General features: G+C 46.9%; 7 protein-coding genes and 1 long non-coding RNA gene across 8 annotated transcripts in view; 2 read left to right on the forward strand and 6 right to left on the reverse strand.

The window, feature by feature from the left end:
• Positions 1-11,010: 11,010 nt before the first annotated feature.
• Positions 11,011-12,441, forward strand: LOC136474589 (F-box protein SKIP31-like). Its single transcript, XM_066472154.1, has 3 exons — positions 11,011-11,364; positions 11,766-11,925; positions 12,057-12,441. The coding sequence occupies exons 1-3, from the start codon at positions 11,286-11,288 to the stop codon at positions 12,274-12,276; spliced, it is 459 nt and encodes a 152-aa protein (XP_066328251.1). The 5' UTR covers positions 11,011-11,285; the 3' UTR covers positions 12,277-12,441.
• Positions 12,442-12,561: 120 nt separating this feature from the next.
• Positions 12,562-16,861, reverse strand: LOC136474588 (uncharacterized). Its single transcript, XM_066472153.1, has 7 exons — positions 16,530-16,861; positions 15,577-15,723; positions 15,142-15,240; positions 14,311-14,502; positions 13,920-14,039; positions 13,442-13,513; positions 12,562-12,979 (listed from the first exon to the last, which is right to left on the reverse strand). The coding sequence occupies exons 1-7, from the start codon at positions 16,827-16,829 to the stop codon at positions 12,755-12,757; spliced, it is 1,155 nt and encodes a 384-aa protein (XP_066328250.1). The 5' UTR covers positions 16,830-16,861; the 3' UTR covers positions 12,562-12,754.
• A 4,395-nt stretch (positions 16,862-21,256) lies between these two features.
• Positions 21,257-23,325, forward strand: LOC136474591 (uncharacterized). The gene is made up of 2 exons (XR_010762964.1): positions 21,257-21,628; positions 22,473-23,325. It is a non-coding gene; the product is annotated as an uncharacterized lncRNA (long non-coding RNA).
• LOC136474590 (FCS-Like Zinc finger 1-like) lies at positions 23,174-24,068 on the reverse strand. Its single transcript, XM_066472155.1, has 2 exons — positions 23,697-24,068; positions 23,174-23,606 (listed from the first exon to the last, which is right to left on the reverse strand). The coding sequence occupies exons 1-2, from the start codon at positions 23,786-23,788 to the stop codon at positions 23,426-23,428; spliced, it is 273 nt and encodes a 90-aa protein (XP_066328252.1). The 5' UTR covers positions 23,789-24,068; the 3' UTR covers positions 23,174-23,425.
• A 2,659-nt stretch (positions 24,069-26,727) lies between these two features.
• LOC136470501 (uncharacterized) lies at positions 26,728-28,776 on the reverse strand. Its single transcript, XM_066468332.1, has 5 exons — positions 28,605-28,776; positions 28,112-28,247; positions 27,496-27,847; positions 27,180-27,267; positions 26,728-27,083 (listed from the first exon to the last, which is right to left on the reverse strand). Exons 1-5 carry the CDS (start codon positions 28,774-28,776, stop codon positions 26,728-26,730), a joined length of 1,104 nt encoding a protein of 367 aa, XP_066324429.1.
• A 3,905-nt stretch (positions 28,777-32,681) lies between these two features.
• Positions 32,682-33,526, reverse strand: LOC136474592 (uncharacterized). The gene is made up of 2 exons (XM_066472156.1): positions 33,119-33,526; positions 32,682-32,988 (listed from the first exon to the last, which is right to left on the reverse strand). Exons 1-2 carry the CDS (start codon positions 33,385-33,387, stop codon positions 32,814-32,816), a joined length of 444 nt encoding a protein of 147 aa, XP_066328253.1. The 5' UTR covers positions 33,388-33,526; the 3' UTR covers positions 32,682-32,813.
• A 16,591-nt stretch (positions 33,527-50,117) lies between these two features.
• On the reverse strand, positions 50,118-51,207 carry LOC136474594 (FCS-Like Zinc finger 3-like). The gene is made up of 2 exons (XM_066472157.1): positions 50,581-51,207; positions 50,118-50,491 (listed from the first exon to the last, which is right to left on the reverse strand). The coding sequence occupies exons 1-2, from the start codon at positions 50,718-50,720 to the stop codon at positions 50,278-50,280; spliced, it is 354 nt and encodes a 117-aa protein (XP_066328254.1). The 5' UTR covers positions 50,721-51,207; the 3' UTR covers positions 50,118-50,277.
• Positions 51,208-69,064: 17,857 nt separating this feature from the next.
• LOC136474595 (BOI-related E3 ubiquitin-protein ligase 1-like) overlaps positions 69,065-69,190 on the reverse strand; it is a 3,247-nt gene continuing 3,121 nt past the window's right edge. Inside the window, exon 4 of the mRNA XM_066472158.1 lies at positions 69,065-69,190. This exon is cut by the window's right edge and continues 2,157 nt beyond it. The gene's annotated coding sequence lies outside the window, so the exon portion shown is untranslated.

A 69,190-nucleotide genomic window follows, 5' to 3' on the forward strand; every position in this document is an offset into this window, starting at 1 on the left:
ACGACCCCTGGGTCGGACTAGAAGGGCCATCGTTGGCTTGTTCCGACCCCGCGTAGCGTATCGAGGGTTTGTGTTGGTCACTGACAAAGATGCCAGTTGGGACTGGCTCTCGGCCGGATGCTGCTTTTGCGAGCATGTCGGCTGCTTCGTTGAGGCACCTGGGGATGTGATTGAGTTCGAGGCCATCGAATTTGTCCTCTAGCCGTTGGACTTCTTGACAGTATGCCTCCATCTTAGCGTCATGGTAGCATGACTCTTTCATAACCTGGTTGACGACCAGCTGAGAGTCGCCCCTGACATCGAGGCATCGGATGCCCAGCTCGATGGCGATTCGTAGGCCGTTTATGAGCGCTTCGTATTCTACAGTATTGTTTGATGAGGGGAAATGGAGCCGAACCATGTACCTCATGTGGACCCCGAGGGGAGATACAAAGACTAGTCCTGCACCGGCACCCTTCTTCATCAGCGATCCGTCGAAGTACATTATCCAGTACTCTTGATCGACGGCCGCTGGTGGCATCTGGACCTCGGTCCACTCAGTGATGAAGTCAGCTAGTACCTGAGATTTGATCGCTGTTCGGGGAGCATAGGAAATGCCCTGATCCATCAGCTCGAGTGCCCACTTTGCGGTTCTTCCCGTAGCATCATGGCTACGGACGACCTCGCCGAGGGGGAACGACGTCACTACTATCACGGGGTGTGACTCAAAGTAGTGGCGTAGCTTCTTTTGGTGATGAGGATGGTGTAGAGGAGTTTCTGGATTTGGGAGTAGCGGGTTTTGGAGTCGGATAACACCTCGCTAATGAAATACACAGGGCGCTGCACCTTGAAGGCATGCCCCTCTTCCTCTCGCTCTACTACTAAGGCGGAGCTGACCACTTGGGTGGTGGCCGATATATACAGTAGGAGGGATTCTCCGTTGCATGGAGGAACTAAGACCAGTGGTTTAGTTAGAAATCGCTTAACCATGTCAAGCGCCTCCTGAGCCTCGGTCGTCCACTCGAAGCGGTCAGCTTTCTTTAGGAGTCGATAAAGGGGGAGTCCTTGTTCGCCGAGGCGTGAAATGAATCGGCTGAGGGCGGCGAGGCACCCTATGATCCGCCGAACCCCCTTTATGTTTTGGATCGGGCCCATCCTTGTGATGGCTGATATCTTCTCTGGGTTGGCTTCGATGCCACACTCGGAGACGATGAAGCCGAGCAGCATGCCCCTTGGGACCCCGAAAACATATTTTTCGAGATTGAGTTTGATGTCGTTTGCCCGGAGTTTCGCAAAGGTTTGCTCAAGGTCGGCGACAAGGTGGTTAGCTCGTTTGGTTTTGACTACGATGTCATCGACATAGGCCTCAACGGTTCGCCCGATGAGGTCTCTGAAGCAATTGAGCATACAGCGCTGGTACGTTGCCCCAGCATTCTTCAAACCGAATGGCATTAAAACGTAGCAAAATGATCCGAAGGGGGTGATAAAAGATGTCGCGAGCTGGTCGGACTCTTTCATCGCGATTTGATGGTAGCCAGAGTATGCGTCAAGAAAGCAGAGGGTTTCGCACCCCGAGGTGGAATCGACTATTTGGTCTATTCGTGGCAAAGGAAACGGATCCTTTGGACACGCTTTATTGAGGCCGGTATAATCGACACACATTCTCCATTTCCCGCTCTTTTTTCGCACAAGAACGGGATTTGTTAACCACTCTGGGTGGTATACCTCCTTAATGAATCCTGTGGCCAGTAGTTTGGCTATCTCTTCGTCGATGGCCCTGCATTTCTCCTCGTCGAAGCGGCGTAGGCGTTGCTTCACCGACTTGGAGCCCAGGAGGATCTAGAGAGTATGCTCGGTGACCTCCCTCGGGATGCCTGGCATATCTGAGGGTTTCCACGCAAAGATGTCTTTGTTGTCGCGGAGGAAGTCGACGAGCGCGCTTTCCTATTTGGAGGAGAGTGCGGTCCCGATACGGACTTTTTTGCCCTCAGAGCTGCTGGGGTCCAAGAGGACCTCCCTAGAGCCTTCTACTGATTCGAACGACCCGGTTGATTTCTTCGCGTTGGGTGCCTCTTCAACGACCTCTTCCCTGAGGGTGGCGAGCTCTTCGGAGGCAATGACTGCGGATGCGTGTCCGCAGCATTCGACTTCGCACTCGTAAGCGCGCTGGAAGGAGGTGCCGATGGTGATGACCCCGCGGGGACCCGGCATCTTTAGCTTAAGGTACGTATAATTGGGGACGGCCATGAACTTTGCGTAGCATGGTCGTCCCAAGATGGCATGGAAAGTCCCCGGGAACCCCACTACATCGAAGGTGAGGGTCTCGGTCCGGTAATTGGACCGATCCTCGAAAGTGACGGGCAGATCGATCTGCCCCAGCGGCATAGCCTGCCTACCAGGCACGACGCCATGGAAAGGCGCTCGGATGGGGCGGAGGTTCGTTCGATCGACGCCCATCTCGTCGAGCGTCTTGGCGTACATGATGTTGAGGCCGCTGCCTCCGTCCATCAGTACTTTCGTGAGCCGCTTAGGTCCAACGATCGGATCGATGACAAGTGGGTACCTTCCCGGATGTGGGATGGCATCCGGATGGTCGGTCCGGTCGAAGGTTATGGCGGATTCCGACCACCGGAGGAAGGCTGGCGTGGCTGGTCCGGCTGTATAGACCTCGCGGCGTGCGAGCTTCTGGCGACTCTTGGAGTCGTAGACCGTTGATCCTCCAAAGATCATGAGGGCACCGGTTGGCGTTGGGAAGGCGTCGTCCTTCTCCTCTATGTCGTCTGTGGTGGAAACAGGTTCCTTCCCTTGCTCCCCTTTGTTGAGGCCCCCGGCCAAGTATTTGCGCATGAGGCCGTAATCCTTGTATAGATGCTTGGCCGGGAAGGCGTGGTTTGGGCATGGCCCCTCGAGCATTTTCTCGAAGTGGTTTGGAGTGCCTTCCGCGGGCTTTCGGCCACCTTTGCGGTCGGCAGCGGCCACGAGCGAGTTGTCGTGCCGTTACTTTTTATTTTTCTTTTTGGCGGGCCGGTTGGAGGCGCCTTCGCCGGTGTCCTCGTCCCGCCTCATCTTTCCGTCGGAGCGATCAAAGATGGCTTCGACCGCCTCCTCTTCAGAGGCGTGACTGGTGGCGATGTCTAGGAGTTCCTTGGTAGTTTGTGGGCCCCTATGTCCTAACTTGTGGACCAGGGATTCGCAGGTTGTTCTAGACAGAAAGGCTCCTATTACGTCGGCGTTGGCGACGTTAGGGAGCTCGTTGTACTGTCGAGAGAAGCGCCGAATGTACCCACGAAGGGTTTCATCGGCCTTCTGGCGGCAGTTTTTGAGGTCCCATGGGTTTCCAGGGCGTTTGTACGTGCCCTGGAAGTTGCCCACGAAGATCTCCGTCAGATCCGCCCAACTCTGAATAGCATTGGACGGTAGGTGCTCTAGCCATGCTCGCGCCGAATCGACCAAGAACAGCGGGAGATTGCGAATAATGAAATTGTCATCACTCGCACCACCGGCCTGACATGCAAGCCGATAGTCTTCGAGCCAAAGCCCAGGATTTGTTTTGCCAGAATATTTAGGGATGTTGGTAGGCGGTCGATACCTTAGGGGGAATGCAGCGTTGAGGATGTGTCGGCCGAAGGCCTGAGGGCCTGGCAGGCCAGGGCTCGGGCTTCGGTCCTCGTTGCTGTCATAGCATCCGCCATGTCGGGGATGATAGCCGCGGCATGCTGCTTCTCCATCATCGCCGTGGGCACGTCTCCGAGCGTCGATGATGCTACGTACGTCGTGGCCATGGCCGAGGCGTTGATGTACTAGGACAACGGAGGGCTGCCTGCCGGCTGGCGGTGTTTGGTGAACGGACGCGTCCTTGGTGGGACGCACTGAGGGGGCGCGCTGGCTGGTGTTGGGTTCGCGTCGTCGAGACAACGAACTTTTCGCCTGCTGTGCCGCTGCACGCTCGAGCAACGTGCGAATCTCCCTGTGGGCCCGGCGATCTTCGGCTGTCGCGGCCTCTGGAAGGCCATGCAGCAAGGCGGTTGCTGCGGCGATGTTCTGGCTAGCTCGGGCAAAGTGAGGAAGGGTCCCATCATCGGTGAGGATCCTCTAGTGTACGACGCGGGCCGTGGCGCGTGCACGCCCCCCGTCTTTGCGGCGTTCAATCTCACGATTGATGTCCGCGTACTCCCGGACGAGCCCTTGCCCGGCCTCATCGATCTCTTGCTGACGGGCCCTCAGCTGCTCCATCCTTAGGCGAGATGGGGCCGTTGTCTCTTCCCTGGATCTGCTATCAGGGTTGTTCGTAGGGGTGACCTCTTCCCTGGAGACACTTTCGACGTGACCCTCGGGGGTCTGCGTCATGAAGCATTCCCGAGAAGGGTGGTGGCTCCGCCTACTGGAATCCGAGCTAGAGAACGATCCTGGCTCCTCGTTGAGGAGCTCAAAGAGGGTCTCTGTATCATGTTCAATCGCCCCCATGAACTCGATGTCCGTGGGCGACTGAACCATACGTAGCGCCTGAAGGCGGCCAGCAGTCGCCGCAGTGTTACGGAGACCGAACGGAAACACCATCGGGGCGCTCCGTACGGACCCTCTCGGACATAGGGTGACGTTGTGAGAGGCCTCCCTTGATGACAGGGGTCCAAGGGAGTCGCCCGACGGGCCCTCAAGCCTAAGATGGCTGAGGTTGATGGAAGAGAGAGATGGGGCGGCTGAGCGAGTCAGCGCCAGCTCTCCTCCTAGTGTGACGATGAAATCTAGGTCGCCCAAACGCACGTGTGCGCCTGGGGCCCAGGTGATTGCATGGGTGGCCATCCGAGGCCTGATTTGGAACGCGCAAGCTCCCCTACCTGGCGCGCCAACTGTCGGTGTTTCGTACGAGCACCGACAAGTAAATTTATAGTAATGCGCATTAGGCTCGGATGGTGCGCTAAAGGACACAAGATTTATACTAGTTCGGGCCGAATGTCCCTACATCTAGTTTGTTGCTGCTCGTGTTATCAGCACCGTGAATGGTCTGTAGTAAGGGGTACAAACAATCGAGAGAGGGACTGGTCCCAAGTCTCTGATGGAAGGGTTGAAGGTAGGTCAAGAGGTTCGAAGCAACTTGACTGTGTGTATCTGTGTGTCATATTGTTCGGTCTCAAGAGTCCGTCCGTCTGATGGAGGAAGCACATCCCCTTTTATAGATGAAGGGGCCGGCTTTACAAGGATGAGGGCTCTACCTTATTCTTGTGGCTCACGTCTACCCAATCCTCCTTCTTCATTCTGATGAGTGCGAAGGAAGATAAGTGCCTCCAATATTGTTGATGTCTCTGTAGAATGTCAGGTTGATTACAGAACGTTGCCCTACGCAGGGTATGGGCTGTAGTACAGTGGTTTTGACTTATTAGCCTCCCCTAGCCTTGCTCCGCATGCCTTCTGGTTCTTGTGAGTCTTCGTCGGAGGGACGAGGGGTCGGGATCCAGCGTAATGCCATGGTCAAGGCCTTCTGACTTGGCAGACCTGAGGGGTCGGGAAGCGGGCGCCGCTCCCTTGGGTCCATAGCGTGGTGACGAAAAATTCGTCGTTCGTGGGGATAGCAAATCCTTTTCTAGAGCGTAGCGGTTGTCGTATATCTTCGTTGGGTTCCGTGTCCCAGGGCCGAAGGCGGCGCCTACAACTCTACAGGGCGAGGAGCACGCACCTGTCCAACCTTTCAGGCTCTGCGACGCCCGGAAGGGTCTAAAGCACCTATCCTGTCATCCCCTGGTAGTACTTTTCCTGCCAGGGCGTAGGGTATGGTCCTTGGAGCCATGGTTGACCCGAACGTCTTGTCTTGCCCTGTACTTATCATCTTGAGGGAATGGGGAGAAGTTGTTAGGTAAGATGAATCCAATCTTTAGATATGGAGCAGGGTGAGACTCGTTCCTTGCCGTCGGGCGAAACGGAGACCAATTCCTATCTCTCGGGCGAGACCGACCTCGCCCCTCTGGGGTCGGGCGAGGCGGAATCTATCCCTCAGCCCTCGGGCGAGACCGAGCCCGCCCTAAAGGCGTCGGGCGAGACGGAATTTATCCCTCGGCCCTCGGGCGAGACCGAGCCTGTCCCAAAGGCGTCGGGCGAGACGGAGATTAACCCTGAGCCCTCGGGCGAGGCAGAGTTATCTCACAAAGGCGTCGGGCGAGGCGGAACCAAACTCCTGTCACTCGAACAAGGGATGAAACGGTGCCCTTATGCGTCCAGAAGTTTTTCATGTTCGGTGGTTATTGGTTCCACCTTCTGGGGTACCCCGGTATTAAGTCCCCGACAAATATTTTTTAAGTTCAAGGGACAACGCCCCCGTCTTTTAACATTCATTAAAAGACAGAAATATTCATTACAGCATAGTTCGTAATCTCCATCATACCTCGAAAACCAGATACCAGGACAGTAACACCCTAGGCCCGGCACACGGCACAGGTCCACTCTATCGAGGGGTGGGCCCCACCTACGTAGCAACCCGCTTGCGCTTTCGTTCTCGCTTCACGCAAAACGGTTAACCGAAGGTTACTGCGCGTCCTTGGCCTGGCTATTTAAGTTGGTCTGACCGTCCTGGATTCCAATCTTGCTGCACAGTGTTTCACGATGATACAGAAACCCTGCTTTTGGCCCATCCCACCTCGGCGCTACAGTGCCCCGCAGCTACAGCGGACCACAGCCCACACGTGCAGTTACAGTGCCTCGGCCCAACCGGAATTCGGCCCATTTGGGTGGGGATGTTACCATCACCCCTTGGGATTTGATGTCATCGTTGAATGCCAGACTGGCTTACCCTATTTGGGTCAAATGCTCAGGATCGACTCTCTTGGCCCATGTTCCTATTCCCAGCTCCCCGACCCAAGTGCCATGCTCTTGCAGAGTCATGCGCAACCTGTCCGAGCTCCCGAGCCATACATCCGTGAAACCGCGAGAGTTGGCTCTGATACCATTTGTAACACCCCAGACCCACGATGACGGCTAAGATCTACTCTACACGTTGAACCAGCACCGGCTTCATCTTCAGCAAACTCTGCAGCTGGTCCACCATTAGCAGCTTATCCAGAGAAACGTCCACACCCATTGCCGTCTTCAGTTGGGGGGAGGAAGCCACAACACCATAGCAGCTTTCTTCTTGATCTCCAGTACAATTCTTGATAAAGTCTGTTTCTTGTTTTCCGGGCACAAAATTAGACAATTTTGCACCGTATAAGCCAGTTTGGTCAGCAGGATATCCATCCTTTCCAACCTACATTCTGAAAGCAGATGTCATTTCTTAGCTTCCAAATATTCTAAAGAGCAGCAGCAGTAACTATATTCACCACACCGTGTTTTTATTACTAAGCCAAAACTGGCCAATGGATTCAAAAGAACCCCCAGGTTCACTTCCAGAATATTAGAAAGAACACGCCATTTCTGTGCAGCTACTGCACACTCAAAAAACATGTGTAACACAGATTCCACCTCACAGCAAAACAAGCATGAGATATCATCCAGCTTTTTCCTTTTTCTCAAGTTATCTCTAGTGAGAATTTTGTTTTTAGATACCAACCAAAGAAAAAAAAAAGGATTCTGGGAGGGACTTTAATATCCCATACAGCTGACACAAACACAGGTTGAATACCTCTGAAGTTAATAACTTTGTACAAGGATTGAGTAGAGTCTCAGATGCCATTTGAAGTAAACTGCAAAAATCAACAAAAGGATTGAGTACAACATTAATAATATCATCGAACTATTTTTTTCTTAAGAAAAGAGTAAGGACTTTGTCTTGTCTTGGTGCAAGATGCTAATTGAAAAGACGGTTACTTCTTTTATGATCCATGAAATAGGAGAGCAACAAAGAATGTTCATAACTTTTATTTAAATATGTTTCCCCATACATAGGTTCTGATTGTAAAAATCTTATATTTACCTCAATGATCACCTTTGCTTCGTGAGTAGCATTGTTTCTTTGATTAGTCACGTTGGTAATCAGCAGAGTCAGTCTCATTGGTTTTCTGTTAACATTTTTTTTATGAATGATAGCTATTACTTATTATAAAGAAGTCTGTTGTAAGAGCAGCAAAACCATAGAAAAAAGTAGTACTTAAAAGAACTTTGAAAAGATCATGTGTGTTTAATCTAAAAGTGAACTTAAATCCAATATTATAGACTACAACAACAACAACAACAAAGCCTTTAAATCCCAAACAAGTTGGGGTAGGCTAGAGTTGAAACCCAGTAGAAGCAATCAAGGTTCAGGCACGTGAATAGCTGTTTTCCAAGCATTTCTATCTAAGGCTAAGTTTTTTGGTATATTTCATCATTTCAAGTCTCATTTTATTGCCTCTACTCAAGTCAACTTCGGTCTTCCTCTGCCTCTCTTCACGTTACTATCCTGGCTTAGGATTCCACTACGCACCGGTGCCTCTGGAGGTCTCCGTTGGACATGTCCAAACCATCTCAACCGGTGTTGGACAAGCTTTTCTTCAATTGGTGCTACCCCTAATCTATCACGTATATCATCGTTCCAAACTTGATCCCTTCTTGTACGACCGCAAATCCAACGCAACATACGCATTTCCGCGACACTTATCTGTTGAACATGTCGTCTTTTCGTAGGCCAACATTCTGCACCATACAACATAGCAGGTCTAATCGCCGTCCTATAAAACTTACCTTTTAGCTTCTGTGGTACCCTTTTGTCACATAGGACACCAAATGCTTGGCGCCACTTCATCCACCCTGCTTTGATTCTATGGCTAACATCTTCATCAATATCCCCGTCTCTCTGTAGCATTGATCCTAAATATCGAAAGGTATCCTTCCTATGCACTACTTGACCTTCCAAACTAATATCTTCCTCCTCCCGAGTAGTAGTGCCGAAGTCACATCTCATATACTCAGTTTTAGTTCTACTGAGTCTAAAACCTTTAGACTCTAAAGTCTCCCGCCATAACTCCAGTTCCTGATTCACTCCTGTCCGGCTTTCGTCAACTAACACTACATCGTCCGCGAAAAGCATACACCAAGGGATGTCCCCTTATATGTCCCTTGTGACCTCGTCACTAATGAGTATGATCTTTTTTTTTTTGCTAGCATCCTAATGAGTATGATCTTTGATATCTTATCACTGAATATTTCCAGGAACTGTTTAAAATTTCACAACACACTTACAGGAAAATCTCTACTGAAAGGCTAAGGCCATGTGTGCCAAAATCATTTTATCCTAAACAATTTTTTAGTGTATGACAGCAAAACCTAGGGGTCAATCAGGCATATTTGGCTTTCATGTTTGCATGTTTTGTGTGCACAGATCCAAGATAAAAGTACTGAAGCAGTTCAATCATGACTATGTGAAAACTAAAATTCTAAAGCAAGTAAAAAAAAATGTTTAGATCACAGTACAAGGCCTGTTACCTTTGTACCCCAATCTCACACAGGGTTTGTTCATAGAACATCAAAATTGGAGAACTCAAACAATGATGTAAGCAATCATAAGAATCTGGTGCTGTCGCCTTGTTTTCCGTGGGGCCTGTAGCGGAAAACTGTAAAGGTTGGCTTAAAACTAAGCGAAATACAGACAATGATGTAAACAATATGTATCATAGTGAAATGATCATAATCTGTAAGTTTAGGTGTTACATGTTGGGATCAGGATTGTTTTAGGGGCTTGAATATAGCATTGAAAAATCCACACATTTTGTGCAAGCAAGCATCCACAGCAGCTTATACTTAATCAGAAACCAAAAAATATCATTGTAGCTTTGTAAGGCAATCTGGTGTTGCAACCTCTGTGTAGGAGCAGAAAAATATAGAATCGCAAAATCAACCCAGCGGACTAATTGCGGAACTCATAGGTAACCACAGTCATTCAACTGCGAAGCTGACCTATTCCAGAGTTCAGACAAAAATTCAGAGTTCAAGCTATATTGCATAAGATACATCAAGAAAAAGAATAATGAGTTCAGATTTAGATAGTGGAAAATGAACTGTTCCACCAAAAATCTGCGCATGACAACAAAAATGGTCTCATAAACAATTTAAAAACATATTAGGTTTACTGATGAAAACAACAATGATATCATAACAAATAAGCATGTAATGAATGACCATGAAAGCAGCTTCCATTTCCGAAGTGACAATAGCTCATACAAAAAGCAGGAGATGCAGTACTTGTGTTGACAGTTTCTTTATCTACAGCGTTATGGGATCAGAATCACACTCCAAGCATTATGTTCCACCACTAAACTGGAGGTGCCTGAGTATACAAGGGAAGAGGAACAATTTATAAGGATTAAGGAACTCGTTTTCTGAGCATCAGATGATCGAAGAGCAGGAAGTATAATGAAAATGAAGGACCAGAATATTTCCATGCATATCCAGGGAATATATGCATACCTCCAATGCTCACCTCTGACCTCCCCCCGTGCGTCCTCCGCAACGCCCTTCCGCTGATTCCAATACAGTAGAAACAAAATGCATTAATCACCAAAACGGAACCAAAGCAATGGCTGTAAATCGCATTAAAAAAAAAACACGCGAAGTCTCTTTGATTGATGACTGAAACTTGATTAAGAGGAATTGATATATTCGAACGAGAAACTCATATCAATCACCTTTGAAAGCACCATGCAGTAAGGAATCCTTACGAGAGATCCGACGGCCCGGCGGCCGACGCTGAGGCGAGGGCTTAAAGATGAGACGCCGTGATCGAGCGAGTCAGCCACGCAGGCGGAAACTTCAACCGCGAAGGCGGAGACCTCCTTCGGGTTGGAGGAGCCTTGGAGCGTAATGCCCGGGACGCACGTGAGACGGGACACTGCCAGGTGGTGCGAGGAGTCAATCCAGCGCCGCTCCGCTCATGCCTCTTGCGACGCACGGAACTGTCACCTGGGCGGACGCGCACGCACCCCCGTCTCCGACCGTCCGGCCATGCGCCGCTTGACTACCTCGGGACCGACGTGTCAGCAGCGAACGTTCTCCACGTTACTCTCATCTCAGGCACGCCGCCGATTAGAGAGACAAAGCCGCAAAGCCAAAGGGACCGCAAGCGGCAAAGCCGTTGGCTGCATCTAACCACCGGCGGGGGCCAACGAACTTTGCTTGCTTCTCCTTCCCGCATGTTCTCATCCCCTCTCCTCTCCACTCGTCGTCCACCCCTCGTCCCTCGAGCTCTTCACCTTCAGCTCCGGATCTGGAAGGCCGAGGAGCAGTCGCATGGTAGAAGAGAAACAGAGCTTTCGAGTCTCCGCCACAGCTTCTTGGTGAGTGCGAGAATTCGGGACGGAGGAGCCGCATCGCTATAATATAACCGGGAAAGCCTCGAGGAGAATTCAGACATGGATGGGTTGCCTAGAGAACTGTGCCTCAAGATCTTCCACCTCCTGGATCACCAGTCCCTCGCTTCTGCTCCCCAAGGTTTGACGCCTCAAAATTATCGCATCCCAATGTGGAATTGGAAGCACGAGTATTGAAATTGCTGTGTCTTTTTTCCCCCCCGAAAAATGCAATTTCAGTTTCTCTGTAATTCTGAACTTCCCGTTGTCGGAATTCTTAATGTCCAATTTAGTATATATTTGGTTTCCGTTGACAATTCAGATTTTGATTGTGTATCTCTGTAGACCTCTTCCAAGTCTTAGATTGTCAAATCGGATCGGTTGTATACCCTGTGTTCTGTACAAGCTGAAGCCTGAAAACGTTCCAGGCGTTGCATCGAGTGATAGCTTCATAGCTGATACTACCAGCAGACAGCATGTACTCCGTAGTACAACGGTAGTGATATGTTGTTCTGGTGAGTTACGATGCTGCTCCTGGCTCAGTTTGCAGGAAATGGAGTGCGTTGACCTCCGACGATGAACTGTGGCGCAAGCTGTTCAACGACAGGTGGGGAGCAGACGCCGCAGCGTTCTACGCGCCGGAGGGCTCCAAGTCTTGGAAGGACGTCTTCGTCGTGCAGGACCGGTGCGACCGATACGGACTGTAAGCGACTCACCTCACCTATCTGTTCCACTGCTTCCGATGTTGCCAATTGGCAATCGCCATGTCGAGCAACAGTTGAGCCGTCTCCTTTATTTGGCCTGTGAGTGTGACCGAGCCGCGTTCTTTCTCAGGGGTGTCAGGATCATCAGGGAAGGGAAGGACTACTACCTGATCTACCAGGGCGAGATCCAGAGGTACTTGGGCTCCCGCCAGGACACGGACGGCGACTGCGGCAAGAACGCGCCGCAGCAGGACGCTGGGGACGAGCACCGGCAGATATCCAACCGGATCCTGTTCTTCCTTGGGGATCTGGAGAAAGCCTGTGCGGACGCCAAACGTGTCAAGGCCTGAACCTGAACATGTGCTAACCTGTGCCCCTGACCATCAGCACATTGTTCAACGCTTGTATGACTGTTGTTAATTTGCATAGCTCGTGCATAGTGTTGCTATACTACATGTTAGCATCTCACCTTCAATTCATGTAAGTTGAGCATCATGTTTACGTCAACCTGAAATTATAATTCGAGTCACAACCTTTGTTTGCATTCATTTTTGTCTGTCAATGCGCACACAAAGACTCTACCGGGCCACAAATGAATACTGCAAAAATAAAAACATGCTTGAGATACGGATGAGTTGCACGAAACAAAGATCAATCGAGCTCGTCTGTAAGATGAGGATAACAGAAGATCAATGTAAGAATCAATGTCAGCTACAACTATGCGTCAATCACATGGGCCAAGGCGCAATTGCATCCTGTGTTGCTGATGTGTTTATTGAGACAATGGTAACATGGGTAGACTGTTACTGGTAAGATGCTTTGGTTGAATCAGCATTTCAGAGCAGCTCTTGCCATTTCCAATGCTCCCTCATAGGTCTTGTTGCCCCCAATGAAGCCACTCATATGGACAAACACACAACCAGGAATGCCGGTTTCTGCAGAAAGTTCGTCATCTCTCATGCCCCTCCACTTCTCTGGCAGAGCCTTTCGGCTCTCGAACCTGTCAGGAGCAACTCCGACTGCTTGGACTCGCCAACTCTTGCTCCTCTCATCCTGCAATTAAGCAGTGAAAATCAAATACATGTTGCAATGATATTGGGTTTTGAGAAGAAAAGGTAAATAACAAGGCTAAAAAATCTACGGAAGCAATTTAAAATTTTATCAGTTCGGACATAACAAAGGAGATGTTACCTTGCTTATGAGATTGAATATGGAGCTATTAGATCAGAGAATACAAAATGTTGGGGAATTCAGCAACAAGTAAAAAAAAAGTGTACACTTAAATAAGAGTAGTCAGCTACCAACAGAAACGAGTATACACTTGAACGGTCAGGAACCAGTAAAAAAGTAAGTATACAAAAGCCTGCTTTCCTTTAGTGGCCGAGAAACAAATCATTTCAGGGTTACAGCATAGACTGCTACAAATTGCATCATGTTTGTCTTTCAATAGCATGCGAACTAAGAAGCATCATGAAATTCATGCTGAATTGTAGTCTGAGAAGGGAAGACTCTTACCTGATACAGCACATACTTGGTCAGAGGATCAGTCTTCAGCTCCTCTTCAAGCTCAAATAGATGAAGTTTCCACTGTTGTTGTAGGATAAATGGTCAGCTTACATGTTCGATATGGCAGTCAATCAAAGCACTTTGATAAGCAAGTTCAAAGATATAATGACTAAATTAAATAGCTTGTTACAATCACCAAACATAGGTCAGCCCAAGTTTGAAGATGGTACCTAAAGCACAAACCATGTATTTTCCCTTTTAGGGGGTGCAACGATTTTCAAATGTCTATTTTCACAACACAAGAGCACATGATCTCAGGTCGACATCACAAAATATCATGCACATGAAAGATGGTAAAATAAAACAACCAGACAAGCATACCATTCATGGCTTCCTTTGAATTTAGAAACCAAGCCGAAAAATTGAGTTGTGGATATTGGTGAGATTCATTTTGATATAACACAAAAAGGTCAAGACTTTACTTTACCGGGCAGAATCTATCCAAAACCATGATTTCTCCACTTGGGTCAATATTTCCTCTTGATAACAAACACTCCAGGACAATAGACCTTGCCGGTAACCATGATTTAACATGGAAGCGAACACTCTGGCAATGAAGATGGATAATATTGTCATAACAAAAGAGGAGCGATAGCAAACACACAATCAACCAAGACAGATACTATTGTCATATAAAAAAAGGAGTGATAGCAAACATACCACATAATCTACTAAGCCACTCAGATGGACATAACCAGACAGATAATATTATCATATAAGAAGTGGAGCGAGAGAAAACACATAATCTACTAATTCCTATGCAGTGAATGAACTTAACACAATATGGCACTAAGGCATGAGTCAAAAATGTCAAATACCTCCATAAATTCACTTCCAGCTAGTATCATTGCCTGTTCAAATGCTGCATTCTCCTTCTCAGGTGACTGGTCTGGATCAGTCCAGTCCGGATTAAGGCGTCCAAGGCGTGAAGACAAGTGTGTACTGTTCACATACTTTGGTGGTTGATCTGTGTCATATTGATTGATTCCGTTGTCAATCGCATCAAGTGCCTGTAACATGACCAAGGTATTGGGTACTTTAGCACATCGAACAAAAATTAAAAGAACTCATAAACATGGAAGAGAAAAACAGTGCTAGATGTGTCTCAAACAAGATTGATGTCAAAAGATGGTCGAGGGATTGAAGTTAGTTAAAGTGGTAATCGAAGAAGGCAACTAATGAATTGTATAATTGGTTCATTAACACTTCCTTTTGGACTGAAGAAGTCGATAAATCTCGTCACCTGAATAAGCTAAAAAAGTTTATTCTAAGTGGGACTTCAATAGACATATGTGCATAAACAGATGATGCGTGTTTTACATTGAATTCATCAAAAATTAATTACTAAGCCCACAATTTCCCAACAATGAGAAAGCATATCTGCTGGTGTTTCTTCCATTCATAAGATCCAACCACAAGAATGAATGCAGAAGGTGGGAGAAAATATAATCTAAAGCCTCAATAAGCAAATGGATGCTACCATAAAATTTCCCAGTAGCCAATGTCAGATAAAAGCTTGGGGTTGATGACAGTCACCAATTTTTTATTAAACAAATTAAAAAGACAGAACAAGGATTAGCTTAGACGTTTACTCATGAATCTCATGATACACCCAAAAAAACTACACTGTCAAGTAATCAGATTCACACCTCAACAAAGCTTTTATATATCGAGAGATACAAACGGTGAACATCTTCATGATCTTCATTAACCCCAAGCTCCTTTGCAATTATCTCCTTACCAAAATGCTGCAAAATTAGAGCAAGTTTCAACTATAAGCATTCCATTTCTGTCAGAAATGAAGATAAAACAACTACAAGAATACTAATAACAATCTCCAATGTGCAACTTGTAAGCCTCAATAACTTAGCACATCAAGGCAATGCTGTGCATACAAAATAAAAGCTGTGCGTCCCGTCAAGGATCCACCAGGTGGTGTGGCGCAGTTGAAAACCCAACAGCAGATGTTACTTAACTTCATAACAAAATCTTACTTCTCGGAGGATTATATGTAAGTGTTATTGCTGAGGGCAATGGAACTTTGTAGAAAGAAATTCAAAATTAGCATTGTCCATGGGAAGTACCTTGTAGACAAGTCCAGCACTGCTAAGTTTTGTGTTGAATCCATGTCCAAAAACCTCACTGAAGCCCTTCTGGTGATGATCATAGCGATGCCGACTGGGATCATAGACACCCCCAACATCAAGAACAGCATCCAATGTATCAAGGATCTATATCGAAGTTCAAGAAATGGAGGTAAACACATGAGTGCAGTTGCAGGATGCAGCCTTATTATTGCACTTATATACCAACAATAGACTTTAGGTAATGAACAAATGGATTATTTACCATGTGTGCGAAGGCAATTCAACAGTGTATTAAACCAATCGACCCATTTAGCAAAATAGACAGGTTGAATTTATGTCCCAGGTGACAGGACGAAGTACACACATTCACTAAATTTCTAAGGTTTCAATTCAGACCTTGTAATATAGCGGTATGAAATCTAAGGGGGGTGTTTGGTTCAAGGAATGGATTTTGGTGGAATCAATACATAACTCATGCCTCGACTAATTATTAGCTTATGAGGACAAATTATTAGCTTGTGAGGATGAAGTGGTGATAGATCAACCCATCCATTCCTCAAACCGCACAAAAAAGTGACAAGTGAGAAGATCCCCATTCCTCAAACCAATCAACACCTAAGCAAGTGCATGGGTACAGCTGATGTGTTAGGGAGAGGGAAAAAAACATCCTTATCGATTATTCTGACGGTATTTTTGCACATGAGCTTACGAAATTTGGAGATATCAACACCATTCAGCAACATAAATTCGCATCTAGGGACGTGTGGACAGTCCACTCAACATGTAAAGTCTATGAATGCTCGCATGCAGACCTCAGAACCAGCCAACACTCACTGTCACCGCCCCAAAGTCATTCGAGAAGTTATTTTTTTTTTAAAAAAAACATGAAACTGGGGGGGGAGCACGCAAGAATGCTAGGATAATCGAGCCGGTAGCCGCGAGAAAGTGACCTGGGAGTCGCGGGTGCGGACGACGTCGGCGCCGGCGAACTGGGAGGTGAGGCGGATGAGGAAGCAGCCAAGCGCCTCATCGCAGTGGAAGCTGCCGTTGTGGGTCCCCACGCGCTTGCCGCTCCCCGCGCCGTCGCCGTCGGCGGCGGCGGACGAGTAGACCCTCAGCCTCTTCGGCGAGGCGGCTGCCGGCGAGAGAGACGCCATGGTGGAGAAAGGGTTTCGGATTTGGGATCGCGCGATGCCTAGGAGAGGAGACGTGACGGCTCGCTGCGACAGCCTACAGGCGGCGGCGAGCATACTAGTCTTCCCCGTGAAATGCGAGCGATGGGATGAGGTAGGGTTTTGTAGGGGCTTTTCGCTATGTGCTATTTTGATGTGCTCCCGTTTATTTATTTGTTTATTTTTATTACAGTATTACTAATGCAAATGTCTCACTGTTTGCAATAGAGCTGCAGCGCATGGAAATATTGTATATTTCGAAACAAATAAAAAAGATGATATTCTATCACTGAGTTAGGCATTTCTTCTGCTCAATTTGACAAAGAAATTAGCTAAAAAAGCAAAGGTGTACTGCTTAATTCTTAGAAGAAAGTGTTCAGTTGATTTTGCATGTCGCCATTTCTGCATTGCTAATGTGTTCCCATGTCATTTATTTACAAGAAAAAGCAAAATCAGGTTGTCTAAAGCTTATGCAAAAAGAAATTCGTGAAAGCCAGCATTACCCGGCCCAAAAAAGTGTCCGAGCATAACAACCCAACATGAGATTCAAATAAGGCCTATATTCTCATCAATTTCGTGCCTTGTTGTAAATGGGCTTAAGATATGAGGTCCACCCAACCCATTTACATTCCCCTAAAAAAAATACGTACAACCCATTTACATGAAGGTGCATGATCTGTTCGGCCTTGACATGAAGCTGAGGTCCACCCCCATTATCATGAAGGTGCATGATCTGTTCGTCCTTGACATGAAGCTGAAATTAGGTGGGAAAAATCTATCCCACCTTTTTGGACTGTCATCGTATTATGATTTTTCTCCTTGAACTCTAAAACACATCTTACTGTCAAGACCATTTAAATTACTTTTCTTTCCTGATTTGGAGTGGTTTTGAAGGTTGTTTGTCTTTTTATTGAAGAAATTCAATAAATACTTGACAAGATCTTTAAAACACAAAAAATATCTCTAAAAAATTCAACCAAAATCTTAGAAAAAGTTTGGAACACGAAATCAAAATATTTTTAGAGCTCATGAAAATATCTCGAGATGCTTCAAAAAAAATATTTAACTCTAGAAAAATGAAAAAATAACAATATATATATATATATATAACATTCTAATTGACATTTAAACGTGTTTTAAAAACTTTAGCAATAAAAAACATAATACGCAACCAGCACTGATGCATATTCGCAAAAAAAACTATGCATTCAATATTAATGTATGTGTATTTCATATTTTTGTCGAGCAAAGTTTTAAAACATGTTTATACATATACATCAATTAAAATATTTGAGAGTTTTCTAGAAACTTTCCTGTTTTCCTAGAGCTTAATTTTTGAAGTTTCTAAATATGTTTTTATGAGATTTAGATGTTTTTATTTGGATTTATCGTAACCCATTCTATCTCTAGATTTTTTCTGAATTTTTAAATCTTAGAGACATTTTTTGTGCTTTAAATTCTTATCAAGTACTTACCAAAGTTTTTAACTAAAAAAGAACAAAACTGCCTTCAAACCTACTCCAAAGAAAGATAATTTGAGGGGTTTTGAGAATCCAAATCAAACGGTAAGATGTTTGGTTTTAGATTTTGAGAAGACAAAATTAGAGTACGACAATAGTTTAAGGAAGACTTTTTCCGAATTAAGGTCACTCGGGTCCAACCGTCCAAGATCCAAACAATGTATGAGACTCATTCATGCAACACTCGTAACTTTTTCGCGATCGTGTGACTCCTGATTACTTTGATGACCAATGTATCAGGCTAACTGCTGAGATACGCACAAACTGACTTGATGGATCAAAACTTTCTGATTTCTGATTCGGATTCAACTATCCACGATTCGTTATCCCACCAGTGACTTCGATTTTTTGTCGTATACCGCTTCCCTTTTCTCGCCTGCCCGGCTGATACTCCGACACTGTGCGTGTGCTACAGTCCGAGATCTAGGCTGGCCTAGGTGTCGGCTACAGTAAGTTGTCAGCCGGCAGCAGCAGCCAGCCGAACAGGCTGAAAGGCAAACGATATTGACGGCGACGGACTGACGGGTGACCACTGATTCCGCCTGCTAGCCACTGTTTCTGCCACTGCCGCTGCCACCTTTTCTTTAGTGGAGCAGCTGGAGCCAGTGCACCGGCACGGCGGCACCGACCGGCGCCCGGCCGCTCGGGGTCTCGTCGTGTGTGACCAATCGAGCATATGGCTCGATCTCGGCAGGTCGCACGTCTCCTTTTCTCCGATTAATCATGCACCCGAGCGTGCTGCGCCAAGGGCATGTGTACGCTCGCCAGCATGCATGTCGGCAACTCGGCGTGCACGGGCGGGCGCCTGTGATGCGTTTGGCGGTCCCTCCCGGTTAATGAACAGCTGATGATGCGACGCAAGAATCAAGAATGTAACAGCGGGCCCTGCTCTGTTTTGCCCGAGGCGCGTTTGGTTAGCTGGTTTCGGCTTATTTTTTTAATTGGAATAATATTTTTGTCTCATAATAATTGAGCTAGAGAAGGGCAGGCCTGGTGCAGTGGTGAGAGCTGTCTCACTGAGTCACCAGGTCGTGGGTTCGAAGTGGCCTCTCCGCAGATTTGCGGGGGAAGGCTTGCCTCGGTTTTTCCCTTCCCCAGACCCCACTCATGTGGGAGCCTCCGGCACTGGGTCTGCCTTTTTTTAATAATTCAGTTAGAATAGTGTTTTTCAGCCAGTTTCAGCTAAAATTCAGACCAGCAAACGGAGCCTGGCTTAGCCGCCTGCTCCCACCAAGCCAATTTTCTGGCTTTTTGGTTGTCTGTGCTTTCTACTATGTAGGTCTGGCTAGTCTCAGAGTGTGTTTGGCTATCTGGTTTGTTTTTGATATGGTCACCTCTTCTACGAATTGGTAATGTTATCCGTTTGAGGCATTTCGTCGCACAAGTCACATTCCTTGTTTTGCAATTAAGTTCACTCAGTAATTCTACACCATGTTTTCACTCACAAAGTAAAAACCTTGCTCCTGTGACCTCCGAGAACGGCATAATGACCGCATAATGTCAAGAGATCGATGCAATGCTGTACAAACTTAAAGACATACGGCCCTGTTCGGCTTACCCCATATTCGACTTGTTCGACTTCTTTTTTTAGCCAGAACAATATTTTTCTCTCACAACAATTCAGCTGGAACAATATTTTTCAGCCAGTTTCAGCCAAATTTCAGACCAGCGAACGGGACAGTTATGCATGATGTCCCCAGGCCGAGGAGCGGGGCGTGGCCAAGGAGGCTGCCGCCACGATTCGTCCTCCTTTGCGTGCGGTGTTGCCGGCCGGTAGGTGAGGGGCGGGGCGGTGAGGAGAACCAGCACTGGGCTGGCTCGGGCCTGGCTCTAGAAAAACGCCTGACTCCTGTGTTTTTTTAGCCGGCCAAGACACCCGAGTGACTTGCTAGAGTCTGGCTAGGAGGTATATTCAGCCAACTAAACGGACTGAAATTGGCTCCAGCAAGTCTGGTTCGGGGATGGCCAGTGAACCAAGTGATGCCCCATTTGTTAATAGCAATCGGTTAATTCATTAGTGATCAGATTGGTCCACGTAGTCTGTTTGCACGAGCCGAATGGATTGAAAATGGAAGGATGATGGTGTCTGAACGGTTAAGTCAAAACTGTAGTGCACGTCCAAAATATAAATAGAGTTAAATGCATGGTGGTTCACTTAGGTCCATCAACTTTGAAAGTGGGTTTTTGGGTCCATAAACTTTTAAAATGATTCGATACATGTCCATAACTATTTATTTAACCTTAAATCCAAAGTACATTTGCAGAAAACCCCTGCCTTTTTTATCTTCTGACGTGGTCGCCGAACGTCGATCGGCCGCTGGTGACGATCTTGTCGGTGTGCGCCTGGACGGGCGTCCGGTGCGGCGCGGCCGGGCGTGTGGTCGCCGTCGACATCGCCAACATGAACGTGTCCGCCAGCGGCGCGGCGCCCGTCTCGGTCCGCGTGACGAGGCTCGGCGCTCTCGAGAGCCTCTCGCTGGCCGGGAACGGCATCGTGGGCGCCGTCACCATCGCGTCGCCGCTCCTGGCGCTGCGCCACGTCAACGTGTCCGGGAACCAGCTGAGCGGCGGGCTCGACCTCGATGGCGGCTAGGACTTGGCGTCGCTTCCCGCGCTCGAGGTGCTGGACGCCTACGATAACAACTTCTCGTCCCCACTCCCGCTTGGCGTCGCGGGACTGTCGAGGCTCCGGTACCTGGACCTCGGCGGCAACTACTTCACGAGCGAGATCCCGGCGGCGTACGGCGCGATGCCCGTGGTGGAGTACCTGTCCCTCAATGGTAACAACCTGCAGGGCCGCATCCCGCCGGAGCTCGGCAACCTCACCACGCTTTGGGAGCTCTACCTGGGGTCCTACAACGTGTTCGACGGCGGCATCCCGCCGGCGCTCAGCGCGCTGCACAGCCTCACCGTGTTGGACGTCTCCAACTGCAGCCTCACGGGGGCGGGAACCCACGTAGCTCGGCGCGCTCACGTCGCTCGACACGCTGTTCCTCCACACGAACCAGCTCTCCGGGCCCATCCCGCCGGAGCTCGGCAACCTCACGCCGCTCACCGCGCTGGACCTCTCCAACAACGTGCTCACGGGCGAGGTCCCTCGCTCGCTGGCGTCGCTCACCTCGCTCCGGCTGCTAAACCTATTCCTGAACCGGCTCCACGGCCCGGTGCCCAACTTCATCGCCGCGCTCCTCCCGTGACTCGCCCATGTCGCTCATCGTGCTCCAACGCACGGAGCTCGTCGGTCGCGCCGCATCCGTGCTGAAGCCCCACCGGAAGAGCACGAGGTCATCCAACAGCGGCGGCAACCCGACGCCGTCGGACCGCATCGTGAAAACGTTCCGGTACTTCGAGCAGCAGGCGGCGCCGAACTTTTTACTATTTGGCCCTTTTTTCGAAAGTTTCTCTCAAATAGACCCCTGGCGGAAACAATTCCAGAAATGGACCCTTGGCTCGGCGCCACGGTCACTGGCGCCGAGGTCCTGGGCACGGGAAAATGCCCTGCCAGGGGCTCGGCGCCAGTCTGAATGGCGCCGAGCCACCTGCATTTAACCCAGCCTGCACTTCTTCTCCGAGCGTTTTTTCTCTTATTTCTCCTCCGTCTTGGGTTTTTTTCTCGCCACTTCACTCTACCTCACAATCACCGGCAACTTAGAATTTTGGCTAAGTCCCTAAATTTACCGTGAGATGGATATATAAAATTTTGGCTAAGTCTTTAAATTTACCAAACGTATGGTTAGCAAGCAGAACAGAAGGGTCGATTGGGTCGATTGATGCACGAGCAGAACAGAAGGGTTGACCATGCCCTTTGGAGGTCTACGTTTGGTGAGGCCGATGGTTAGCAAGCACATCAGCCATTTTTGCATATGTTTGTCCCACAAATTTCAGCATGTCCATCTCATGATAAATTTAAAGACTTGGCCAAATTCTAAGTTACCCATCTTATGGTAAATTTAGGGACTTAGCCAAAAGTCAGCTCGGGGAAGAAGTGCAGGTTGGGTTAAATGCAGATGTCACTCTGGCGCCGAGCCCCTGGCAGGCCATTTTCCCGTGCCCAGGACCTCGGCGCCAGTGACCGTGGCGCTGAGCTCGGCGCCAGTCACTCTGGCGCCGAGCCAAGGGTCCATTTCTGGAATTGTTTCCGCCAGGAGTCTATTTGAGAGAAACTTTCGAAAAAAGGGTCAAATAGTAAAAAATTCGGCAGGCGGCGTCGGGGGCGGTGACGGTGAGCCCGTACGTGGCGCAGGCGCCCTTCAGCTCGATGCACCACTACGTGTGCTCGCTGGCGCACAGCCGGAAGGCCAACCTCATCCTGCTCCCCATCCACAAGTCCTCCGACGGCGCGCGCAGCTTCACGTGCTCGCGCCGCACTCGGCCGCGTGTGCTCACCTGCTGGCGTGCGCCATTATTCTCTCCCTCGGTGCGTTGACCGTTGAGCAGGAAGGGTGAGCGCGTAGAAGATAAAGAAAGTTAGGGGGTTTTCTGTAAATGTACGTTAGATTTAAGGTTAAATAAATTGGTATCGACATGCAACGAACTATTTTAAAAATTTATGATCCAAAAATCCACTTTCAAAGTTAATAGACCTAAATAAAACTAGAGTGTAAATTGATAGACCACCCATTTATTTGACAAGTATAAATAAGCACTAGCATCACACTGGTCAGTATTCCTGTGAGCATCGCAGTGTGACGTGTCTCCAGCTAGCCACCACCTGCCCCCGCTCTGTCCGGTTGCATCAAATGACCACACGACACCGGCGCGGTGACGTAGCTCCAAACTTTCTTACACGCGATAATAATAACCATACGTACAGATAGAGACGGATCAACATTTCTTAAAGCAATGTACATACAGCGTCTCCACATCACGCAATGTTGCACTAGCCATCTTTATTGATTGATTATTTCCTTCTTGTAGATAGACTAACTAATAATGCTATGCATACGTACGTGCAGTATACATGGACCAGACCACCAAGCAATGCAACATTGCAACCAAGAACCAACACGCCAGCGGATGATCCCCAAGGGTTTTCAAAAAAAAAAAAACACAAACCCGTGTACACGAAACTGACGACCTCCGGTGGCGCGTCTCCGTCTCGTGCGCAGGCAGACAGACTCGATCTCCTTGAGATCCTTGAGCTGAGAACTTTGGTTACAGGGCCTGGATGGAGCCGGCCCGGACCTTGCCGCGCTCCTGTGGTGGGCCTTCCGCTTCCCTGGCGGGCAGGGTCCCATGTGTCACCGCCTTGGCCCTGGCCTTCCTCCTCTCCGCCGCTTCGTCCGCCGCCATCTGCGCGCTCCTGCACTCGTCGCTGCAGAACGCCGTGTCGCCTCTGTTCGCCGGCATGCATGCATGGCTGGTGAGGGCGCCGTTTCGGAAACAACAGGGGAATGAAGGGAGGGAGAAATAGCGGTGCCGGTACCTGTACATGAAGATGTCGCGGTTGCTGGCGAGCGGCTTCCGGCAGAGGAAGCACGCGTCCAAGAAATGCACGCTGTGCCCCGCTCCTCCCATGGATGGATGGATCGATCTCTGTTGCCCCGAGCACCGCCTCCGGCTAGCGAGCAATCCGGATCCGGCTCCACGCGCGCGGCCGCGCCCGCACCGCCGCACGACACCCGGCGAGACGATTGGGGGCTCTCTTCCTCCTCGCCTGAGCAGGCTGCAGCTGCAAAATCGTCCCGTGCTGTTCCCCCGCCCCCTGCGATTCTGCTGCCACCGACGCTTGCTTCCACGCGCGTCCGCGTCAACAAATGCGTGATGATGCTTGGTGGGGAGGCAAGGCAAGGCGGGGGGGAAGCTGCTGCCGTTTAATAATGCCGGAGGCAGCAGCAGCAGCCAGGACGAAGGAACCGCGTGGAGGTCGTTCTGGGCCCACCCGTCAGCATGCGTGGAGGTGCTGGAGGCCGGCGCGCTGGTCACGGCCGGGGACCGGGGTGGCGAATCCGCGGGTCCCACGCTCACGATTCGTCCACTTGCTGCGCTCCAGCTTTCTCGGCAGAACTGTCTCGGTGTCGCGCGGGCCCCTTGCAGTAGTTGGCCCACTTGCCAGCGAGATCTGGACGGGTCCTCGCCTGTTGGGGAGGTGACGACGACTCGGCGGACTCGCGAGGAATCTTCTCGTCAAGTAGCCATACCATCTGCCTCGTGTGGTCGTGTCCGTCCGTGGGATCACAACAGCCGTGCAATGCACGCGTACAAACAACATGTTCGGTCGTTCGTTTCAGTCATCAGCCGGACTTACGAGACTAACGATGGCAACGGGTCGGGTTCGGATCAGGTGGAGTCTTCGTGCATCCAAAACCGAAATCCGAAATCGAAATCCGAATCCACCCCGAAAACCGATTCGGGTGGAAATCCATCACCAAAACCAAACCCGCGGATACCCGAAACCCGAACGGATACCCGAAACCCGAATGGATACCCGAAACCCGCGGATATATATACACATATTCACATGTATAAACCAGAGGCAACAAATAATAAATATTTTCATAAGTCAACTTTAAATAAATTTAATAATCTAAGTAAACAAATTATTATTAGTATATTATAAAACATGAGTTTTAATTCCAAATGATTTATTTCGGATATTCATTGGATATCCACGGGTGGAAAACCAAATCCGAAACCGAATCCGATTGGTTTCGGGCCCCGAACCCAAAAACCGTGGGTGAAAAATCATCCCCAAACCCGAACCCGCAGAACTCAAAACCCGCGGATATCCGCCCCAAACCCGATCTGTTGCCATCCTTATACGAGACTAGAAACCGACCGGCGCCGAAAATGAAGTCTAGTAACGTGTTTGCGACCCTGTACCTGGCCGGCCTGGGCAGCCCAACTGGCCCAGGCCTGGGCAGACCTGCCCCAAGTGGTGCAACAGCTCTTGTTTGTGTCTGTGTACCCAGTGAGCCTAGCTCAGGCGAGGCTGTGTTTGTCATCGAATAGGCAGCCAGGCTGAGAGGCTAACCGCCACCAACTACCACACCGAGATAGTGTTTGTCATTTGGCTGTGGTCGGCCATGCCCATAACAACAAACAGAAATGGACATGAATGAAAGGAGAATGAGGTTGCTCTTCCATAACCGTTACAACAACAAATCAAAGTTTCAGCATAAAATAGTTGGCCTCAGACATGCTAATTTAACAATTCATGGCATTACTGGCTACATGGGATAATCAAAGTCAGTAAAGAAGGACAGAAGCATGGGCCAGTCAAGTTTTGAAGCCAACAAACGAAAAAGTTCACAGAAACAGATAAGAGACAGCAAAATGATATGTAGCTAGCTAATGCATCGATCTATTGTGTCATCATTGGCCAAAATACAACATTTAACAGTTTGGCAAGCCGAGAAGGGCAACAAGTTAACAGAAAGCATGTAGCCAGCTAATGCAGTCATCCTATTGTGTCATCATCGGCCTAATTAAAACAACAGCTGTGGCACATGAATAGCTTGAGTGACAAACCAACTACAACCATAAACAAGAAGCCTTGCAGCCTAGGTGAATGAGGATAGATTTCAGAACTTTGACATGTCACCAGTTCATGGGATGCTGATGCATCCCCATGAGGGGCATGAATTGGTAACAGCAAGGGTTCTTGAGGTACCCTTGCATTAAAATCTCTAAGAGCATCATCATAGTTGTTGTACTTCTGATAGATAGCCCCTTCTTCCCTAAGCACTTGCTTAGCACACTCATACCATGTAAAATAAATCCCAGGTTTCTTCCCTTCAAAGACCACATAGCAGGGAGGCATTCTCTGAAACCAACCAAATGTAGAACATGTAAGTGGTCTGAATGTCATGCCTCAGTCGACCATTCAGTTTGAATGATGGTGAACATCATCGGTAACTTGATAAAAAAATTAGCCTCAGCTGTTATTTTCCTTGTTTAGTCATTGGTGGCTACCAAGAATTGTAAGAACCAAATAAAGAGGCAAATAAACAACAGTTGCACTCACTGCCATCAGCCATCACAAGAGGATATTGTTGCTGTGGAGTACAACTGAGCATAAGTGTAGAATGGAAGGATAGGCAAATAAAGAAGAAAGCACAACAACAAAACCATCAAAACAAGAATAAGGTAGTCACCTCAAGTTTGTTTTAGACATCATAGGCCTTTAAATCCCACAGTTACCACCAGAGACATAAACAACAAAAATAGACAACTAGTTATCAAATAAAAAGTAGCCAACAGAGGCTACAAATAAGTTTCTTACAATACCAAGTTCAGCCCAACAGCCAAGGGCTCAAATGTTCCCAAATCCTTGCCTATTGTTAGCCACCCTCCTAGGTAAACTACACCATCAAGGTCAGGTGTCAAAAGAACAAGCAGACTGCACAAAAGGTCCTGTTGTCAAAAGAAGAGAGAGTGGGTGAAGGGGGTGGAGGAACTATACATCTCTACAGTCAACCCCCTCCTAGCCTTCTAGCCCTTCATGTGTAGTGGAACTACATATAGTAGTTTTTTGCCAGGAAGGTCCTAAGCCAAAGGGCCCTGTGGGCATCACTCATGTTCACAAAGCCTCTGCCTTGGGCCTTGTTGTCCAGGAGGAAGGTGTAGGCAACAATAAGTGCCTCCTCACTGAAGCCAGGCATCTCCATCACAGCAAGGTATAGATTGGCATCAACATGGGCAGGTCCAGTCTCCCTAAGAGCATTGGCCACATTATTCACAGCATCTGACATGTTAGTCAGCATGTGCATCTCCTCCTCAGAGAAGTTCCCTCTCTTCCTCTTTGGGCCAGCAGCTGAGGAGGTAGGAAGTAGTTCAGTGACCTTGCTATCCCCTCCCTGTTCACTGGGAACTATGGTGTGGGTCAAAGGAGGACCATCAGCCTTGGCACCAACACTGTCAGCCTAGTTCTGCCCTAAGGCTTCACTAGACCCAAGTGCAAACTTGCCTGTGGCTATGGCATTAGCAAAGATAGCCTCCATCTCAGTGTAGAACCTAATAGGGCAGTTAAGAAACTCTGCATCTTTAGGATGGTCCTGCAGAGTTGGGCAAATGTAGTTTAAGAAAGGCAAATGTAGGTAGTCAAGGCAAAGACGAGATCAAACTGCTACCTTACAGTGGCCCAGGTAGTGCTCTTGCTCAAGCATGATAGCATGAGTCTGGTCATCCCAAAGAGCAGCACTAAGGTCCTTCAACTTGCTCACCCTAGCCCATTTCTGCCTCCACTTCCTCAAGTGGTTGTACACTTAAGTTGGGCTAACAACCTCTCCACAGAACTGCTTGAGAGCTTTGGCCACAGAATTCACATCTTTGTCCTTGAAAACCTTCTCAAGCCTGCTACCATCACTAACAAGGACAACCATCCTCCTTAGCACAAAGCCAGAGGTGGTGTTGGTCCACCTCATTGCCCTCACAGCCCCATTCCCAGCTACAGGAGCAGCAACATCAACAGGGTTTGCTGCACCTGGAGCAGCACCAGCACCAGCTGCAACAGGGGCAGCAGCACTAGCACCAGCACCAGCTACAACAGGGGCAGAACCACCATTGATGAGCTGCTCCATCACTGAAGTACCAGCAACAAACCCACCCTCAAATGCACCTGAATCCATCCTAGGACTGGCATGTAATGAAATCAACAACAGAATTAGTCAAGAACAGACCGACAACAATATTAACAGTTGTATGAACTAACCACAGACTGATAGATCATGAAGAACAGAATATTTCAAGAATAGAATGAATGAAGCATAAAATTGGTCTCAGCTTTGTCCACCAAATTATTACATCACCATGACACACACATGAGTTCCATAGCAGGGTACAGAAACTAAATTCAAGAACATATTACATCAACTAGTGTTTGTTCCCCTCCCTTCCCACATAGCATTGCAAATAGCATCCCTTATTTCAGCCATGTCAACAGAGTCTTGGTCCAGATGGGCTGGGGGTAGGTTGGTTGGATCAGCAGAAGTAGTGAAACCTTTCTCATCAGGCACTACTTCATCAATGCCAAAACCTAGGATCCAGTTATGCAAAATGGCACAGGCAACTACAAGCTTCACTTGTGTCCTATACTTGTGGAAGGGTTTATTGTCCAAGATCCTAAACCTGCCCTTCAGTGCACCTATAGCCCTCTCCACAGTCACTCTAAGTGATGAGTGCCTAAGGTTGTAGAACTCCCTTGCATTGGTGGGTCTGTTCCTTGGGCCATACTCAGACAAATGGTACCTAACCCCCCTGTAGGAAGGTAGGAAACCATTTTTGCATGCATACCCAGCATCTACCAAGAACATTTTACCTACACAAGACATCTACTGTGAGAGTATGTGTTAATAGGTCATGGAATATGTAATTAGTGTTGGTGTGCAATTACCTTCTGGCAAACTCAAGCCATCTTCCCTGGCTACAGCATCTGCCAAAACAGTTACATCATGGGCAGAGCCCTCCCAGCCAGCCAGGACATAAGTGAATTTCAGATCACAATTCACAGCTACCATCACATTTTGGGTGGGATCCTTTTTCCTACCCCTAAAAGCTTGTTGCATGCGCCTAGGAACCCTTGCTAGAAAATGAGTGCCATCTATAAAGCCAATGACATCCTAAAAAGCATGTGTCAGTCATTGCAACAGGTCTAATGTAACTAATGAACCCAAGGTATACAATTACCTTAAAATATAGATTCCATGTATGGCTTCCAAGAATCTTTGGGTGAGTAGTAGTGCTAGCTGGCTTTATCATTTCATTCCTAAGCTCACCCACAACATACAACACCTGATGAAAGTGCTTGTGGACAGTTTGGATGGACCTCCTAAAGGACTGGTGGACAACCCTAAATCTTTGATTGTGCCCTACAATATGTAAAAACATGGCAACCTGCTCTTCTACTGACACCCCCTCCCTATCAGTGACAAGACTCCCCTCTCTAAAAGTTCTCACTAACTTAAAAAAAGCAACTCTCTTCATCCTAATCATAGAAATACACTCTGAATCAGTGGAATTGTATATCATTCTCAGTGTTCTCTGTCTATGCTGTTCATTTTCATCCCTAATCTGGGCCAGTGATATAGGATCAGGCAGTGGGGTTTCAGGTTCAGGGGTTTTCCTTTTTAGCCTAGTGGATACAAAGGTAACCATAACAACAGTCAAGGCAGCTGCCTTCCTACACAGCATGTCACGGCTCAAAGACAGATCCATCTACAAGCATGTAAAAATGTAACATGATTTCAGCTTAATGTACCCTGCTAGGCATCAACATGAATATGAAATGAATGCATACAAACAAAAGCACGGCTGCATCTTGTATGTGATGCTTCCCAGTACTATGTGGACAGCATCATCGACCAATGATGGAACAAAAAACTCAGAGCAATAGTAATCAGAAACAGATCAACATCCCTAACAGATCAAGAACAGCAAGGTACAAGTAACACTAACAACTGCATCAAACAGTTATGAACAGCAAGGTACAATACAAATCTGAAACAGATCAACAACCCTAACAGATCACGAGCCCAACAGATCAAGAACAGCAAGGTACAAGTAACCCTAATAGGAGCATGAAGCAGTATAACAAGTATGAAACCCTAACAGATCATGAGCAGCAACGAACAAGAAACCCTAATAGGTTCAAGAAACACCACAAAAAAGAAGATTGGGGGTCGATTTCACCTTGGCTCGGGGTCCAAACAACAGAGAGGAGGCAGATCTGGAAGTAGAGGATGTAGATCGGGAAGAAGACGAAGCAGATGCGGACAGAGAAGAAGAGGAACACCGCTGCCACGGAGTCCCAGCAGCAGCCGGAGCGGGGACGCGGCGAAGAAACTCGGCGCCGGTGACCTAACCCACAACCAGCCGGAGGTCACCGCCGCCGCCACGCACCACAACTCACCGCCGGTCTCTCACGAGGGAGGTGAAAGAGCAAGCACCGAGTGGAAGAAGGAGAGAGTGGAGAGTGGGAACCCGCATATAAAGGCCGGCGAAATCGCCGCCATTTCGCTTCGCGCGCGGCGGCCAGAGCGGGAGCGGAGAGCGGGGACGCGCGCGAAGACGTTTCCCCTTCCCGCCAGAGCCCGCGCGAGCCACCCCGCCGTCGCCCAAAATCGCCCGCGTGCATCGCAGACGAGCTCGGCTCCGAAGAAACGAGGGTTTCGGTCGTTTCCAGAGAGCCAGGCGGAGAGGTCGAGTATTGCTCTGCGAAGCCAGGCTCGTTTGCGGGCCATCGACCACAAACATGGCAACTTGCAGTCCACGGGCGCAGCCGGGCCTCTGGGCCAGGGTCGCAAACGCGCCCTAGGATTCTCTTTGGCCTGCGAATCTCCAGCCCTGCCTCGAAGAGCTCGATCGCGCAGCTGGTACAGGAATGCATTCGCATAGTTTCAGCTTGGAGTTGGAGGCCGTGCCGCCTTTTAAATTTTCCACATGCGCCTGCCGTATCAATGGGGGATTTGGGGATTCATTCATCAACTCGCTCGAGAATTTTTTGGGAGGACATCTGGCGGCAGTGCGGCACCACACTTGAGCGGGAAGAGAGGCACAGATTCGTCGGCGTTCGGTGCCACATGGACCCCAAGAGACTTTACGATCCAGCGAAGGGTGGGAGGCATTTGCCTGACTAGTCGCACCGAAGCATCAACCGGCCTACACACGGAAAGCGCTGCACCGGGCCACTGAATGCTTTGCACGGTGCCCTGAACTGAATTCCCGAAACCCTGAGAAGACCTTGACCCACGAGTCCCTCGATCAGGACCGGCCATCCACGGCATGGGGCGTCACTTCTCTGGCACTTCTCCAAGGTGCTGTTTAGTTCCCCTTGGTTTGCAAAATTTTTCAAGATTTCCCGTCACATCGAATCTTTGGACGCATGCATGAAGCATTAAATATAAATAAAAATAAAACTAATTACATAGTTTAGACGAAATTCACGAGACGAATCTTTTAAACCTAATTAGACTATGATTGACACTAATTACTAAATAACAACAAAGTGCTACAGTACCATTTTCCAAAAATTTTCGCGAACTAACCGAGGCCCAAGGAGGCGAGGATCTTTCTGTGGCAGTGCTTTTGCATGCATGGTTGATGGGTTGGACTCGTTGACTTGTACGAGCGGCATTCACAGTGTTCGTTTCGGCGGCTCATTGGACGTTATATACGCATCGACTGCCATGACTGTTACCGCCTAAACTAGCAGCCAAATTAGCATCAGTCAGTCACCCTACTTCAGCTCAAAGTAACACATCAAAAGGCGGTGAACTGGTGGTTGGTTAGGCTGATGAAAGACTGCAGCTGGCAGGTGTAAATCAAACAGAAATGTGACGACTGACGAGATCGAAGACCGCTTCAAACTGTGTCCTCCTGGATTCCTCAACCCCCGGGTCACGGTTTGGTTCCACATGCAGAGACGGAATCGCAAGGCTGGATTCCTCTCGGGACCCGGCATTTTCTTCGCGCTTCGTTGTCACTTGCTCCGATCAATTCAGTCCTGGCATGCCCAGCAGGCAGAAAGCAAGTACTCTTTCGGTCTCCAAAATTCAAAATTCAAATGTTACTCCCTCCGTTTGAAATTATAAGATGTTTTGACGTTTCTAAATACATAGCTTTTGCTATGCACTTAGATATATATTATGTCTAGATACAGAGTAAAGACAATGTATCTAGAAAAAGCTAAAACGTCTTGTAATTTGAAACGGATTGAGTATTATCTTTAACCAATATTAGTCCAAGTAATATAAAACCTTTATAGTATGATAGTGGTAATAGCATTGAATTTGTGTTTAGAAATACTTTCTCACGATACTTTCGTTATTGTCATAAATTCTATGGACTCTACTACCGGGACGCACGCGGAGTACACCCCGCTTGCACGCTTTCTCTCCTCTTTCTCACGCGTTATCTTCTATTTTTCTTCCTCACGCTTCCTCGTGGTTGGCCCACCCTGCCCGATACGTTGCGTCGTCACCCTGGCCATGGGCACCCCTAACCTGATCTTGTCCTCGGCGCGAGCGCCGCCGCCTCCACCGCCTCCCGGGCTCTGGCAACGCGCCACCGCCTCTGCCACCGCCGCTATGCTAATCTCAAGCTTCTCCTGCCCGGCAGGCGGTGCCCCTGCCCTCTTCTAGTGTCGCACGCGCGGGCGGAAAGAAGCGTTTCCATTTTTTATTGATTTTCTTCTTGTAAACTAGATCATCTCTCTCTTTTTTAATAATGCAACGGCAGATCTTTTGTCATTTGCAATTCTTAAAAAAATTACAAAAGGCACGGACTTGATAGAGAAAAGAGCTCGTTCAGTGGCTCCAATGGCCCCAATTTTTAATCAGGATTGAGGAGTCAAACACAAAACGAGCAAGGCTTTAGGCTTGGATTGCTCATGTAATTGCAAGACACGAAAGAACCTCCGCTCCCTTCTTTGCTTCGCGTCGGATACATACAAACGCAAACAAGGGTTGTGGCTACTTGTCCTTACGATCGAGGAGAATCCTTGTCTAGTACTAGGAACGTGCAAGAATTCATTCGCCATTCCCTGGGTACGTTGGGACGAGCCCGGAACCGGTGTATGTGAAGAAGCTTCCGCGAGCTCCTCCGTCTAGTGCTGTGGCTGAAGCTGCCGCTGCGTACACTGGTCCCTCTGCGCCATCGCCGCCGCCTGCTGCTGCTGCTGCGCCGCTACGAGGGCCTGCTGCTTCTTCCTCCGGTGCCTGATGCGGTCCATCTCAATCTGCTCCCTCCTGCAATCGTCGCTGCAGAACGGTGTGTCCCCTCTGCTCCATCCGACCGATCGAGGCGGCATACGCACGCACGGAGTGTTAGCTTATTAATAATCCTCTCCTTCAATTCATCGGCGCAAACAATCAGTATACGCGTAGGCAGGCATGCATGCGTGCAACCGACCTGTACATGAAGATGTCGCCGCAGAGCGCCTTGCGGCAGAGGGTGCACTCGTCCAGGAAGCTGTTGGGCTCCTCCGCCTCCGTGTCGGGGACGCAGAACATGGACGGCGCGCGCCTCGGCGTGGCCGATGTGGGGCTCCTGCCGTCCTCCGCCTTCGCGCCGCCGTCGGTGGAGCGCCGCGGGCGGTGGGCCTGCGCGCTGCCGCCCGAGAACACCGCCGCGAAGTCAGGGTTGCCGAAGGCGTGGAAGTAGGACGACGTGAACTCCATCGGCCGGCCGGCGTCGTACGTCCCTGGCACGTATGGCACGCGCGCGCGGGCCGGTCCAGGAGCTGTCGTCACGCCGCAAACGGAGGCGCAGGACGGCAGCTGGGCTTGGCTTGGAGAGAGGAGAGGCGGAGGGGGGCTCGGTTTTAAACCAGCCTCAAGATGGTAACGGTATGGCGGTTAATTAACGAACTCGTATCTGGCTGGCTTCCTTGGTTCGTCGTTGCCAGGGGAGGGTTGGCGAGAACCACGGGTGAATGCATGCGGTTAAATCTGGCATGCCAGCCAAGAGGTGCCTTGTGCTCTGGTATACAGCTCCATTTACCTGTCGTGGTATGTTTTAAAGTTATTAGCTGCATCAACCCAAAGATAGTTACCACTATGGAAATTGAGGAGCTTTTCCCATTCTATGACTCGATGGGTAGAACTCAGAACACCACGCACACTACCAAAATTACAAAGTGAAAACAACAGATGCCTCTGGAAGAAAAAAAACCCCAACAAATTGCAGTCAGGGGCTCAGGGCGACAAGCGAGTACTACATTGTTTCCCCACGCCCCTTGTCAGCACCAATCGTGTTTATTCATGAATGACCACATTGACGTTGCAATCAAATGAGTAGCAGTCCATGTGATGGCAACGTACTAAATGGTTCGATTACCGCCCCAGCCAGCATCGACGGGCAAATGGTTCCGTGCACGCTGCTTCTAGAAAACAGCAACAGCATAATTGGCGTTTTCTAGTAATATATGCTCTGATGTCCATTTCGCAATCGACGCATCTGTGTGGTTACCGGGCCGGAAAACAAGAAGTGGCACACTGATAGATCATGAGTATGCCAGAGAGGCACGAATGATACGTCTAGGTGCTTTCGACCTACTGTACGTATTTTCGACCTGGACATGAAGGTGACATGCGAGGGGACGATGGTACGATTTTGGTTGTGTCCAGCGTATCGTAGAATCACGGTCCGTTCAGCTAGCCTGAAACCATGTTGCTGCAGAGTTTGCCAGAATATGGCACCTGCTGTTACCGTAGTCTGTTGCAAACTGATACTGCGTATGTGGAAACCACAGCTCGTATTCTGGAATTTGTTCATCATAGTAGGTACCGGAATGGTGGAGCTTGGTTGCGCCGAGCAACTGAACAAAAAGCTGTACTAATGCGGTAATCCGCACAAAAAAACCGGCAGACGATCTGTTCTTTCTCCGGCACAACAGGGACTCCGATCCGTCCCCTGGGCCTCAAGCGCTCAAGCTGCTCCCTCTTGTTCGCTGGCAAACAGCAAGCTGTAGCTGGAGGCCACAAGCGCTGAGCTGGAGGCGTCGAGACATGCGCGAATCAGTTCGATTCATGCGCAATGATTAAACTCTGAAGCCCACATGTCGTCGTCGTGGTCGTCGTGTTTCCGACGACGACGCTGGCTCGACCGATCACCGCGCCCAGAGGGGAATCCTCTGCGGGCTGCTGCTCTGCCACTGCCGCTCCCGCTTCGTCGTCGCAGCGGGCTGCTGCCTGAACCAAGGTTTGATCTCCCACCAGTTAGGTGGTTAGGCCCAACGGCCTTTTGGGTCTTGTTCTCGCGCCCTGATCGGGGGCTCCCAACCCTACATGGTTGGTGGGCCCCCGTCACACTGCGCTATAAATAAAGGTGGGGGCCGACAAGCTCTCGATACGAGGTTCACCTGAGCCGCGACTCCCCACCGATATTCCCCATCCCGATCCGAGAGGGGCGCAGCCAGTGACGGGAAGCCGCCACCGTCTCCACTGCGCCACCACTTCACTGCACCGACTCCTCTCTCCACCGAACGTCGCTGCCGACGCGCAGATGGCATCCGCGAACGAGATCCCGGCCGGCGCTTCCATCACTCCGACTGCTTCGACCACTACGGCCTTCGATGGTCTGCAACCCCTCACTCCCCTTCTCTCTGCCTCTTTGTAGATCGTGTATTAGGATTTTTAACTACTGGGATTCAAGAACATGTACCCCTACTTCACTGTGTACATGTATTTCTATTACTATGTATTCCGATCTGATGAATATGAATAAGAGTGAATTTAACATTGGTATCAGAGCCAGTTTTATTGAAAAGAAAGATCAAACGATTGAACCAATTTCAGATCGGAAAGAACATGAACGAACCCTAACCCTAACCCTAACATGAATGGATGAATGGGGTCCTACCTGGGCCCTCATCCCGCCGACGGCATCCCCACCGCGCGGGACAAAGACCGAGCCGTTGGCCCTCGCCGACGTGCCGGACTGGAACTTGAACCCTAGATCTAAATCCTTGTTCGGATAAGAGAAAAGCAAACCCAAATCCGAAGAGGGAAAATGGGATAATCTTGGAGAACTCGAATCAATAAAAAAACACGAATCGGGTTCAACCGAACCCTAACCCTAGATCCCCTTTTCGGGTGAACGAGTGAAAAGAAAAGAAAGAAGATAGAAATTGAATCCGAAGGGAGAAGAAAGTCTACCTCACCACGCGTCGGATGTCCCTTCGCCAGCGCGGGAGAAGAAGGGCCAAGCCGGGGGACAGCCGCTTGCCGGGCTCGGCCAAGGGGGTGCCGTGGCCAGGCCGCTCGACGGCGGCGTGCTCACCCGTTGGGGAGCACGCACGCCGGCGAGGGGGCGGCGACGACGCCATGGATCACCCGCTCCACCGCCTTCGAGTCGCTCTCGGTTGCGCTCGCCTCGCTGCTGCGGCTGAGAGAGAGTAGAGAGAGAAGAGGGAGGAGCGAATGGCCTCTAGGGTTCAGGAGGACGCGGCCAGGGGCGGTTTTTGTTCGCCCGAAGACGTCGCGCAGCCATCCGATGAATCCAATGGCGCCAGATGCGCGGGCGAGCGTCGTGGCCCAGGCGGGCGAGCGCGCAAGGCCAAATTTCCGGCCCAGGCCCAGGTTGCGGCCTGGGCGCGGAAAGAGCGCGCGGGACAGCGCGCGCGCGGACATGGGCCGTCTTGGGGTGCTGCAGCGCGTGCTGCTGGCCGGGTCGCGCGCATGGGCGAGCTGGGCCGCGCTGGGCTGAAGTGAAAAGAAAAATTTTTGTTATTATTTTTCAGGAGCAATTTTAATGCATATTTTTTATGAATTTGATTGATTTTGATATAATTTTTCTGTGCAAATATTATCCAACGATATTTTACCAGAAAACAGTAAAGTACTCAGTGCTTCTGGAAAATAATAATATAAAAGATTATTAATGTTTCCGCTGTGCATGATAATTTTCGTTCTCATTTGATTAAATTTGAACCAACGGGATAATTTAATTTTAAGAGAAGTGATGAATTTCTGATAATTTTGATGAGATTATGATGTTGTTATTTTCTGACCAACGTTGTTAATAACAATATTATAATTTTGATCCATGAGAAATTGTGCATTAATTTTACTTCTGCCCAACGGTGATGTAAAATATTTGCATGGATGAATTATAAGTTTTAATTTGACCAACGTTGAGTTAAAGCATGAAATTTTATGTATACATATTTCTTACTTACTCTGGTGTGGTTTCAGGAGGCAAATGCATTGTGAACATTGCCAACATCCCGACACTCAATGGGACCAATCACCGTGTGTGGCGGAAGAAGTATGAATTAGAACTTGCGTTGGGAGAGGTCGATTTTACCATCACCTCACCGTGTCCTACTGAGCCAGAGGACCCAGTGAGAGGTGAAAATAAATCTGACGCTGATTTCGCTGCTCGAAAACGTGATCATGCTGAAATAAAAATGAAATATGACCTTGAACATAGGCAATGGACTCTCTCCAACCGCAAGTGCCTGTTGGTGGCCAAGGCCACCATAGAAGAATAGATAAGGGGCTCAATCTCTGAATGTGCTACTGCCATAGAATATCTTGAGAAAATCAAGAGTCAGTTTACTGGGTCTACCAAGGCCACAGCAAGTTCACTGATTAAGAAGCTTGTGAATGAGAAATTCACTGGTAGTAGCATAAGAGAGCACATTTTGAAGATGAACACCACGGCATCTAAGCTAAAGGAAATAAATTTGAAGGAGGAGGATTTCCTGATTCATTTGATTTTTGCTTCTTTGCCAAAAGAATATGACACATTCATTGTGAATTACAATATGCAGCCTGAAAGATGGGGCATAGAAAGACTCATCTCAATGTGTGCTCAAGAAGAAGAGAGGATAAAGTCCTCACAGGGTGAATCCGCTTATTTTGTGAAGGATAACAAAAGAAAGAATTTTAATGGCAAGAATTCTAAACCACAAGGAAAACCCAAGTGGGATAAAGCCTCTTCCTCCAATTCACAGGGAAAGAAACCCCAGGATTCTGAGAATCAGCAGTATGGTGGAGCTGAAAAAGATCAGTGCAAGCACTGCTTCAAGAAATGACACTATAAGAGGGATTGTCCAGACTTCCTGAAATCTCTGCTAAAGAAAGGTGATGAATTTATTACATTTGTAGATGAATCCCTGTATTTATGTTATGATAAATCCACTTGGTGGGTTGATTCAGGAGCAACTACTCATGTTGCAAATTCCTTACAGGGGTTAAGTGGGACGAGAACCTTGCAAAGAGGAGAAAGAACGATTAAAGTTGCAAATAGAGTGCAAGCCAATGTTGAAGCCATTGGAGTTTTTTCCTTAGAATTGAATAATGGTTTTGTACTTAGACTTAAAGAAGTACTTTATGTTCCCTCTTTGCATAGAAATTTGATAAGCGTTTTAAAACTTGATGATGATGGAATTGATTGCCACTTTGGTGGTGGCAAGTGTAAGATACTGGTTGATAATAAATGTGTTGGTCTTGCCTTCCGACAAGACAAGCTTTATTTATTATCTCTTGCTGAGAATGCGAACAATGTATACGATGAGAATGTGAATGATTCCCCATCTGCGAATGTAACTAAGAAGCGGAAGAGAATTGATTATGTCTCTTCGAAATTATGGCATTGTCGCTTGGGCCATATTTCGAGGGGGAGAATAGAACGATTGGTTAAGGAATCAATTCTCCCGCACTTAGAATTTTCAGATCTAGAACAATGTGTTGATTGTATCAAAGGAAAGTATGTCAAGAAAATTAAGAAAGATGTCAAACGAAGCACATGAATTTTAGAAATAATCCACACAGACATATGTGGTCCTTTTCCTGTGAAAAGTGTGGATGGTTATGATTCGTTTATAACATTCACAGACGACTACTCTCGTTATGGCAATATTTATCCAATTAAAGAAAGATAGGAAGCATTGGATAAATTCAAAATATTTAAAGCTGAAGTTGAAAATCAGCACAATAAGAAAATCAAGATAGTACGATCAGACCGAGGTGGAGAGTACTATGGGCGACATACCCCATATGGCCAAATTCCTGGACCGTTTGCAAAGTTCCTACAGAAAAATGGCATAGTTGCTCAGTACTCCACACCGGGGAGCCTCAGCAGAATGGAGTGGCTGAAAGACGTAACTGTACCTTAATAGATATGGTAAGAAGCATGATGAGTTACTCCACATTACCGATTAGTTTATGGATGGAGGCACTGAAAACCGCCATTCACATACTTAATCGAGTACCAAGTAAATCGATGCCTAAAACACCGTATAAATTATGGACAGGAAGGGAACCCTCACTTAACCATTTGCGTGTGTGGAGCTGTCCGGCTGAGGCAAAAGTGTTTAACCCAAACATAGAAAAGTTAGACTCCAAGACAGTCAGCTGTCATTTTATCGGCTATCTAGAAAGATCGAAAGGATATCGCTTCTATTGTCCTGATAGACATACGAAGATTGTAGAAACAAGACACACTGTGTTCTTGGAGGATAACATGATCAGGGGGAGCATGGTAGCACGAGAAATCAGCATACAGGAGAAGCGGGTACATGTACCCATTCCGATGGTTGAAGAACCATTCTTCATGCTACCTGCTGTTGTTACGCCGACAGTGCAGGACACTATAGTGCCAACACCTGTTGCAAGTTCTCCCGTGGCAACAATGAATGAACATGAGGAACCTGTCCTTAAGGAACCTGTCCTTGAGGAACCTATAGAACCAAATGTCGCACATGAGGAAGAACAGCAACAACCCAACATGGAACAAGTGCCAGAGGCACCTAGAAGGTCTCAAAGAATAAGAAGATCAGCTATTACTGATGACTATGAAATTTATGAGACAGAAGAATTTCAGATGGGGGATGATCCCACCTCATTTGAAGAAGCCATGAGAAGCGACCACTCATCAGAGTGGCTTAAGGCCATGGAAGATGAAATGAAGTCAATGAGTACCAATAAAGTTTGGGACTTAAAAATTATTCCTAAAGGAGCCAAAACAGTAGGTTGTAAATGGATCTACAAAACAAAATATGACTCCCAAGGGAATGTAGAAAGATTTAAAGCGCGACTTGTGGCGAATGGCTTTACGTAAAGAGAAGAGATTGATTACAATGAGACGTTTTCTCCAGTCTCATGTAAAGATTCCTTCAGAATTATAATGGCACTTGTAGCCCACTATGATTTGGAGTTACATCAAATGGATGTAAGGACGGCTTTCCTTAACAGGGATTTGGAAGAAAATGTTTATATGGCACAACCGAAAGGTTTTGTCGTAAAAGAAAAAGGAAATATGGGATGCCGCCTAAAGAAATCAATCTACGGATTGAAGCAAGCTTCAAGATAGTGGTATTTGAAGTTTGATAGAACGATAAAAGGTTTTGGGTTTAAGGAAAATGTTGAGGACAATTGTGTTTACGCAAAGTTCAAGAATGGAAAGTACATATTCCTAATTTTGTATGTGGATGATATCTTGCTTGCTAGTAGTGATATCAATCTACTAATGGAAACGAAGAAATTCTTATCCTCAAACTTTGATATGAAAGATCTCGGTGAGGCCTCATTCGTTTTGGGAATAGAGATTCACCGAGACAGAAGAAAGGGGGTTCTAGGATTATCGCAAAAGGCATACATAGAAAAGGTCCTGAAGAAATTTAGTATGCATGCGTGTAGTTCTTCACCTGCACCTATAGTCAAGGGTGATAGATTTGGGGAACATCAGTGTCCCAAGAACCAATATGAAATTGATCGAATGAAAGCGGTACCGTATGCTTCAGCTATTGGAAGTTTACAATATGCTCAAGTGTGTACACGCCCTGACTTAGCTTTTGTTACCGGGTTACTTGGCAGATATCAAAAGAATCCAGGAATTAAATATTAGAAATTAGTGAAGAAAGTCCTGCGTTATTTGCAGGGTACGAAAGGCCTCATGCTTACGTATAGAAGATCTAATTCCCTGCAGATAGAGGAGTATTCAGATTCTGATTATGCGGGAGAAGAAAGAAAATCCACGTCAGGATATGTATTTACTCTCGCAGGAGGGGCTATATCGTGGAAAAGCTCCAAATAAACCGTAACTACATCCTCGACAATGTATGCCGAGTTTGTAGCATGCTATGAGGCAACGGGGCAGGTGAATTGGCTGAAGAAATTCATACTCGGATTGAAAGTGATTGATAACATAAATGAACCTATGAGGTTGTATTGTGATAACAACCCATCGGTACAGTATGCTCACAACAATAGGTCAAGTGGTGCTGCCAAACACATTGACATAAAGTACTATGTTGTGAAAGATAAAGTTTGGGATCATATAATAAATCTTGAGCATATAAATACAGACAAAATGCTCGCGGATCCGCTCACAAAAGGCTTACCACCAAATGTGTTCAGAGAACACGTAGCCGGCATGGGTTTAAGGGAAAGCCTATGACTCCCGAACATATGAAGGGCCCAAGAGAGAATTTCATTCCAATATGGAGAGGGGTGTTGTGGCTGTTAGTCTAACGGCACTGATTGCCGTGACGATGAGACAGCTCTATGCACTAATCTGTAAAGGAATAGGATAGAAGCAAAAAAATATGAATTAAAAGTTTTGAGTATGAAATTAAAGAACGAAGAATAGATGAGAGATCAAGGGGGAGAATGTTAGGTTTGATCTCCCACTAGTTAGGCCCAACGGCCTTTCTGGCCTTGTTCTCGCGCCCTGATCAGGGGCGCCCAACCCTACATGGTTGGTGGGCCCCGTCACACTGCGCTATAAATAAAGGTGGGGGCCGATAGGCTCTCGATACGAGGTTCACCTGAGCCGCGACTCCCCACCGATATTCCCCATCCCGATCCGAGAGGGGCGCAACCAGTGACGGGAAGCCACCACCGTCTCCACTGTGCCACCACTTCACTACACCGATGAAAGCTCTAGTTTGGTTTTGGTGAATTGATGAAACCCTAAGTGCTAACCTAGTTCATCAAGTGATCATGAGATAGGTAGCACACTTTAAGTAGAGAAGCAAATGAAGATCATAACATGACAATGGTGATAGCATGGAGATGATCAAGGGCTTAAACTTGAAGAGAAGAAAGAGAAAAACAAAAAGCTCAAGGCAAAGGTATAACTTGTAGGAGCTATTTTGTTTTGGTGATCAAGGCACTTAGACAGTGTGATCACATTTAGGTTTGATAGCCGTACTATTAACTATTAAGAGGGGTGAAACTCGTATCGGAATGCGGTTATCAAAGTGCCACTAGATGCTCTAACTCATTGCATATGCATTTAGGATCTAGTGGAGTGCTAACACCCTTGATAATATTTGTGAAAATATGCTAACACATGTGCACAAGGTGTTTGCAGGATTCGGCGCTTTCGGGAAGATAGAATGCCTATTTTCTATTGCGCCGGATGCAAATTCTTGGTGGTTGGCACATTGGAGCAAGGGTGGAGAAGATAGAAGTGAGAACAGAGCTGATGCCAGTGTCGGTCCAGTGACCAGACGCTGGATCCAGAAGCACCGGACGCTGACTGCCTACGTCCGGTCGCGTTGACTGTCGGTACAGTGGCTAGGGTTTACCACCGGACGCTGGGCTGTGTCCGGTCGAGGTGGACCGGACGCGTCCGGTCGAGGAAAACCAGGTTTCGACCCTTACTGTACTCGACCGGACGCTGAGGTTCCAGCGTCCGGTCAGTTTTTACCGGAGCGTCTGGTCAGCGTCATAACCGTTGGAATCTGACGAACAACGTTTGAAGCTGATGACGCGTGGCGTCCATCTGTGGACCGGACGCTGGGTCCAGGGTCCGGTCAAGTGGACCGGAGCGTCCGGTCAGAGCGCAGAGTACCCAGTGAAGGGGTACAACGGCTCTATTTCGTGGGGGCTTCTATTTAAGCCTCATGGCCGGCTGTGGCTCACATCTTTGGCCATTTTCATTGACATAGCAACCTTGTGAGCTAAGCCAAAGTCCTCCCACTCATCTACATCATTGATTAATCATCATAGTAAGATTGGGAGTGATCCAAGTGCATTGCTTGAGTGATTGCATCTAGAGGCACTTGGTGTTCGTGTTTCGCTGCGGATTTTGCTTGTTACTCTTGGTGGTTGCCGCCACCTAGACGGCTTGGAGCAGCGAGGATCGTCGAGCGGAGGTGGTGATTGTCTCCGGCTCCGATCGTGATGATTGTGAGGGGTTCTTGACCTTTCCCCGGCGGAGCGCCAAAAGGTACTCTAGTGGATTGCTCGTGGCTTGTGTGATCCTCATCTTGTGTTGGTTGTGCAGCACCCTATTGAGGGTTTGGCGTGTGAAGCCAATTAGCGCGTGAACCTCCAAGTGAGTGAATCGCCACAACGAGGACTAGCTTGCCGGCAAGCAAGTGAACCTCGGTAAAAATCATTGTGTTCATCATTGATTCCGAGGTGATTGGTCTTCATTGTTATTCATCTTTGTGATTGATTGGTTCTTCATCTACACGGCGGTATAACTATCCTAATCACTCTCTTTACTTTACCGCAAACTAGTTGACAAGCTCTTTAGTGTAGCTAGTTGTGAGAGCTTGCTTGCTTGGTTGGTGTGGCTCTTTAGTTAGTCTTTGAGAGCACACTAACATAGGATAGTGTCTTTGCTATTGTGTGAATAGACACTATCTAAACTAGAATTGTGGTAGGTGGCTTACATTTTAAGTAGGCTAGCGCAACACTCGCTTCGCCTCATAATTGTCTAACCACTTTGTTAAGTGTTGTTGTAGAAATTTTATTAGGCTATTCACCCCCCCTCTAGCCATTAGGACCTTTCAACCGACTCATCTCTCCACCGAACGTCGCTGTCGGCGCACAGATGGCATCCGCGAACGAGATCCCGGCCGGCGCTTCCACCACTCCGACTGCTTCGACCACTACGGCCTTCGATGGTCTGCAACCTCTCACTCCCCTTCTCTCTGCCTCTTTGTAGATCGTGTATTAGGATTTTTAACTACTAGGATTCAAGAACATGTATCCCTACTTCACTGTGTATATGTATTCCTATTACTATGTATTCCGATCTGATGAATATGAATAAGAGTGAATCTAACACTCCTCTCCCTCGCCTCATCGGCCTCGATCTGCTGCTGCCGGCACTCATCTGCAGAACGGGGTGTCGCCCCTGCACATCCACGGACGGCCACGCGGGGGCCTCAACGGTTTCCGTTTTGGTCCCTCTGTTTCCTGTGCGCTTCCACGGTGCTCCTATGCAGTTTGCAGGTGTGCTTGACAGCTTGAGGTGTTTTTTTTGTCTGTGCTTAGGTATGATGGAGGTTGGCCCTTCTAGTTTGGTTTGCGTTGTTGGCGTTTTCAGGTATCTCTTTGTTTTTTCTTCCTGGTAGAATGTTGTAAGTAAAAGTGATAAAATGTAGGGAATTTTTCTATATATCATTAGCTAAAACTTTTATCTCTGATATGTCCACCAAACAAACTCTTATCAATGCATCATCAATAAACTTTAATCTCTTTTACGTCATTCTTGACTACATTTTTAGTTAGACACAAATTTAATTAGTCCATTTTTTAATGCACCTGGAATAAGCATGTGATGCAGATTGATGTACTAGTTTGTGAACTATGCAACTTTAGAATGATCTATTTACTTCAAACATAGGTACATCTAACGAGTGTTCGATAGGCTTAACCTCTGCAATTGCTGCCACACTCACATCCGAGCTGTAGCACGAGTGTAGCTAGCCAGCACGCCGAGCAATAGCAGCTAACAACCGTGTGTCATAAACTGCCTACACGCCAAGCAATCCACATAGTTGACAAGCCCAACAACACAGCAACACACACCACCTCTTCTCCGATCATACCATCGCCACCACATAGTTTTGTCCTAAGTCTCCATAATAGATGGAGTTTGTTTCCATTTGTATCATTGCTTATGCCTTGTCTGCCAATTATCTCCTCCGTCCCTTTTTATCTGTCGTTCTCACATCTCGAAAAATCAAACGTAGTCAACTTTGACTAAGTATATATAAAAATATTAAATTTTGTAATACATAATTAGTATCATTGGATAGATCTTTGAATCTATTTTTATAATCAATTTATTTAGAGATACAAATGTTGCAATTTTTTTTTATAAATCTAGTTAAAGTTACAAAGTTTGACCGGCACGCATCCTATGGCGACACTTAATAAGGGATGGAGGGAGTAGATGAGTTACTCCCGTCTAGTGTCATTTTTGGCTCCAATGAGGATACCCATGGCATATATTACAAAACTAAAGTGATCTATAATTTTAAACATACAAAATATGTAATAAGACCAACAAACATGTGTGACCAAGGATACACTTCTGATCTAAGCGATGACATCAAATATTCAAAGTTACACTTACATTTGTGTTGAAGGGAATATGAAATAAAATTCAGACACGTTAAGCGACGCTCAGTTACTGATCTAATATATATTATGGCTTTAAAGAGACATGTATATATGATATGATACCCGTATCGCCACACAATGATTGTACACACACTAAGGTGGGTTTGCAAAAAGTAAGAGGCCACAATATCTCTTTAACATTCATATACGTTTTGTGACATGCTAATACCACATATAGTGCCTTTATAAAAGGGGAAAATACTCTAGAAAAAACAACCTGCCAGTCTTTGAATTTTGCAAGTAAATAAGCTGGATGAGTGGAGCTGCACACTCACTACGGTTCCTTATTACAATCACAGCTAGCCACAATATATCCAACAAACAATGCAAACATCCTCCAATGAGAGGTGGATCCTCCAAAGAGAATAAGAAGGAGGTGGTAACGCAACTGGCCAAGTTGCAACAAAATCTAAAGCTGGCTCCTTTGAGTGCTATGTGGCGAATCCGGCGGCTAAGGAAAACCAGGGTGCAGTCGTGCAGGTTGGTATGGTGCCCGCCTAATATTTTAACGGCCAGCGGCACCTCGTGGGCTCGTGGGACGCCAAATCCAGGTATTCTATGCATTTTCCATTGGCATTTTAAGTAGTTCAAGTACATGGTCTGTCCAATTAATTTGTAGCCTATATTAAAAGTTGCCTTCTAGAGCTTAATTGGTTCCTGAATCCTGGTTCTGGGGGGTGGCCTGGCCCTAAACAAGTCGCAGTTAAGGGTACTAAGCGCATGCTTTGCTTGGTCTCACACCAATGCTCTTTTGAATTGTGTGCAAATTGCGAGTTGAACTTAGGGTTCAAGTATTGTAAGATGGGGTTTAATCACAAGGATAGGGTCAACTACTCGGAAAACAAATGATAGGGTCAAAAAATATATATGATAGGGTCAACTTTGTTATGATGGATTTCAGGTCCAAAATAAGTGGTATTTGTAATAACTTTTTAAATGAGGGCATGAGACGTGAGTAAAGTACAGACTGCCCTTTTGAATTTGTTTTGGATGAATGAAAATTTTCACAAGATATGAGAAACTGCAAAACTTTTCTTCCGGTCCTCAGAGAAAGCTTTTCTTTTTTATTTTTTGGCAAAGGCATGGAAACATTTTGCGGAGAATTATTTTGATCTGGACCGTGGAATCGGCCCAGTCGTGATCTCACACCTATTCTCCTCTCACTATTTTCTAGCTGCTTCTACTTTTAGCGCTCATTCGGTTGTTTCGGAATGAGGCCAGGATTCGTTTCAGCTATTCAATTGCTATATAAATTTGGCTGTGGTTATAGGTGGAAATCTCCCGGGGCATAATTCCGAGAGAAACAACGGGCCATTAGGAAACTGAATTTCAGTTAGCTAACCGAACTTACAGGAAAAAGGCTAGCCAAGCAGTTTCAATAGGTGGATTTTGTTTCTCGTGAAAGATGGCGTTTACAGTTTGAATCTGATTCTAAAACAATTTTACAACAAAATCTAGATACAGACCGAACACATCTAAAATATAAAATACACGATACTTATGCACCATACTTGTGGTACGTCTTTGTCAACTGTCACTTTCATGACAACCCCCAATACACGGGGACGGGGTGCATCCTTCCCTTATATATTTTTGTTCAGAAAAACAATAATAGCTCTCTCTCTCTCTCTCTCTCTCAATTAAAATGCTTATAAGGAGAGCATCCATTATTCGTGCCTCATACTATTGAGTATTGATTAGCGCACTTGTTTCGCAATTATAAGATGTTGCAAGAGCATCTCCGAGAGTCTTTCTAGAAAACTGTTTTCTATATCTTGTTTGAGAGTATTCATGCCAGCCATACCAGGATGCTTTGAGTATTTGAATTCAATGCAATACGGATTGAATGTCGGGATTCAAATATAGATTATCCATTTAGTATTGGAATCAAATATTTGTCTCTTTTTTCACCCTTATGCGGGATAGCATTTGGACAAAGTCCACTTTTCATAATAGCAAAATTTCAAATTTCTCTTGCACCTCCATGACACCGGTCTTCCATAAGTGACACTGACCAGGGTTCAAAATTTCATGAATTTTGGTAATTTCGAGGGGTGGCCGGAAGAAAATTTCAAATTTTCATACTACACTAATACATGTGCTATATAACTCTAGACTCATATTTTCTATTGTTTATATTGTATATTTTTCTACTCAATATATGCGTAGTCACAAGTCATGCTTATATTTTATTTAGATCCTCAAACTTTAGAAAAATCATACTTCATGTTGAAGTCATAAAAAACTTTCGGCAAGGAAGAAATGCTATTTTTACTTAGAATCAATGTAAAAAAAAATTGAGCATCTGTCTCAAGTCTTGAACTTAATCTTGGCTGGACAGGGTTTATCATGCATAATGAACCCAATCCATTTAGCTAAGCAGTACGCTAATATAGGGTACGTTCGCTTAGAAATGTCTGAGAATTGCCTCCGCCCACGTACCTGAGAGCTGAGTGAAGAGAGACCTCCCGATTGCATCTTGACAGTAGAATCTGGTCAGGAGGTGACCGTCGTACGTTGTGACGATGGAGAAGTTGCACCAGCCGGGACTGTGAGCAATACACGTACGAAAGGTGAACGCCGAACGGTCGGTCACAGTTCCGCGTACTGTGTACCGAGAGCCTTTGTAGATTTCCATCCACACACCATTTATGAGTATTTGCAGCCTGTTTAGTTGACTGGTTCGTATCGTTGCTGGTTCATGAAGAAGTACTGCTGGCTGGTTTGTGTGAGAGAAAAATATTGTTCCGACTAAAAATTCAGGGTTATTTTGATCTATACCATTGCAATTCTCGAAGTTATGAGATATACCATTACAATTTACGTATTTTGAAACATGCCATTATAATTCTTCGTCTACCTGACTTTTACCATTTTCTACGTTTTCGGGTTGTATAGACCCACTGTCAGATGAGTATGGGTACGCATCTACCGTATGGCCTCATATACCCATGCTACTTCTCTTCTTCCACTCATTGACATGTGGGTCCCACACGTCAGATCCTCCTTCAACCTCCGGCCTATGTCCATGGCAGTGGTCATGGTCGTGCATGGCGTGGGCGGACGCTCGCGATGGCCGCAAGGCTGCGCCAGCCGGCGAGGCCGCACCCGCCCGCGCGAGACTGCCGCGCCCACCCGAACAAGCTTCGGTGAGCACGCCATGGCCGGCCGCAAGCTCTACGCCGGCATCGAGCTCCGCTGGCCGAGATCCACGCCGGCTTCCTACCTCCCCGCGACGCGCTCACCGCGGCCCGGCTGGCCCTCCGCGCGACACGCCCGTCCACGCGGCGAGACGAAGAAGAGCCCTGGCTAGCTTTTTTTTTTCTTTTTTTTTTTCCATCCGCCCTGCTCCTCCACCGTATGGGTTGAGCGCCGCCGCGGGGTGCTATGCCCTGACTAGATCCGGCGTATGGCGGCCGACGCGGATCTCGGTGGGCAGAGCTTGCAGCTGGCCATGGCGTGCTCGATGGGGCAGGGGCGGGCACAGACCTCCTCGCATGGGTGGGCGCCGTGGCCTCGCGCGGGCAGGCACCGCGGCCTCGGCGTGGGCTGGTGGGGCTGCCTCGTGGCGAGCGCGGCCATCGCGGGCGTCCGCCCAGACAGTGCACGACCACGACCACTGCCATGGACGCGGGGTGGAGGTTAAAGGAGGAGCTGACGTGTGGGACCCACACGTCAGCAAGTGGAAGGAGAGAAGTAGTAGGGGCATTTTAGTCTATACGAAAGATGAGTACTCGTAGACAACCGCATGATGTAGAAAATGGTAAGAATCATGTAGATGTAGAATTATAATGGCATATTTCAAAATAGGTGAATTGTAATGGCATATCTCAGAACTTCGAGAATTGTAATGGTATGGATCAAAATAACCCAAAAAATTACGATCGTTTACGAAGCCATAGTCCTGTTGGCCTTTTGGGGCTGATCGGGAGCGTCACAAGTTTCGGCATGTGATTCGGCCGATGCTTTGGCACCTGGCAGGTAGGAAGAAACATGCGCCGCCCGACGAATGCGTATAGGCCTAGTGGAGCAGTGGGATTGGCCGTTTAGTACTGGTTCGGTTCGGTTCGGTTCACGTAGCAGCAATTTGTCTGTCCGTCCATGTCGTGAATTGCGGCTCACCTATGAATCGACAGGTCCAGGGCCCACGGCCGACGTCTAGTAATTTTACCGGTTCGGTGGGCCTCGTACATTCTTCCCGAGATTCTCCGAGAGTCGGAGAATTATTTAATAAAAAATAATTTTTATAAGGTATGTTCAATTAGTGTTGCAGTTTGCCACGTCTAACCTTACCCAACTTATGGCTGTCATAAAATATATCGAGCAAAATAGAAGTCACACTTATGGTAAAATTTGTAAGAAAATAAGTCTATAACATGTGGGACCAGGTGCTAAGAAAATATGGTGTGCCAAACAACTGCCTAAGAAATTATGGCATAACTAACCTGTCGTGTGGAAAGTTGGGGTCATGAATTCTCTATATCTATATTTTGTACATATTTCATAGAGCCATCTCTACTCGCCATCTTTAGCTTGTAAGAAACTAGGGATGGAAGATGATGATGTTTAGAGATCTAACTGAAAAAAACTGTTGGAGTATTTTTTTTAATCAAAATCTCTACTCCCTAGGGCAGGTGTTTGATAGGCTGATAACGGTGGCTAAAGTTAGCTCAAATTACTTTTGTTAGCCCTGCTATTAGCCTTTACCTTTTTCTTTTCCCAAAAAAGCATCGGCATCCGGCCCTTCTCATATTCGTACTTCTCTGTAACTAAAGTAGTACTCTCTTTTATTTCAACTGTAGCTAGTTCTATATTTTTTTTAGGTACAAAACTTTTGCTAAACAACTTACAATTTACAAGGGAGGGATAAATATGATTCCAATCAAGCTTCAAAAATAATATGGTTCTAGCCACACTTTTAACTGAGATCATTATTATACCCCAGATTTTCCCTCGGATTCAAGCCAGGTGCTCAAAGGGCAAATGGACAACACCAAAATGCATAGACTTGCATGAAAATGCCGTTATGTACATTCATTTCTATCACACTGCTGCTCATCACGTGCAGAAAAGTGACCAACATCAACGGACACAGAAAAGAACACAGATGCCTGCCGCTACTCATCTCGATCTACAGTTGATTCTTCAGAAATCAGAAGCCGATCGGATGCCGCTCTGTGCCAGCTGATCACACTAGATCGCAACGGGCACGTTTGCTGCGAGTGGGACACGGGCCGGCTCGGCGGCGGCAGGAGGCTCGTGCCTGCGGCGTTGGCGTTGCTCCTCTTTGCTCGTCGCTGTTGCCGGACGCTCCTTCTTCAAGCGCATGTTCTCTCCTCCAGCACCGAAATCGTCCCTGACCATCTGGTGGTACCTGCACTCCTCGCTACAGAACGGCGTGTCCCCTCTGTTCGCAACGGGGACGGTCAGAACACCGCTCCGCATTGGATGCATCGGAGAAGCTGGAGGACATACAGGTCCAAGGCCGGCACGAACCTGTACATGAAGATGTCGCAGTCCCCGGCGAGGCGCTTCCCGCAGAGGGAGCAGGCGTCCATGGCGTGGCGGCGGGTCTCGCTCTCGCCGCCGTCGAGTGGCTCGATGCCAAAGAAGGAAGAGGAGGAAGACGCCATCATTTTTCAGCGTTGGAGCTGAGCCTTGGGGTACCACTATCACACCGCTATGCTATGCTACCACACTGAAGCACTGAACTGGAACAAGTCTGAAGCTTTGCTGCCACCATTTACTAGTTCAGTGCAGTTCAGCGATGGTAGAAGATTGTTAATTCACCAGCTAGACTGCGAAAGATTCTAGTCCAAACCTTTGGCAAAATGGCAGTGAGAACTGAGAAGACATTGCACATGGTGTTGGGCGTTGTTGGCCCAAGGATCGGGCCATTGGGGACACCGGAACAAGGAGAGAGAGGTTGGGTCTGAGCGGACGCATGTTTCGTTTCCTCGCACTCTGAGGCAGTCCGACCGAGGAGTCCGCGGTGGAAAAAGTGGGCGAAAAGGGCGAGGAAGGAAGCCGTGTGCTGGACGACGGACGGACGGGACGGCGGTGGGCTGCCGTCGTCCGAGTGCGACGTCGAATCGGCGACGCGCGCCGGCACGACGCGGCTACTGCTGCCGCATTGGCAGTGCTTTGGAAAAAGTATACTTAACCCCCACCTTTCATAGTTGTCTACTTCACCCCCAACTATGAAACCGTCTGTTTTACCTCCTGAACTTTTTAAAACCGTCTGTTCTACCCCTGGGCGGTTTTCAGCTGCGGTTTTGCTACAGTAACAGCGGATCTGCTACAGTCACGGTAGGTTTGCTACAGTACCGGTGTTTTGATTTCCTTTTTTTTATTTATTTTCGGTGAATTTTTAAAAAATCATAATAAATCATTGAAAAATCTAATTTTATTTGACTCCACATGAGTAGATCTACACCGTGAATATATAATACGGTATGCTTTAGTACAATTTTTTTTTTTGTATCTTTAGATTAATTGGAAAATCTAATTTTGTCTGTAATTAATTAAAATTTATCTATAACTAAGTTATACATAGTCCAATAAGTACAAAATTTTTACTATAGTTCAAGCATACAATAATTAGCGTACCACAAAAATTTCACCACAATTGGACCATAGAAACTGCAGCTATGAATTATTCCAATTAATTACAGACAAAATTAGATTTTTTAATTAATCTAAGGCTATAGTAAAAATTTTGTACTAAAGCATACCGTATTATATATTCACTATGTAGATCTAATCATGTGGAGTCTGTCGATGTTTCACCACCGATAGCCTGCCACGGGGGTCCCCGGGGCAGTATTGTTCGGGCTTCAGCGTATGTGGAACTCGACGGTGAACGCAAGAGACAGTCGATTTATCCTGGTTCAGGTCCTCGACTATGGTCGAGTAACAGCCCTACGTCCAGTCGGCGTTAGCCTCTGCGTTGGATTGATTGTGTTGTAGAAATCGTGATCTCCCTTCTCTAGGAACCTTGCCCTCATTTATATAGTCAGGAGGTCAGATTCCTAGTCGGTTTATAATGAGAGTTCTTAGTAGGATTACAAAATAATACTACTACTAAGATTACATGGGGAGAATCCTAGTTAGACTAGATCTTCTCTCTTCCTTGCAGGGCATCCTGTGGGTCCCGCACCGACAAGCCCCCGAGCACTTCATGGTTGTACTCCGAAAGCCTTATCTTGTTCCTGTAGGTCTTACCGAGCAAGGACAAGCATCGTCCGAGTGCTTTCTTGAGTGAAACCATGTAGCGCTTCTTGGAATCTTCGAGTGGTGCGTGCTTTTTTGAAGAAAAAGGTAGTCCCATCTGAGCGTAGCCCCCGAGCCTCTTGCTTTTTGAAACAAGGAGCTGGAGGGTCTTGTCCTGAAATTGTTCTGATTCTTCGTCGAAGGGCTCTTGAGCATACTATATCCGAGTTCTTTTTGGGTGGGTGCAATTTTTCGTAAAAATTGCACTCACTGAGTGTAGCCCTCGAGCCTCTTGCTTTTGCTTGCAAAAGTTGTAGGGTCCAGATTCTTGTCTTCAAAAAATTCTGGGGCTATGTATCCCGCAGCCCCGAACCTTCTCCGAGTTCTTCTCTTTAGAAAAAAAATCGGATGAAGGGTCTTGATGTGTTGTCGTCGTTGTAGTCTTGAGTTTCTTGTATTCTTGGTCCTTTGTCTTTGGTTCCGAGCCTCTGGGAGTAGTTGAAACGAAGGCCGAGCCCCCTAGCTTAGTGTTGATTAAGCCGTGATGCTGGCCGAGCCCTCGAGCTTAGTGACATAATATATGAGTTGTTTTCGAACAATCTGAGTTGTTTCTGGACATGCATGATCTTCGTTGAAAAGTCTCCGAGTATGTTCCCGGGTTCTTTATCAAGAAGAGTTTGGGTATAGCTCAGTCCGGCTTCTTTTTGTCGTGAGTCCTTGAAGTAGTTTTGTCTTGAAAAAGTCTTCTTGGTGACGTGCGCTCTTTTTTTTAGAGAAAAGAGTGCACTCTATGAGTGTAGCCCCCGAGCCTCTTACTGTTTGGAACAAAGAGTTGGAGGGTCTTGAGTCTGATTTGTTCGAAGAGCTGAAATTTTAACTGAAAATTTCTCTTGTTGTGGTAGTTTGCCGTTTGCCAGGTGAGGTTGTATGGTGGCGGTTGGGTATAAATGTTGACTGTTCACAAGTTGCACAGTGTTGGTATATTCTTCCGAATATGCTCGATTTCGAGTACTGTGCCTGAGTCTTCTATTATTGAGTCCTGTCTTTTCACTGTGTCCTTTGTAAGGCCTGTTTCGTTGGTACTCCTAGTCCATGTGCACCGCTCCTTCGATCTATAAATACCTTCCCGGAGTGCTTGTTTTCTTCCATTGAACATCTTGAATCTTCGTAGTCATGAACATGGTAGTTTGCGAAGTAGAGCAGCCCCCGGGCGTCTTTTGTAGTTCCTGTGCGTCTTGTTGTAGCTGGAGGAAGTCTTGTGACAGGGGTTAGAGGTAGACTAACCCCACAACAGCAATGTACCAGGAAGTACGTAGCGGTAGTTGGAGAAAGTCTTATGATATGGGCTTCGTTCCTTTATCCGGCAGTTCTGGGTTGATCTTCGCCGTCTGTCTTGAGACTATCCGGTGCAGATCAACATCTGATCCTGCATCACATCGGGCTTGGGTAGACAGATGCCTACCGACTTCCCCTGGTCTTTGTCGTCCCGCCGTGCTGCTGATTTCCGCCTTGGATGCACTTCGTCCTTCCTTTGAAGAAAATAGTGTAGCCGATCGCGGTTTGTTCTACCGAGTAGCAATTTGGAGCACGTAGTCGTTCTAGAGCCTAGTTGCGTCCGGGCTCCTCTTTGCTACCTTGCTTGTCGTAGTGCCAAGTTCATTGGGTCTTGTAAGATGTGTAATCTTCTATTTTTGAAGCCATTTGTAATGGAAAGAATCTTGTCTTCAGAGTTGCCGTTCATTTTTCTGCTGTAATCCTAGTTATTCATGAGATTCCCGAGTTCTTTCTTTAATAACCGGGTTCTTTTGTTCCTTGCGAGGTAGCCCTTTCTTTCTTCTTGGTTGACGGGTTGTTCTTGTAGTGATCTGATAACCCTGCCGTGGTCTTGGACGGATAAGTCTGAAATCTGTCCGTTAAATTGTACCGTTGTGTGGGTTTGTGCCGTCCGTCATTTTAGCTGTGTCAGTAAATGGATCGTTGCGTTCCCACACCGTGCTTTAACGGGCCTTGTGGGCCGTTTTTATCACTGAAAAATCTATTTAAAGACCTTTTATCTTCCTTTCCTTTGCTGCCCAGCTCTTGCCTTGAAACCCTAGCTTTCAGAAATCCGCCGCCGTCATCGTCGCCGTCACCCGAGCACCACCATCCTAGCTTCATCTTCCCCAATACCTTTTTGCTTCCGCTAGTTCATGGGTAAGAAGAAAACCGCGAGCAAGTCCTAGGCGACCTTCGTGGACGAGGAGTCATCCCTTTCTTTGATCGAGAACCAAGAGTTCGTGGCCATGAGGGCTGCTCAGAAGGTTTGGCCGGCTCCAACAACAAGCGAAGATCAGCTGCGCGAGCTCGTCAGCGACGGCTTGATCCAAAGCAAAGACATCGCTGAATGGAGAGTTCCGGGCGAGCATCGGGTTCCTGCTCCGGGTCCTGGTGAGATTGTCCTTTTCGTTTCCTTTGTCCGCGCCGGACTTTGCCTTTCTGCTTCCGCCTTCCTTCACCAGTTTCTTGGTTATTTCGGGGTTAGTCTGAACCATCTAACCCCTAATGCCGTTCTCCATCTTTCTGTTTTCGTTCATCTCTGTGAAGCTTTCCTTAGAATCCCTCCTTCTCTATCTCTCTTTCGCTACTTCTTTTGTCTGAAGCCTCAACCCCATCGCGAAGAGACCAATGTTCTCGGTGGCTGTGGGATCCAGTTTCGCCAGGGTCTTAAAAGCAAGTTCTTTGACTATGACCTGGTTGATTCTGTGAGGAATTGGCGTGCTGATTGGTTTTATGCCACAAATTTGATTCCTTCTCTTTCCGTACATTCTGGGTCCGGTCCCTTGGTTAATGACCGGCGGGATACGAACCCTGTGTCGCCCGCTGAAATCCAGGCAATCCAACCACTCCTTAATAAGATTAGTATGCTGAAGCAGCAGGGTTTAACCGGTTTTGGAATTGTTTCGAGTTTCCTTCATCGCCGAGTTCAGCCTTTGAAGGAGCGTGAGCATTTTGGCTTTGAGTACTCTGGGGCTGAGGATCCTTCACGTATGGTCCCAGCTCTTGAGCTGACCGATGAGGAGGTACTTGAGCATCTCCAGAAGATGTTGAAAGGAGCGAGCGTCGTCCCGCTTACTGTCTCCGAGTTCTCTGCTAACAACTCGCCTCCAGCTGTAAGTTGTTTACCTCTTTGTCCGGGTACTTTGTGTACTCTTGTTGTATCCATTTTTGTTTAACTTTTCTCTGTCTTGTTGTATAGGAGTTTGGGCGCAACTTTGTTGACCCGATCCCCCTAGATGTTCTCCCTGTTTTGGCGAAAGCTGGGGAGAAACTTGCTGGAGCTTCCGCAACTAGTAAGTTCCCGTTCTCTACAGTGCTTCCTGGAGTTTCTTCTGGATTTGTCGACGTATATGAAGAATATGTTCCTCGTCTAGTCCCTCGCGGTCCTCGTAGTGTCCCGAAGAGGGGGCAAACGGATGGGTCTTCATCTGGCCTGCCTATTTCCAAGAAGTCTCGCAAGTCAAGTACTCTTCCAGGTACTCCAGTTATAGCTAGCATGCTCTTAGGTGAGCATATTTAATACTCTTTGTTTCTTTGTCTTCTCCTTTCTTTTTATCTTGAACCAGGTACTTTTACCCTTCTTTCAGCGGGCGATCTGGTGGCCTTGGTTGAAACCGAGGAAGAAGATGATGAAGTTCCCCTCATCGTGCGGCGGTGAGTTGCTTTTATATTCCCCTTCTATTGCATTCCTCCTCTTTGTCTTGATTTTTAGTCTTGATCTTTTTGAAGGAAACGGGCGTCGGGTACGAGTTCTTCTGAGGTCTCTGCGTCGGCTTCTTCTGAAGCTCCAGCGTTGAGTTCCTTGGTACCGAGCTCCTCCGCACTTCCGATGCCTAGCTCTTCCGCGGCCTCAGCTCCGGCTTCTTCTGAAGCTCTGGTATCAGCTACATCGCTCCTGTCGCCAAGTGGTGGGAACATTTTCGCCGCCGTGGTTCCCCCTGCGAAGCCTTCTTTGTGTTTTACGAAGAAGAAGATAGTCGGGTGAGTAACTTCTGGCTTCGTCTTTTTGCATCTGTTTCCCTTTTCCTTTATTCTTATTGGTAAGTTTATCTGTCAACTTTTCAGGCCTTCGTTTTCTCTTGACCCTCTGCCGACTTCTTGCCAGTTTTCTGGTGTGCTACCGAGTACCGAGCCTCAGGGTTCGGAGCGCTCGGTAGGCGAAGCGGTTGCTGAGGAGACAAGGTTTCCTGGTGAAGGCGCTGCTGTTGGCTTGGTTGCTTCTAAAGTGACCACGGCTATGGTGGCAGGTTCATCTGAGGGATTGGTCTTGACTTCCCATGAGATTGCTCCGGTCGTGCCTTCTTTGCCTCGACCGGCTTCTCCTTCTCCTTCTCTTACTTCCGGTGGTCTGCCTTTTGGCGATGAGGTGGTGCAGCAGTTTGATGCCACCCATCGACTATCGGAGTTAACCGCTGCCTGGGGGAGCTTATCGACCCTCGTGACTTCTTTTGGTAAAAAGCTTCAGGTAAGTTTTACTGCCACTCCTCCTTTGTATGCTTGTTTTTCTTCTGTCCTTACGCCTTGTTTTTCTTTGTCTCTTCTTGCTTAGTCTTTCTCTCGTGATCATTCTGGCTTCTTTTTCTCATCTGAAAATGAGAAAAAGTTGTCTTCTGAAGTGAACGCTCTGAAAGCCAATCTTGACCTCCTCCGGGCTGAGTTGGAGACAGAGCGTTAAACGCACCAAAAGGAGGAGAAGACCCTTCATGCCCGGGTAGTAGAGACGGAGAAACAGAGGGATGCCACGGTGGAGTCTGTGAAGAACGAGTGCAAAGGTGCCGCGGGTTCTGCTTGTTTCTTCTTGTATTTTGACTTCTTTTTTCGCTGACTTGTTTTTCGGTGCCTTGTCTAGTTCTCCAAGTTGAAAAGCGGAAGCTCTCGGAGAGTATCGATGAAATGAAGGCCCTTGTCCGCTCTAGTCATAACAAGGCTGAGGAGGTAATTACTCATGCTGAGGAAGAACTCGCCCTTACTAAGCTGATTAGGCGTGGAGCTGACAGAGATCTTATGTAGGCTCAAAGAACTATTGAAGACTTATCTGGCAAGTTGGCGACGGCTACCGAGAACTGGAAAGCTTTATGGAAATCCTTTCGTTCAGTAGCCGACGCACTCCAAACTCCAGCGGACGATGGGCAATCTTGGGCTCAGTTTATTCCCCGAATTCCGACTCATTTTCAAGAGTTCGTGAAGAGGTGCGCCCAACTGTGTACCAAGAATATCTTGGCTCAGGTCCGGGTTCTTGCTCCAGAGGCGCCTCTGTCCAAGATAGCAGAGGAAGCCGATAGTCAAGAGTATATTGACGCCATTGAGCGGATGGAGCCTGAGGTCGAAGACTTAGCCAGTAGAGTTGTAGATAATCTTAATGTTGTTATCCCCTCTCCTGATGATGATGCTTGAACATAATCGACCTCTGTACTTTTGATTTTTTATAACAGAGTAGTTATATTCTTTTTTTGAATGAAGATACTTTGTTGATACTTCCTCTGCTTGTTTGCCTTGTTTATTCCTTGGATGAGTTGTCCATGTGATCAGAGTTGTTCGACTTGCTGAGTACTTGGTCTTGCCTTCGTCTTTGCCATGTAAACAACCCTGAGTTCTTGTCTGGCTTTCGCCTTTGCCGTATAAAACAACTCGGTGTAGACCGTTGCTTTGACAGACTTTGTGATCTCAAGTATCCTCAGTGTAGCCCCCGAGCCTCTTGCTTTTTGGTACAAGGAGCTGGAGGGTCTCGTCTTGAATTTTCCCTGATCCATGCTCAGGCTTGGTTGTTTTGTTTTTGTGTATTAGCTTGTTAGCTACCCTTATCGGCGGGCTCAAGCATCTTTTCAGCTATTTTGCTCTCAGCCGGTAGGCTCAGGCATGTTTTGGCCATTTTGCTCTTTGGTTCGGGTGTTAGCTTATTAGCTACCCTCATCGGCTGGCTCAAGCATCTTTTCAGCTATTTTGCTCTCGGCCGGTAGGCTCAGGCATGTTTCAGCCATTTTGCTCTTTAGTTCGGGTGTTAGCTTATTAGCTACCCTCATCGGCGGGCTCAAGCGTTTTTTCGGCTATTTTGCTCTCGGCCGGTAGGCTCAGGCATGTTTCAGCCATTTTGCTCTTTTGTTCGGGTGTCAGCTTATTAGCTACCCTCATCGGCGGGCTCAAGCATCTTTTCAGCTATTTTACTCTCGGCCGGTAGGCTCAGGCATGTTTCAGCCATTTTGCTCTTTTGTTCGGGTGTTAGCTTATTAGCTACCCTCATCGGCGGGCTCAAGCATCTTTTCAGCTATTTTGCTCTCGGCCGGTAGGCTTAGGCATGTTTCAGCCATTTTGCTCTTTTGGGAACAACTTGGGGTTTAGCCATCATAAGACATGTGTTGTCAAAAAACCATCTTTATTGATTATGATCGTTTGATACACATTTTGTCGAGGGACAACATCTTTATAGGTCATGAACGTTGATCTCTTGTGTTTTGTACATGTACTCTCCTTTGAGTTGTTTTCATGCGTAGAATCTTCTCAGTTGGCTGATGTGCCATGTATTATTGACTTCTTTCTCATCTTCAGCCATTAACTTGTACGTTCCCGGTCCGATGACTTTTGAGACAATAAAAGGACCTTCCCATGGATTGAGTAGTTTATGGCGTCTGTTAGTTTTTTGTATTCTTCTTAGCACTAGGTCCCCGACTTGTAGTGATCGAGGCTGTGTACTCTTGTTGTAGTGGCGTCTTAATCCTTGGAGGTATCTTGCTGATTGAAGGGTAGCGTTTACCCTGACTTCTTCTATAGTGTCAAGTTCTAATCTTCTGGTGTATTCTGCTTCTCCTTCATCATACTGTTCTATCCTTGGTGACGTCCAAATCAAGTCAGCAGGTAGCACAGCTTCTGATCCGTAAACTAAGAAGAAAGGCGAGTATCCGGTAGCTCTGCTTATTTGGGTCCGTAGTCCCCACACTACTTTGGGTAATTCTTCAATCCATTTTGATCCATAGTTTGCTAGTTCTTCATATAGTCTTGGTTTCAACCCGGCTAGTATGAGTCCATTGGCTCTTTCTACTTGTCCGTTGGCTTCTGGGTGTGCGACTGATGCGTAATCTATGCTGAAGCCACAATCTTGCGCTCAACTTTTGAACTCTGTGGCTGTAAAGGGTGAGCCTAAATCTGTTATGATTCGATTGGGCATGCCAAAGCGGTACATAATGTCTTGGATGAACTCGACTGCTTTGGCCGCGCTGTATTTTGTGAGCGGTTTGTATTCGATCCACTTGGTGAACTTGTCAATCGCCACGAAGATGTACTCAAAACCGCCCTTTGCCTTCTTGAGTGGTCCTATTTGATCCAGCCCCCAGCAGGAGAAAGGCCAAGTGAGTGGGATGCAGATGAGGTTGTGAGCTGGCACATGAACTTGTCTTGCGAACATTTGACAACCTTTACATTTTCTGACAAGTTCTTCTGCGTCTTTCAGAGCTGTTGGCCAGTAGAAGCCGGTACGGAAGGCTTTGCCGACTAGTGTTCTTGAAGCAGCGTGATTTTTGCAGCAACCTGAATGTATTTCGTCTAGGATTTCTCTGCCTTCTTGGAACGAGACACATTTTAGGAGTACTCCTGATGATGTAGCTCTCCTATAGAGTTTGTCCCCCACTAGGACGTAGTTTTTGCTTCTATGAACAACTCGGGTGGCTTCCTCCTTCTCATCTGGTAACTTATTCTCTTTGATATAATCAATAAAGGCTTGTGTCCATGAAGTGTTGATTACCAGAATGTGACTGCCTTTGGTTGGGGGTTCTGGGGTTTTCTCTCTGGTTTGTTTGATAGAAGGAGTCGATAACTCCTCTATGAATACGCCGGGAAGTACCTTTGCCCTGTCTGATCCGAGTTTGGCGAGGATATCTGCTACAATGTTGTTATCGCGTAGGACATGCATAATTTCTAACCCCTGGAAATGTTTTTCGAGTTTTCGGACTTCAGCGCAGTAAGCACCCATGTTTTCTTTGGTGCAATCCCAATCTTTGTTGACTTGGTTGATGACTACTACCGAATCGCCGTATACGAGTAGTCGCTTGATTCCGAGAGTAATTGCCACTCGTAGCCCGTGAATGAGAGCTTCGTATTCTGCTTCGTTGTTTGTAGCTTGCCATAATATCTGAAGGACATATTTAAGTTGTTTTCCATCCGGAGAAATTAGGAGAATGCCTGCGCCGGCTCCTCCTAGCTTGAGTGACCCATCAAAGTACATCTTCCAGTGGTCACGGATTATATCTGATAAAGGCTGTTGAATCTCTATCCACTCGGCCACAAAATCGGCAAGGGCTTGAGATTTGATTGCTTTCCGCGGGGTGAAATCGATGTTAAGAGCTCCGAGTTCAACTGCCCACTTTGATATGCGTCCCATCGCATCTCTGTTGTGTAAGATGTCTCCGAGCGGGAAGTCTGTCACCACTGTGATCTGGTGGCTTTCAAAATAGTGGCAAAGCTTGCGTGAAGTGATCAATAGGGCGTAGAGTAGTTTTTGCACATGCGGGTACCGGATTTTTGATTCAGATAATACTTCGCTGATGTAGTATACGGGTCGTTGTATTTTATATACGCGTCCTTCTTCTTCTCTTTCTACGACTATTGCCGTGCTGACCACAGCAGTGGTCACCGAAATGTATAGCATCATATCTTCATCTTTCCTTGGGGGTGTGAGAATCGGTGAGGATGTGAGGTATGCCTTAAGTTTCTTGAAAGCTTCATTGGCTTCTTCTGTCCATTCGAACTTATCTGTCTTCTTTAGTAGTTTGAAGAAAGGTAACCCTTTTTCACCAAGCCTTGAAATGAAATGATTGAGTGCCGCCATGCAGCCCGTTAGCTTTTGCACATCTTTGATGTTTCTGGGTGGGCCCATCTCCGTTATGGCTCTAATTTGCTTGGCGCTTGCTTCGATTCCACGATGACTGACCAAGAAACCGAGTAGTTGTCCTGAAGGAACCCCAAACACACATTTGTTCGGGTTCAATTTCCATCTCCACTTTTTCAGGTTCTCGAAGGTTTGTCTTATATCTTCAATCAGTGTATCCGGGTTCTTTGTTTTTACAACTACATCGTCCACGTATGCTTCTATGTTTTCACTGATTTGATCGCCAAGGCATGTTTGGATAGCTCTTTGGTAGGTGGCTCCAGCGTTTTTGAGTCCAAATGACATGGTCTTGTAGCAGTAGGCACCAAACGGGGTGATGAAAGATGTCTTGCTCTGGTCTTGCTCTTTTAATGCTATCTGGTGATACCCTGAATAGCAATCAAGAAAGAATAATAGGGCAGATCCTGCTGTTGAATCAACTATCTGATCAATGCGTGGCAGCCCGAACGGATCTTTCGGACAGTGCTTGTTGAGATCTGTGTAATCAACACACATGCGCCATTTGTCCGTGTTCTTTTTCTGTACTAGAACTGGGTTTGCTAGCCAATCTGGATGAAGGATTTCTCTAATGAATCCGGCCGCCATTAGCTTTGTGATTTCTTTTTTAATTGCTGCCTTCTTGTCAGGTGAGAATCGTCATAGCCGTTGCTTTACAGGCTTGGAGCTTTCATTAACATCAATTCTGTGCTCAGCCAACTCTCTTGGGACACCTGGCATGTCGGTCGGCTTCCAAGCGAAGATATCTTTGTTGTCCCGAAGAAAGTTGGTCAGCGCGAGTTCCTATTTTGCCGAGAGGTGAGTAGTGATGGTTGCTGTCTTGGAGGTATCGCCAGTGCCCAAGTCGATTTGCTTGACGTCGGCTTCTTTTGGTGGTGCGATGATGCTGGGCTTTTTAGCTGGTATTTCTAATTCTTCTTGGCTTATCTCTGCAGCAATTGTGGCTATTTCTTTTCTTCCATTGTCGGCTTGTGCTTTGGCAGCGATTTAGATTGCCTGAACGTCGCAGTCAAAAGCACGCTTCAAATCACTTCGAAGAGAAAGGACACCGTTGGGTCCTGGCATCTTAAGCAGTAAGTACGGATAATATGGTATTGCCATGAATTTTGCCAGTGCTGGGCGTCCGAGGATTGCATGATATGACGAATCGAAGTCTGCGACCTCAAATTTGATAAACTCTGTTCGGTAGTTCAAAGGAGTTCCAAAAGTAACGGGTAAAGTAATTTGTCCGAGTGGCATGGCTGCCTTGCCTGGTACTATGCCGTAAAAAGGTGTACTTGTTGGTGTAATCATCCCGGCGAGTTGTAGTCTCATCTTCCTTAGTGTTTCTGAAAAGATGATGTTGAGTCTGGCTCCCCCGTCGATTAGTACTTTGGTGACAGTCATACCAGCAATAGTTGGATCTAGAACCAGTGGATAATGGCCTGCGTTTCCCACGCTAGTCCATTGGTCTTTTCTGGTAAATTGGATAGGATACTGTGACCAATTGAGATATCTTGGTGTAGCCGGTTCTGCTGTCATGATAGTCCGTAGTGCTAGTTTTTCTTGATGTTTGCTTCTTGGTGGAGCCCCTGAGAAGATCACTGCTACCGTTCCCCTGGGTTTTTGGAATCCTTTGTCCTCATGGTTGTCTTCATCTTTTTTCTGATTGTCCTCTTTAGTGTTCTCCTTACTATCTTTTCTTGTGTATCGATCATTGAAAGTGTAGCAATTTCCGATGGTGTGCTTCCCATTAGGGTGCAATGGGCAACGTATGTTTTCAATGTCATCATATCTTCTGGGTTTGGAAAACTTCTTTGATTTGTCGGCCATTGCCACGGTATTGTCTGGTCTACGTTTTCTTTCTTGATGTCTGCTATTTCGATGATTTTGCTTATCCGGGTTGTCCTGGTTGCTTCTATCCGGGAACCTCTCTCATGTTTTTTCTTCTGCAGTAATCATCTTTTCTACTGTTCGTCTGAACTCTTCATTGTTTCTCGGATTTTCTTTGCAGAAGTCTTGAAATTGCCACCTAGCCATGATTCCGTGAGAGAAAGCTTCAATTACTTCTCGTTCGGTGATGTCATGCACTTAAGCCCGTAGTTCGCCGAATCATCGATAGTAATTTCTGAGACTTTCGCCTCCCTTTTGCTTGAGTCCTTTCAGTTCTGCATGAGTGATTGGGTGTGTAATGATTCCTGCGAAATTTTCACAAAAAGCTCTTTGCAAGTCCTCCCAATTTCTGATAGATCCTGGATTTAATTTGTCGAACCATTGGAGGGGCATGGGTTCTAGTGCCATGGGAAAGAACAGGGTCTTGATATCGTCGTCTCCTTCGGCTAGTTCAATTGATTGTGAATATATTCTGAGCCATTGCCTTGGTTCGGTTTTGCCATCATACTTAGAGTGGTTAGACGGTTTGAACTTGTGAGGTAATCGTACCGATGCAAGCCTGTTCGCAAAACAGGGGAATCTGTCGTGTGTTCCGGCTTCTTTGAATTTGGATTCGGCACCTCCTTCTGGCCAACTATTGTTTTGATGGGAATAATTCTGCGAGGCTGTCTGGGTAGGCACCCTACTCCTGGTTTTTCTTGGTTGTTCAAATTGGTGTTGGTTTTCATACTGTCAGAGTTGCTGATGACTTTAGTAGATGCCTCGATGTCGCAGATCGAGTCTCCTTCTTGGTAGGGTAGAATAGCCGTCGTCGTCGTGTTGTCCAATCGGGTACTGTTATCCTCAGGAACAGAGTCCGGTCAGTGAACGATGCAGTCTTGAGATGTTATAGTCAGGACGAGACCTTCCTGAGCTCCCTTCAGCGGCATTCTTAGTACTGGATCGAGGACTTCTCTGAGCCGTGCCTGATAAGATGTTGCCATGTTTAGGAGTCCGAGTGGAGGAAGATCCGACTTCTTGAAGGGATTCTGCACGTACTCCGAGTTGTATTCTTGATAGGTCAAGGCCGCGTTCTTAAGTCCCATCGGAAAAGAACTCGGTTTCCCGAAAGGACTCGGATAAGACTCCAACTCGAATGCGGAGCTCGAATTCGAGTCGGATGCGCAAAGCTGTGGAACCTGAGTTGAATCAGACACTATGAGCTGCGCGAATCCTCCGGAGATTTGATCTATCGTGGTCGTCGGAATAGAATCGTCTTCATGGTGTTTCGAATCTTCGAGGAGACGACTTTGGAGCCTGCCATTATTGTCCGCCTCGTAGATCCATGAGCCGAAGATGAAAGTTGATCCCGTTGAGAAGAACATGTTGTTGAGGTCCATCGAGCTCTCGGATGCAAATTCGCCGAAAGCCCCTACCTGGCGCGCCAGCTATCGATGTTTCACCACCGATAGCCTACCACGGGGGTCCCCGGGGCAGTATTGTTCGGGCTTCAGCGTATGCGGAACTCGACGGTGAACGCAAGAGATAGTCGATTTATCCTGGTTCAGGCCCTCGACTGTGGTCGAGTAACAGCCCTACGTCCAGTCGGCGTTAGCCTCTGCGTTGGATTGATTGTGTTGTAGAAATCGTGATCTCCCTTCTCTAGGAACCCTGCCCTCCTTTATATAGTCAGGAGGTCAGATTCCTAGTCGGTTTACAATAAGAGTTCCTAGTAGGATTATAAAATAATACTACTACTAAGATTACATGGGGAGAATCCTAGTTAGACTAGATCTTCTCTCTTTCTTGCGGGACATCCTGTGGGTCCCGCACCGACAGAGTCCAACAAAATTAGATTTTTTATTTTATAAATTTTCTATGATTTACTATGATTTTTTTAAAATTCACCGAAAATAAATTAAAAAATTCAAAACCACTAGTACTGTATCAAATCCACCGGCACTGTAGTAGACCCGCTTTTACTGTAGCAAACCACCGCTGAAAACCACCTAAGGGGTAAAATAGACGGTTTTAGAAAGTTTAGGGGGTAAAACAGACGGTTTCATAGTTGGGGGGGTGAAGTAGACTAAATATAAAAGATGGGAGGGTTAAGTAGACTTTTTCTACAGTGCTTTTGTGCTCTGCTTGGTGTGCTCGCCTCGCCTTTTCCACGCGCCTTTCCTCGTTGGCTTTTCCAACGAGGGAACGTAACTGACAAGGTTGTCCTCGTCTCGTTGTGTCATTGGGCGCTGTGTTGACCGACTCGGAACGAAATCTCCGTCCTTGATGACAGAGCTTGACCCCGTGGAGACCGAGCTAGACCTGAATTGCAAAATTTCTGCGTGACGGACGGACGATGTTGTAAGAGAAGTTTTCGTGGGACCTGCTCGGACCGTATCCTACAGCCGGCCGGCAGCGCGCGCGAAACTTTCCCCGCGCAGGCAGCGCGCGGGCGGACGCCGTGGTAGGTGTGGTAGGCCCGGCGCGATGGGACAGCAGGACATGCCAAATTAGCCAAAAATATATTATCGCATTTCTTGCGACAAACTAAAAAAAAGGTCATAACTGCTAAACCAAACATCTAAATTAAATTCCGATTACACAGTTGGATTTCTTGCAATAAAATCCTTCAAAACAAAATCACACATGAATATATTTAGATAAGATTTTATTAACGGATATTTATCTTATGAAGATAGAACATTTTTTATTAAGCAGAGATGATGTTCTAGATTTAGGGAATACTGTTCGGTCTTCGTAAGAAAAATATTCACGATTTAGAAAAATAGTATTCTAGTTTTAGGTTCAAGAGATTGGTATTATAATACACATAAAAATAAATAAATAAATATATAACATAAATAAATAATAAAAAATCTATAGCAAAGCATAAGGAAAAAAATAAGAATACTTAATAGAGAAAAAATTAAAAGAACATCGTATGGATACTTTTCGAACATCCTATAATATATTATAGAACACCACATGTATACTAAGTGAATATCACTAAATACACCATAGAACATTACTAAATACATTCTTGAACATCGCATATATATTACGTGAACATCAGTGAATACACCATAGAACATCACATATATACTAAGTAAACGTCACAAAAAATATCATAAAAACATCACATGTATACTACATGAACATAAAAAAATTATAAAACATGACATGTGTATACCACATGAAATAGCAAAATACATCATAGAACATCACATGTACACTATACGAACATGGCAACATATATCATAGAACATCAAATGTATACTACATAAACATCATAAAATATATCATAGAACATCGTGTGTATACTATGTGAACATTACATGTATATTACGTGATAAAAATACATCACAGAACATCATAAAATATATAATAGAATATCACATGTGTACTGCATAAACATCATAAAAATACACCATATAACATCACATGCATACTACGTAAACATCACAAAATATATCATAGAGCATCATTCTATACTACGTGAACCTTGCAAAAATAAATAATAGAACATCTCATGGAATAAAGAAATAAAAAGTAAACATGAAAAAAATAATTAATAAGGATAAAATAGGAAAATATAAAAAAAAACTCTATAGAAAACATAAAGACAAAAGAGAAAAAATGAAAAGAATAAAAACAAAGATACAAAATATAGAAAATAAAAAGAATAATAAAAATCACATAAAGCATAAAATAAAATAAAATAAAAATAAATGAATCAAGAAAAGAAAAAATAAAAGGAAAAAATGAAAAGGATAAAAAAAATCACATAAAACAAAAAGTAAATAAAATAAAAAAAATAAATGAAGCAAGAAAGAAAAAAGAAAAAAAATAAAAAATAAAAAGAATAATAAAAATCACATAAAACAAAAAAGATAAAAAATAATTTGATGCAGAAAAAAAAGAAAGAAAAAAGAGGCAGAACGCACCTTAACTACTCCAGAGCGAAGCAGGATTCCGTGTGGGAGAATGAAATGGCCGCAGAATTCTTAGCGTGGGGCTCGGATCTGGATGGAACGGAACGAGGCTTTTGGCGCGAAAAAAAATGGGCGGGAGCACTGGTCGGTGGGCGTCTTCCGTCCGGCCTATCGGACGCGAAGAATTCCGGAAGTTTTATAGGTGACTATGCATGAAAACGGTATGGATATTTTCCGACCGTATTTGAAACCGAATTCGTTTAGAGGGGTTGAGATCTGTCCTTATCCGAGTCCGGATATCCAATATCTGATACCGTATCCGTATCCGAATACTCAAATCGCATATTTATGATGTCGATATCTAATCGTATCTTATCCGACATAGTTGACATTATCCGTATTCGAATCCAAATCCGGACAGAAATATAAAAACAAATGTAATATCGATGATATTCGTCCATATCCGATCCGTTTTCGTCTGTGTGACGCACGGGCGGTGGCACAAGATGAGGACGACGCTATGGGTCCAGTTTGCAGCCCATGACCCTGGACTTGGGGCTTCCTCTGGTCCTAGGACATAACATATAGCAAAGTTTGTGTGTTGGGCCCCACACGTAACTCGCCCGAAATAAGATGGAGAAGGCTACGAAAGTCACCGTTAACTGAACCCAAAATGAAATACAAGGCCCATTAAGCATGGAAGCAGATGCAGATGCAGATGCAACGGGGTACAGCCCATAGTTTGGCGGTTTGGCCCTTGCATATTCCGTACCCTCTTAGCTTACCCTTTGGATTCTCAAAAAAAAAAAATCTAAGCTTACCCTTTCACTCTACTCCCTCCGTCCCACTAATATTTGCACATCCAGGTTCTGGCGTGGAAACAAGAAGAAGATAAAATTACGAAATTGCCGCTACGAAATATCTTCCACCGCCGTCTTGGTCGAGCTTCCCCCAACGCCAAATCCAATCAATTCTTCGGTCCATCTGCCTCCCCTTTTCACTGCTCGCACCACATCGCCGCGTCCATGACATGCCGCACCTCTCCACCGCCTCCTCCGTAGAAGTCGCGTCGATGCCGCCCTTCCCGCGTCTCCACGCGCCACTGCCCATCTCCGCCTCCTCTTCCACAATGCTGCGAGTGTGTGGAGCGGACTGAGCTGCCTGGGCCACGACGTCGGAGAGGTGACGGAGGAGTTCGACGGTGGCAGCGTGGTACTAGGCAGCGCCGGCGACAGGGCCATCGGGCCGACGCCGACGCCGCGGGTGCTCGCTGGCTGCACGCGCTCCCCCCCACGCGGGGCTGCAACCGCTGCACGCGGCCTTCGCGCTGGACGGCCGCTGTAGACTGGGTGGAGGCCGTCCGGGGAAGGGGAAGGAGTGGGCATGCCCAGAACGGTGGTGCAGCGATGCGGAATGAGATCCGCACCCTCGGCGCGGAAGGCTGAACAGGAGAATGAAGCTGCGTTCCTGTGAACGAGACGAGGAGCTTCTGGAGAGCACACGAGAGCCTTCGAGTCCAACGAGATCGTTGGTTCTCTGCTTTCTTTTTTTTATTTGTGACATAAATTAATTTTTTTTTATTTTTCTGATCTCACCTGTGGCTGGTATAGTTTGATGTGATAGTTACGAGTGACCTTTAGAGCCTCCGAGGGCTGGTCAAGAGTCGGAGTTATTTTTTTTTTGCCTACGCAGGAGAAGCCTTAAAAACAAACTTTACGTGTCTTCTTGCTGTGGGTTCATGTCGTCTAGTGCGAAGGAGCCGTTTTGCCAAACGTTTTCCAGAACGGCTTCAGCTCCTCCAGAAGAGCTGCTCCTTTAGAGGAGCTAGAGCCGAAGCCATTTTCAGAGGAGGCATAGCCCTGCCAAACAGGCCCTTATTCAGTCGGTTCGCTTGTTGATTTTAGTTAGAACTTATCAGCCAGCCAACAGTGTTTTTCTCTCGCAATAAATCAGCATCAGCCGGATTTATCGGTCCAGAAACCAACCAGCGAACATGCCATTTTGGGAAAAATTTTGAATGGTAGATGTAGTTTTATTACTTTTGGAGGCCCTCACATGTTGCAGGAACTGCATTGTACCACACTACCACTGCATGCACAGGTCTTCTAAAAAAAAACTGCATGCACAGGAGTATCTTCATAGGTGAAAATGAAATGGCTACTCTTGAAAAAGGAAGATTTGTGTGATTGTGTCCATGATGTCG

This window comes from Miscanthus floridulus, chromosome 8 (assembly GCF_019320115.1).
Source record: "Miscanthus floridulus cultivar M001 chromosome 8, ASM1932011v1, whole genome shotgun sequence".
NCBI classification, from domain to species: domain Eukaryota; kingdom Viridiplantae; phylum Streptophyta; class Magnoliopsida; order Poales; family Poaceae; genus Miscanthus; species Miscanthus floridulus.

What these genes read in the sequence shown, in the direction of transcription:
- LOC136474589 (XM_066472154.1), top strand. Translation starts at nt 11,286, where the DNA reads ATGGATGGGTTGCCTAGAGAACTGTGCCTCAAGATCTTCCACCTCCTG. An exon ending in CCTCGCTTCTGCTCCCCAAG is followed by an intron (nt 11,365 to 11,765) that starts GTTTGACGCCTC and finishes CTCCTGGCTCAG; the next exon opens with TTTGCAGGAAATGGAGTGCG. An exon ending in CGGTGCGACCGATACGGACT is followed by an intron (nt 11,926 to 12,056) that starts GTAAGCGACTCA and finishes GTTCTTTCTCAG; the next exon opens with GGGTGTCAGGATCATCAGGG.
- LOC136474588 (XM_066472153.1), bottom strand. Translation starts at nt 16,829, where the DNA reads ATGCTCGCCGCCGCCTGTAGGCTGTCGCAGCGAGCCGTCACGTCTCCT. An exon ending in GTGCTGGACTTGTCTACAAG is followed by an intron (nt 15,241 to 15,576) that starts GTACTTCCCATG and finishes CTAATTTTGCAG; the next exon opens with CATTTTGGTAAGGAGATAAT. An exon ending in CTGGAAGTGAATTTATGGAG is followed by an intron (nt 14,040 to 14,310) that starts GTATTTGACATT and finishes CTTCATTGCCAG; the next exon opens with AGTGTTCGCTTCCATGTTAA.
- LOC136474590 (XM_066472155.1), bottom strand. Translation starts at nt 23,788, where the DNA reads ATGGGAGGAGCGGGGCACAGCGTGCATTTCTTGGACGCGTGCTTCCTC. An exon ending in CGCGACATCTTCATGTACAG is followed by an intron (nt 23,607 to 23,696) that starts GTACCGGCACCG and finishes GCCGGCGAACAG; the next exon opens with AGGCGACACGGCGTTCTGCA.
- LOC136470501 (XM_066468332.1), bottom strand. Translation starts at nt 28,776, where the DNA reads ATGCAACAAGCTTTTAGGGGTAGGAAAAAGGATCCCACCCAAAATGTG. An exon ending in TGGCTTGAGTTTGCCAGAAG is followed by an intron (nt 28,248 to 28,604) that starts GTAATTGCACAC and finishes ACTGGATCCTAG; the next exon opens with GTTTTGGCATTGATGAAGTA. An exon ending in TCAAGCAGTTCTGTGGAGAG is followed by an intron (nt 27,268 to 27,495) that starts GTTGTTAGCCCA and finishes CCAACTCTGCAG; the next exon opens with GACCATCCTAAAGATGCAGA.
- LOC136474592 (XM_066472156.1), bottom strand. Translation starts at nt 33,387, where the DNA reads ATGGAGTTCACGTCGTCCTACTTCCACGCCTTCGGCAACCCTGACTTC. An exon ending in GGCGACATCTTCATGTACAG is followed by an intron (nt 32,989 to 33,118) that starts GTCGGTTGCACG and finishes CGGATGGAGCAG; the next exon opens with AGGGGACACACCGTTCTGCA.
- LOC136474594 (XM_066472157.1), bottom strand. Translation starts at nt 50,720, where the DNA reads ATGATGGCGTCTTCCTCCTCTTCCTTCTTTGGCATCGAGCCACTCGAC. An exon ending in TGCGACATCTTCATGTACAG is followed by an intron (nt 50,492 to 50,580) that starts GTTCGTGCCGGC and finishes CGTTGCGAACAG; the next exon opens with AGGGGACACGCCGTTCTGTA.